This window comes from Ascaphus truei, chromosome 1 (genome assembly GCF_040206685.1).
Source record: "Ascaphus truei isolate aAscTru1 chromosome 1, aAscTru1.hap1, whole genome shotgun sequence".
In the NCBI taxonomy this organism is placed as follows: domain Eukaryota; kingdom Metazoa; phylum Chordata; class Amphibia; order Anura; family Ascaphidae; genus Ascaphus; species Ascaphus truei.
The window spans coordinates 496,350,291-496,411,238 of NC_134483.1; the positions used below are offsets into that span (position 1 = coordinate 496,350,291).

Here is a 60,948-nt window from a genome sequence, read left to right on the forward strand (position 1 = left end):
TTAACTATACCATCTCATATATTCCTGGTACCAAAAATGTCAAAGCGGACGCTTTCTCTCGTCAGTTCGCCACTGAAACCGAAGCTAATGAAACCACGGAATCTATTCTTCCTGCCAAATGTATCATTTCTGCTAACAACTTCGATGTATTGGACGAAATCAACAAAGCTCAAGCTCACATTCCCAGCAGGTTCAGGGTACCAGAAGGACGCCTATACGCAGCCCCACGCTTTCGCCATAAAATTTTACTTTGGGGTTATTCTTCTAGAGCAGTCTGTCATCCAGGCTTCAAAAGGACAGCAGATCTCATTAAACGGACATTTTGGTGGCCAAAGACGAACAAAGATATTCTCGACTTTACCACTGCCTGCCCTGTATGTGCCCAGATTAAAACACTCCATCACAAACCTTCGGGACGTCTCTTACCTCTTCCTATTTCGGAACAACCCTGGAAACATATATTGATGGATTTCATTGTTGAATTGCCCAATTCCAAAGGAATGAACACCATTCTGGTCGTAGTGGACAGGTTCTCTAAACAAGCACACTTTATTCCCCTCAAGGGTCTTCCTAACTCTGCCACTTTGGCTGATGTCTTTTCCAAAGAAATTTTCAGGTTACATGGCGTTCCCATTTCTATTGTCTCTGACCGTGGATCGCAGTTCATCTCTAAATTCTGGCGGGCATTTTCCCAAAGACTCGGAATCTCTCTCTTGTTTTCCTCAGGATACCATCCTCTAACCAATGGTCAAACCGAAAGGATGAATCAAACTCTAGAACAATATCTAAGATGCTTCATATCTGACTCACAGGACAACTGGGTGGACCTTTTGCCATGGGCCGAATTTGCTATCAATTCTCTCAAAAACGAGTCTACTCAAGAGTCTCCCTTTTTTATTAACTTCGGTTTCCACCCCAGTAGCCTTCCTCTCTCACCTTCTCCTTCGGGTGTTCCTGCAGCCGACTCCCATGTTGCTAATCTACAAGAATCTTGGAAAAAGATCCTCAAAACTCCTCAATCGGTAGTTGCCAAACAGAAGACCAAGGCGGATCGCCATCGTCAACCTGGGCCGTCTTTCAAACCTGGTGACAGGGTGTGGTTATCCTCAAAGAATATCAGGCTTAAAACGCCATCTCCTAAATTATCTCCGAGATTTCTGTGCCCATTCAAAATATTAGAAAAGATTAACCCAGTAGCCTACCGTCTTGACCTGCCTCCCACCATGAGGATTCCTTCTGTGTTTCACGCTTCCCTTCTTAAAACTTTTGTGCAGAGTTCTCATTTTCCTGTTCCCTCCCGGAAACCCAATTCAGTCTCCACCCTGGGACAACAGGAGTACGAGGTCCAATCCCTCATTGATTCCCGTTGGTCTAAAAACCAACTCCAGTCCTTGGTCCACTGGAAGGGCTATGGTCCGGAGGAACGTTCGCGTGTACCGAGCGGGTACCGGGTGGGTAGCATGTCATATTCATGCCCCAAGATTACTCCAACAATTCCATCCCAAATTTCCGTTTAAACCTTGGTTGGATTGCTCGGAGATCGATCCTCAAGGGGGGGATACTGTGACGGTTCAGGGGATTCCTTCCCATTCTTTCTCTCCCTCTGTCCCCTCTCTTGCCAATCCCTCTGCACCTACCCACTCCTGTCCCGCTCCGTCTCCCTCTCTCACTGCCCCATTACCTCAGCGTATGCCCCGCAAGTCTCGTGTACCCGCGCGGTCCCCAAGCCCCTGCGGCAACGCTCCCCTCTCCCAGTCACTCCCTGTGCCCGCTGCCTGCACCTCACCTCCGGTGGCGGTCCGGTCCGCGCCTCTGCTTCCCTCCACTGGGGTGCCCGTGGCGCGGCGCTCCACATGTCTGGTGACGCAGCCTGTGCGCGCACACCCTCGGCTTACAGAGGGCGTGCGCACACGCTCCTCTTCTAAGCCCTGTCACGCTCCTGACTGCTCCCCTCATTCCTTGCAGGCGATCTCACGCTCTGTTCCTTCTGTCTCCTCCTCTTCTCTCCCTGACCTATCCTTGTTGTCTCCCACTTCTCTCTCTGCTCCTCCCCTCTCCTATTGGTGTGTCTCCCTTTATAATCCCTGTCTGTCCTCTCTATCGTCGCTCTGCATAGTTCCTGTTTCCCTGTGTGTGCTGACCTATGCTGTGCTCCCTCTGTGTCCCTGCTGTATCCTGCTCCTGTGTTACTTTGGATTTCCCTGACTTTGACCCCTGCTTGTCCTGGACTACCCTGCTCTCTGTACTCCTTGAACCTTGCTACGAACTCTACTTTGCTGACCTCTGGAATCCTTGGACCTGGCTTTGAACTTTGAATATTCTACTCTCTGGACCCCTGGACATTGGCACACGGACACGACCATTCTTACGCTTAACCCTACAAGACGTTGCAAGTATCTTAACCACTTTCTCAAAAGGCCCAGCAACGCTATACCACACTCTGGGCTTGCTCCCACTGCTGTGGGTGTGTGGTGTAATACCGTTGCCACCTCAGTATTGGGGTCCTGCCAGGTCTGCGGGCATACAGGCGTGACAAAAGGAAAATGTAGATAGAAGACAATTCCCGAGGACATTCTGGAATTAGCTTCTGTGATTCTCCATATTAGAAAGCCGAATTGGGGAGAAATCACAGTTACATAGTAGATGGAGTTGAAAAAAGACATGTCCAAGTTCAACATACTGTATGCTAAATTTAGACGACAGACACTTTATTCTATATCCGTACTGTACTTACGCGACACACTTTTTTGATCCAGAGGAAGGCAAACAAAAAAACCCCAGTGAAATATCATCCAATGATGTTTCATAAAAGAAAAAAATACATTCCTTCCTGCCCCCAAATATTGGCAATCAGATTACTCCCTGAATCAACATTCTTCCCATGTTTACTTATTTGGTATATCCCTGTAAGAGATGTGGGCAGAGGTACATTTAATGGAGACCGATTTGGGTGAAATTATATCTTGGCTTGGCCTGTTCCTTTATCCTGGCAAACATATAAAAACAACAAAATAACAAACCCCTATCCCTTTGTAAGGGCTAACTTACTTTCCCATACCCTATCTGCAGGACTGGAGGGATATTCTCATTACCAGCCTATAACCCCAAAGTCTCAGGAAGTACCTTAGGAAGGTGGATTCTCAGAGCTCTGAGGCTGCTTTATTTAAACAGGGATAAGTCCCTGTTACATACCTCCTCTGTTTGTGGGAAGCTCGGGCTTACCACGGCTAAAGCCCAGCCTTCCACTCACTCGAGATATCTTTGTGGCTCGAATGAGTGCGGAAGGAGAAAGAGAAAACAGTTCTGCCTCAATCTAGCCAAAGACTATTTTTCTTGTGGCTATTTTCATTGTGAGGAATATGGCTTGGGCCATGGGGCCACAGTAGCATGACTGTATTGGTATTGTGCTTCTCAGTTGTAATTCGGTTCTTATTTCCTCACTTGTGTGGAAAGCCGATCGTAGTACTGAGATCGCATTGTGGGCGCGCTTATAGCAACGCACAGATTGCTTGATTGTGATGTAGAACCTATGTCTGGATTGAATCACACCAGCAGCTTCCTTCATTTTTTTTTTGTAGTATCTTTGCTGCAAACACTACTAACATTGGACTGGAGTAAGATTACACACTGCATCAAATGTTCATAATTCTCTCTTTGACATTGCATTCTCCATATGGATTGGAGAAGGCAGGCTGCTTTATTCTGGCTATTAAGCCCATGAATTTTCATTTCTCTGTAGGCAGCCTGTATGGTGAGCGCTGCAGAGCATTTGCGCAGATACATTTCTCTTTCCAACCTTGCTTGGACAAGAGCTTTGTACTTCTTCTGAATTACTCTGCTGCTTTTCTCCCTTTTTAAGAAGTTTAGCTCATCAGCGAGAGAATCCTGTTTCTGGAGCTTGCTCTGAGTGTGCACCAACGCATTCTTCATTATATTTTGGAGCTCTGCGGATTTCTTCACTCGGGCCACAGCTGCTTACCTCAGTTTCTGGACCTTCTTGTGCTGCTTTGTCTACTGAGTCGCCTGACCTATAAGCTTGGCCTCTAGAAATGCTCTGGTGATGCTCAGGGTAGCCTTCAGTTTCTCATGCTTTGTGGGGACACACTGGGTAATCGGACGTTGCTGCAGCACTTGTACTTCTTTAGCAGCCTGCAGATTTTCTTCCTGCAGAGATCACTGCTTCTCTTTGGCAATCTGTAGGTGCGTACTGCAGTAGGGGCTCTGCTTATTTGGGTTGCTCCAATGCTTCTAACTTTTCATCTTTCAGCCTTGTATTTTCTCTTCTTACAGTCTCTCTAAAATTCAGGGCCTCCTTGTAGTCCTCCTTCCATTTACGCACTTCTAAGTTGAGACGCCTGTCTCCTGGCGTGAGACTTCTATCTCTAGGTTGAGGGTGTGAAGCTCCTTCTGAGAGACTTTAAGATCCATACTTAGACTGTAGACAACTTTTAGAGAGATGTCCAGCTCCTCAGTGAGACTATGAAGTTCCTTTTTAGAGACTTCCAGTTCTGTGCGGCAACTGCTGATCTCTTGGTGTGGCGATCGCGAACCTCTTGCTGAAAGACTAATCTCTCTCAGTGCCTCCTCATACTTCTGTTTCAGATTAGCAATCATTCGGTCAGACTTGCTCTGCTTTTCATCCATGGAGGTAATAGTAGTGTTTGCAGTATCTAGATCTGTCCTTAGATCCTCCAATCTTGGAAGCCGAGTAAATTGCGAGCACAGTATTCTGTAGCTCAGCATTATTTTCTCTCCATTTTCAATTCTTCACGGAGCAGATCACAGTTATGCCTGGCAGCTTGCAATGCATCTTCAGGGCTGGTCAAGAGATCATCACTCACTAGTTCCTTTCTCCGCATCCCTGGTATGGTTGGTTGAGGGTTCCTCACTGTTAGCACCGGACAGAAACTTCTTTGGGTTACACAACTTCTGCCTTGTGCCCTCTGGATATTCTGTCATCCGCGTGATGAATCCTCCATTTTCTCTAGGGCATCTCGGACCCCCTTTTTCTCCACGAGATCGGCGGACGTGTCTGTTCCTTCCACGGTAAGTGAAGCACCTCTTTTCTTTTTCCGCCTTTTTGTTTATGAGGACTCCGTCCCATCAGGGATACTGGGATCTCCATCTTAATTTGAAACTTCAGCAGCTTCACTGTATCCGCCAGGCTTTTCTTGCAGTTGCGTTAGCTGGCAGGAATATTCGGGGTCATAGAGACCTGTTTGTTCGGTGCATACCGAATTTAGGCCCTCCACCATTCTTGAGGTGTTTTTTGCATGACTCGGTTTGGGTTCCCCATAAGAGATATCTTCATCCTTATCCGTATCCTCATAGGACCGGAAGGGCCACTCTTCCGTGGGGTAGGGTTCATTACAGGAACGCCACATCTTGTGGCTATCAGGTGTATTTTCCTTCCTGGCCTCGGGAGACGCTATTGCAGCTGTTTTCACTGTATTCACTAAAACCCCAGCTGGTAGTCCTACTGTACAGGTGGACAGACTTTGCTTGCAGAGTTTGTAGCTCTAACAGGCATCTTTGTAGACTTTTTCTTTATCTTCTTACTTTGGTAGGTTCTGAAACATCAGCAGTACTGTGCACACATTCTTTCTCATCAGTGATACTGGATGTGCCCTTACCACGTAAAACTTCTGTATCTTCTTTGTGACCACAGTGCATTGCTTGCTGCTGCAGTTCCTTGGCACGTTGAAAAAAATATTCCTCTGGCTGCAGCCCTTTTTCTGATGCCACACAGGGATCATCCGAACAAGGCCTGAAGGGATACTGCTCCGTGTGGCTTGGCTCTTTACATCAGGAACACATTTCTTCCCCATTCTTGCAGAGTCTTTATTGACTTCAGCTGGGCGGCCATTTAAAATCCCATGTTTTTTTTTGTTTTTTTCACCAATGGTTGGGTAGACTCTGGTCACAGCCTCAGTCCCCTGTGTGGTTCATCGTTTGTCGCAGTCCTCCCAGTCAAACTGTGGCGTTGTGGCTTTCTCCAGTGCAGTTGTAGTTTTCCTGCCTGGATGTGTAGCTCTTTAATTCTGGTCACTGCAGCACGTGATCCTTTGTTTGCTTCTCAGGCTGTTGCAAGAACTGTATGCAAGCAAAAGCACAACAATTCTCACAGGCAGTCTCTGGGGCCTCTTTGAAATTCAAGGGCCACCTCTCATCCCAACTTCTGACATCATATGTAAGAGATGTGTGCAGAGGTACATTTAATGGAGTAGTGAATAAGGTGAAAAAATAAGTGCGCAACTACAATCAATACAATAGTGAAGTGATGATGTGAAATAAATAAAAAATGTGACCTTAAATAAAATTGGTAATATGGAGCGTCTGCAGCTATGGCACCAGGGATGGCTCAGGTACCCCCTAATTAGACAGACAAAAACAAAAAAATATCAATCACAGCTCAACACTCCCCATCTTCTTTTTTAGATTCAGTCAAGCAAAGACACTTAGATGCACAGAAAAGGGAGGAGATTGTGGAATCTTCTCAAAAACCCCGGTCAGGAAAAAAAAAGAAAAGAACCCTACCAGAAGAGGAATTAGAGGGGGGGGCAGATCAAAAGAAAAGAGGCTACGAGAAAGATCTGTGACATCTCCCTCACAAGGGATTTTTAACTTATCTTCAGTAATCTTAACCACTGACCAAAAAAGGGTTTTGGACAGGGGCTTGACATTTTCTCGCTCCTGTGTGCCAAACTCATTTAAATTTTAAACGGACCTTCAAAAATTCATGCGCAACCTCACTCTTAAAAAACACTTCATTAAATTAGATCTGGAAGGTAATGAAGGGCAAGGAGAAACAGTAGCAATAACTGATCCACCTGAGGTTGTTTTAAGTGAGATTGTAGAATGTGTTGCAAGCCCTAGGCACACCCACTTTAGGGGAAAATCTAAATTTTATCCCTCCCACTCAAAAGGTCATCATATTGAGACCTTTTTTAACATGGTCAACAACTAATTAGTAATACTAAACCCAGTGACATAAAACATAACCTCACAAAAAACGAAACATTGGCGTTAAAATTTTTAAAAGAGAATACCAATCTCATTATTAGACAGGCCGATAAGGGAGGGGGTGTCGTTCTACAGAATCGTAAGGATTATGAGGGAGGGGCACTTCGTCTCCTGAACGATACCACCTCCTACACCAGGCTTAAAAAAGATCCAACCAGTGAGTTTTTGAATAAACTAAAAGGCTTACTTGACCAAGCCCTAGTTTCCTGTGTTATCACTAAGAATGAATATGAATTTTTATTCACCAGCTCCCCTAAGATCCCAATATTTTATCATCTCCCCAAAACCCACAAGTCAATAACTAACCCCCCTGGTAGACCGATAATATCGGGAATACAAAGCTTAACAGCCAATTTGTCACAGTATGTTGACCATTTCTTGCAATCCTATGTGGAAAAACTCCCTTCCCATTTAAGGGATTCCACTTCAGTGCTCAACTTGTTGCAGGACCTGGAGTGGAAAGATTCGTATAGATGGCTGACATGTGATGTGCAGGTCCTCTATACGAATATACCACATATGAAGGGCCTAGCATCTGTGGATTTTTTTCTATCAGGTGATGAGGAACTACACCATTTAAATAGAAGTTTTATTTTGGATTCAATACACTTCATTTTGAAACACAACTATTTTATGTTTTTGGATGAATTCTTCCTGCAGGTTTGCGGGACTGCTATGGGCACAAGATTTGCCCCCAGTTTTGCAAACCTGTACATGGGAGAATAGGAATTTAAGTTTATTCTGAACAATAATCCTTTTAAAGACAATATTATCATTTGGCGTTGTTTCATAGACGACATTATATGTTTATGGGATGGGGATCAATGTTCTGTAAATCACTTCATAAACTACATTAATAATAATGATGATAGAAATCTATCCTTTACCCACGTGGATAATATTAGGGATATTAACTTTTTGGACTTGAGTTTGACAGTATCCAATGAAGGGATGCTTGTTAGTAAAACCTATTTTAAGGATGTCGACTCGAATACTTTTGATGGCCTCAAGCCATCCTGGAAATCCTGGATCCAAAATATTCCTGGTGGTCAGTTCTATAGACTAAGGAAAATTTGTAGTGTGGACACTGACTTTGAGAAACAGGCTAGTGACTTAACTTCCAGATTTCTGGAGAGAGGTTATCCATTGAAAAAACTTACTGATGATCTGGATAGGGTAAGAAAACTGGATAGAAGACAAATGTTAGTTCCAAAAATTAAAGAACGAAATAAACAGGAAAACAGGGAGGGCAAATGTAATGTTGCTTTTATTACAAATTTTAATTCTATGACTTTGCAAATTGAAAAGATTGTAAAAAAACACTGGGCAATTCTGTCAAACGATCCAATCTTGGGGGTCCACATTTCGAAGTTTCCTAAGTTTACTTACAGAAAAGCAAAAAACTTGAAAAACACCCTGTCCCCTAGTGACATTAATATTAAAGATGTCTCTGTGGGAGAAAAAAGGTGGTTGAGTAGTAAACCTCTTGGTAACTTCAAATGCAGAAAATGTTCAGTGTGCAAACATTTGCACCCTGACAATAAAAACTTTATGTGTAAAAAAACTGGGCAAATTTATGAGATTTCAGATTTTATTAATTGTAATTCTGACCATATAGTTTATTTAATTGAGTGCCCTTGTGGCTTGCATTATGTGGGGCGCACTAAGCGTCCACTTAAGGTACGTATCCAAGAACATATACGAAATATCTAAAATGGTACTACACTCTGCACCACAACAAAGACCCCTCGTCTCTGCGTTTTAAGGGCATTAAGTATGTCCCTCACAATAGAAGGGGCGGTGATAGGGTGAAAGATCTGTCATTCCAGGAGACCTTCTGGATACATAAACTGGGAACTTTGCATCCAGGAGGTCTCAATGAGGTTATTGATATATGGTCCCTCTATTGATCACCATTAAGATAGAGGTTTATCAAATAATACCCTCTCTATGGGCTTTATTATGTAAGCTTTTTTCTTTATTACTAGGTGATCCTTTGCTTTTTTATATATTTTTTATATTATATATATTTTTTATATATATTTTATGTTTTTTAATAAAAAAAATTTTAATTCCATGCTTCTTTTTCTATGTAATACCTTGTAATGTGCACCATAAAGAAATATATATATGTGCATTTCCTGGTATAGGTGCAGCTGTTCAATCTTTCATGTATTAACTAACAAATCTACGTAAGTACCAGCACTCACTGTCTAATGGCTAAATGATGAAAACAGTTGTAATGCAGAATAAACATTTAATAATAAAACAAACCAGAAATAAATCAAATGTGTTTGCAGAAACCAGTATCACAAATGGGCATGTCACAAAGTGAGGGGTGGGGGGGAAAAAGGAAAAGGGGAAAAAAAAGATGAAACACAAGGAATATACACAAAAAATGGAGAACGGCAAGTATGCTAGGGGGGCAACGTTTCAAGGGACTACCTCTTCATCTGGCCCATTCCCCCTGGTCCAAAAGGTCCCAGAGGTACTTCCCGAAGCCTCCCTTCCCCTATAACTGGTCAAATCAGACACCCCTGAAAATAGATCGCAAACATACAGTGTAGGCTAAATACAGCTAAACAGCTAATAGCAGGGAAGCAAGAATCCACTACAGTCAATGTCAGTAGTTCAATTACTACCAGAAACTGTGTGCAATGGTACAGTCAAGGCTGAACACAGCCTGCAAGAAAGCAGCTTGCAAAGAAGCACCAGGAGTCCACAACAGTCAATGTAAGATTAATGGCAATAGCAAATGAAGACAGTAATCAAACCCTGTATGAAGACAGTAATCAAACCCTGTGGTCTGCTCCTTGTGCTCGTGTGGAGTGCCCATGCCCATTTGTGATACTGGTTTCTGCAAACACATTTGATTTATTTCTGGTTTGTTTTATTATTAAATGTTTATTCTGCATTACAACTGTTTTCATCATTTAGCCATTAGACAGTGAGTGCTGGTACTTACGTAGATTTGTTAGTATTATACAGGGGAATAAGGGTCCCCTTTGGTTCCGTGCACCCTGCAATTGCATTAATTTAAAATCATCAGAGTGCTGTCTATCGTCCCCATTTTTCCCTTTCATGTATTAACGTTTTCTCTCTTTATTTTAGAGCCATCACTTGATGTTTGTATTTTTGCGCGCTATTGTATGTTCAATAAAGTGTATTTTTGTTGTTTTAGGTTGCCAAGGGCAACGTGTTTGCATTTGAGATCCATGGAGCTATTTGACTCCTCCCCGCTTTCCTGGTATTGGCCGCAACTCCTAATTGAGGGGCCTATCAGTGATAAGCGTGGGGTATTTAGATGCTACATCGATTTAGATTCAATATTCCCTGATGAAGAGACCCCTGTGGTTTCGAAACGCGTTGGAATAGAACTTTTTGTGAACCCTGGACTTTGCACCACTCCTTGAGAACCAGCTCGGTGCTCCGAAAGATCGCGACGTGCTGTCGCCGCCGTGTGACGTCATAAACCCGGAAGCGCCGGATCAGAGAGCTGAGCAGCGTGTGTCACGCTGCCGCAGAGATTTCTATACCTACAGACATCACTCATCTGCACTGCGACTTGGCTGAACCGTTTGTTACCCTACCGGAGACCTTCCAGGTTTCATCCTGAGACTGAGCGATCGTGACGGGGAGAGCTACGTGCCTAAACCGATGACATCCTCACTGGCGTCCTGTTTGGTGCTTGGGTAACAATAACCCTGAAATGCCTATTTAAATTGTTTTAATGTACGCCTAATACTTACCTACTTGTTTGGTTATCAATATAATTTTTAATGCACTATGAGCGTTGTGCGCTGTGTTTTTTGTATTTTTTGTACATTTAATGGAGACTGATTTGGGTGATATGATATCTTGGCTTTATTGAGCCTGTTCCTTTATCCAGGCAAAACATACAAAATAACAAACCCCGATCCTTTTGAAAGGGCTATCTTATGTAGCCGAGTCTCCCTACCCTGCCTCCAGTGCGGGGGAGCTGCTAAGTGGTTGGCCGGAGCTCCGCGTGATCAGGAGTTTGGGGTAGCCATTTTGGTAGTCGCACATGCGCAGTGCAGCGAGGCGCGCATGCTCAGTGGAGGAGGTGGAGGCCATCTTAGGATAGCTCCGTATATGCAGCCGCAGGACTACAAGTCCCAGAATTCCTAGAGGGAGGGACTGCCTACATGTGACTGCCCCAGCCAATGGGATTGGAGCAGGGAGAGGAACAGGATATCCTCTGCGGGCGGAAAGCCCACGAGTCAGTCCTGACGGAGGAGCCAAAGGAGAAGGTAGTGTCCAGGGAGCAGTGCTTCCTGGGCTAGGCATAGACTTTGCAGGAGAGAGGTGGGAGTGAAACACCCCCAAGCAATGTTTTCCAGAGGTAAATTCCAGTGTTTACATTATTAAAAAAACCTCTCTTTGATAAAGCGTGTACGTTGCGCGAAACGCATCAGAGGGGGTTAATCTCTTTGTTGCTGTTTTTTTATGTGTCGCTAATAAAAGTATTTTTTGTACCTGTTTGGAGCAGTCCAGCTATTACTTTTTTCCCATGCTGGTGCATCGTCTTATACACCCTGGCAACATAGGCCTAGACTTTGCCCCTAGGCCCCAGTTAGGCACTGAGACACCAGTATCAGAGTGTTGCAGGGAAGGCTCCAGATATGGACTCTTCCACTTATTGTTATTTCTGCACCGGTGACCGGACGGCCACGCGGCGCCCTACGGCCTCGGACCAGGTCACAGGATCCAGAGACATTGTGTGAGACCCTCCAGCTGGGGCTCACACTGTGAGGAGGATCAGGACCTTTAGGAGGTGAGGATTTGTGTTGGAGGCGGACCCGCTCCAACACGCCACACCAAGCAACACCTGGGTACTGGAGTACCCAGGAAGGTACCCAATGTGCACCTACATCTACAGGGGGTAGAGCTACCTCACATTTGGGTGGGATTGCTGGGACAGGACACCAGGGATTATTGGGGCCACAGCACCCTCAGTACTTTGGGCGAACCCCCACGTGTTGGGTCACTGGGTTATACTGTGGGTACCGGTTATTGTATGTGTAACAGTGTTTATCCCACCCTCTGGGAGATTCCCCTGTTACCAGGTGTGTAGTGCTGTGTACCTGTTGGTTCACAGAAGCGTTGAGGTTCTGCCGTTGTTGTTGGGGAAGACAGGACAGGCATTTGGGGTGATAGAAGGTTCTTTCTCACTCTTGGTTCAGCGCCTCCATCTCTTGCAGGCTCCAGGAGTGCTGGAGGCAATCCCTGCAGGAGAACTCTCTGATACTCCCCCTAATAGATTGCAGACTCAGGCAGGAGTATATTTTATAAACAGGAACAGATGAAAAACAGGAGGCGGCTCACGGTAGCAAAATAAACACTTTATTCCATTAAGGGATCAGGCAAAGCCCCCCACAGCAGCAGCAGGTATCACACCTGCGTGTTTCGGGCAGTGTGCCCTTTATCAAGGTGTACCATACTTCCTAAATAAGCCCGTATATAAATAGAAGCGCCGTTCGCGTTAACGAGTGACGTCACGATCCCTCATCCAATCAGCTAACATCTCCTACGTGCACACATTCCAATAGGCTGGAAAGATGGTGTCATTCTCAACGAGCTCCATCTCTTGCAGGCTCCAGAAGTGCTGGAGGCAATCCCTGCAGGAGAACTTTCTGATACTCTCCCTAATAGATTGCAGACTCAGGCAGGAGTATATTTTATAAACAGGAACAGATTTTATTGCAACAGCACAGGATACACTGCATACTCTGGGTTCCAGCTTTGTGATGGTCCCTGGACTCAATCCCCAGGCACAGGCCCCAAAGGTCGGTCCTTGCTTTTCCTCTACTCCCTGATGGAGTAGGAGGTATAATCCTCTCTCCCATTCCTCAAATGGAGGGGACAGAAGGTGGCCAGAGCACTTTGCGCACACTTCTGTGGGACCAGTCTCTCTCAAGGGAGAGACAACACTGGATAAATTTAGGAAGTGCAACCCCTTAAGTACCCTGGGGAAGGGGCCAAGGTCTGAGCCCAGGATTGGGCAGAACACAGGCCTTGCCCCCCCCCCCTGTGATCAAAGGGGCTGCTCACTGCAGGGGAAAACCCTGGGCCTAACACTGCCTGCACTGTACCAGGACTTACATGTCAGGCAGGGTAGATTAGTAGCCAAGACCAGACATGGCTACATATGTTATCGGTGTTAGTATGTGGGTACAGTAAAGCTTAGTTATATACACTGTGTGGTGTATTACTTATTACTGTGTATCGGTTTCTGTGAGGGGTTATCCCGCCAATGCTGGGATCAGTCAGCGGTGGAGTCGCTGCACGCAAGGAGAAAGAGCTCACCCCAGGCTCCCAGAGGTGGAGGCATAGGCCTCCTGTGAGCAGACAGGTACAGCAGCACGTGTAGTTGCCTGCGTAGTGTGGAATGGAACGTGGTCAACTCACTGGTGCAATATTCCTAGATTTTGCAAAGGCTTTTGATACTGTTGATCATGCTATCCTGCTTAACAAACTCCAGAGCTCTGGAATAGGGAAGCATGCTTTAAACTGGTTTCAGTCCTACCTATCAGGTAGATCCCAACATCTCAGGCTCTAACTCCAACCCCCTGGATATCACCTGTGGCGTCCCGCAAGGCTCTGTTCTGGGGCCTCTACTCTTCTAAATGTTCATTAATGATCTTCCCACAGCTTGTAAGGAAGACTCAATACTACACATGTATGCAGATGACACAATCTTATATGCACACAGCCATAGCCTCTCCGACCTTGAACACGTACTACAGTCTGACTTTTGGAGACTCGAAAACTGGATTTCCCAAAACAAACTGTTTTTAAACACTGTAACAATGGTATTTGGGACCAAGACTAAATTTTTAAAGCTTCCAGTGACTGAGCTCCAGATCAGAACCAACGCTAAAACCACTCTAACTCCTGTTACTAGTTTTAAATACCTGGGCATATGGTTTGACTCCCACTTAACATTCGGAATGCACATTGATGCCCTGACATCCAAAACCTATGCCAAACTAGGTGTACTTTACAGGAACAAATCCTCCCTAAGCCTCCTGGTCAGAAAACGTATTGCACAGCAGATGCTAATGCCAAATATCGACTATGGAGACATAGTATATGGCTCGGCACCCCAAACCCACCTTGGCAAACTTGACACCCTCTACAATTCAATTTGTCGTTTCGTTCTCCAATGCAACTACAACACACATCACTGCGAAATGCTCAAAGAACTAGATGGGCAAGCTACCCACCTATCTGAACAAGCTCCTCACCCCTACCGCATGCAGCACTCATCATCTGAGATCTGACTCCAAAAGACTGTTCATGGTCCCAAGGGTCAACAAAGTATCCGGCCGCTCCTCCTTCTCTTACCGTGCACCCCAAAACTGGAACAACCTACCGGAGACTCTCACATCCACAACCAGTTTAAGTTCTTTCAAAACTAAGGCTGTCTCACATTTTAATCTGGTCTGTAACTGTTACATAAGCCTATTATCTACATCTTCTCTAACTGTGCATGCAATATATTGTATATAATGTATACCCTGTTCATTTACGTAACTGTATTTGTAACCATGTATTTGTCATATTAACTATGTCCAGGACATACTTGAAAACGAGAGATAACTCTCAATGAGTTACTTCCTGGTAAAACATTTTATAAATAAAAAATAAATAGTTCCCTTAGGCATAGGGAAAGGGGGCTACATTTGTAGGTGCTGCTGAGATTCAGACCTGGGTGCCCGAGATAGTAGAACCAAATTTAGGGAACCTTGTTTGTACCCTTCAAACAAGAGGTCCGTCAGTGGGCCGTGGAGTTCCAAAAGTCTCCCTGTCATGTGGTAGCTGTGGGGGACGTCCCGGCTGCCACACCCCCACATCCCATTTAATGCAAGAAAATATCTTGTTTGCCTTTGCAGCTACTGCATGACTTTGGGTACTATTGCTAAGCCTGCTGTCTATAAGCACTCCTAAATCCTTCTCCATCAAGGATTCACCCAATTTATCCCTATTTAATTTGTAAGTCGCCCCTTTATTCTTGCTTCCCAAATGCATAACCTTACATTTATCTGTATTAAACCGCATCTGCCATTTACCTGCCCATGTTTCCAGTCTCTCCAAGTCCTTCTGGAGAGAAATTACATCCTTCTCTGATTCTATTACCTTACACAATTTAGTCTCATCAGCAAAGACGGATACTTTGCTCTTGATGCCAACCTCAAGGTCATTAATAAACAAGTTTAAAAGCAGGGGTCCGAGAACCTTAGCCCAACCTGAAAAAGCTCCATTCATGAAAACCCTCTGTTATCTATCCTTCAACCAGTTTTCAATCCAGGTGCATATATTTTTACTGTGTCCAATTTTCTTTATTTTGTACACCAACCTCATGTGGAACAGTATTAAAAGCCTTTGCAACATCTATGTAGACCAAGAAACAAACAAGGTTAGTTTGGCATGATCTATCCTTCATAAATCCATGCTGACTATTACTAATAATTTTGTTTTCCATTAGGTATTCCTGAATATTATCCCGTATTAAACCTTCAAGTAGTTTCCCCACTGTTGAAGTCGGGCTTACAGGTCTGTAATTCCCCGGTTGTGATCTAGCTCCCTTTTTAAATATAGGCACCACATCTGCTTTACGCCAATCTTGTGGTGATAAGCCTGTGGAAATGGAGTCCTTGAATATTAAATGTAATGGTTTGGCTATTACTGAGCTTAACTCCTTGAGAACTCTTGGATGTATGCCATCGGGGCCAGGTGCCTTATTTAATTAATTTTTTTCAAACCGCCTATGAATTTCTTCCTCGGTTAATCAATTGATCATTAATAAGGAGGTTGTGGCTTCCTCCTGCGGCACTACTATTGAAATTGATTCTTCCCTGGTAAACACAGAGGCAAAGAATTTGTTTAATACCTCTGCTTTTTCCTTATCTCCAATAATCTTCCTGCCCATCTCACAATGAAAGGGTCCTATATTTTCTTTTCTGATTTTTTTGTTATTAAGGTACTTAAATAATTTTTTAGGGTTGACCTTATTTTCTATTACAATCCTTTTTTCATTATCCATTTTTGCTAATTTGATTGCCCTTTTGCAATTTTTCCATTTCCATTCCTTATATTTACATTCCTTATAATTCTGATATGATGCATCCGTCCCTTCTGACTTCAAGACTCTCAACGCCTGCCTCTTCTTTTCCATTTCATCCCTACCTGTTTATTTAGCCACATTGGTTTTGACTTATTTCTTTTATACTTATTACCACACTGATAAGTGTGGTTTTCTAACAATGTTTTAAAGACTGCTCATTTATCTTCTACATTTTTCCCTGCAAAAACATCATCCCAATGTATTACTTGTAGACTAGTCCTCAGTTTATTAAAGTTAAGGTCTTTGTTGAACCCAAGTAATCTGTTTTTTTGATAATTTATTTCAAATTAGACCATGTTATGATCACTGTTACCCAAATATTCCAGGACTTGAATATGTGCTATTACTTCTACATTGTTTGATATTACCAAATCTAGTATTGCCCCTCTCCTGGTTGGTTCCTCAATAATTTTGGTCATATAATTGTCTTTAAGCACCCCCAAAAACCTGTTTCCTTTTGTTGTAATGCTAATCTCATTGCCCCAGTCTGTCTGGATAATTAAAATCACCTATTATGCAAACATGACCAAGTTTTGATGCCTTCTCCATTTGCAAAAGTATTTTAGGTTCCTCAATCTCACAGGTGGTTTATAGCATATTCCCACAAACATTTTCTTTGTACTTTTACCTCCACTGCTAATTTCTATCCACAAGGTCTGTACATTTTCATAATTCCCTCCATAAACATCTTCCCTTATAATAGGTTTTAGATCCAGTTTAACATATAAACATACTCCACCTCCCCTTCTATTTGCTCGATCTTTCCGAAAAAGAGAATAACCCTCTAAATTAACGGCCCAGTCATGAGTTTCATCCCACCATGTTTCAGTAATGCCTATATCATACTGCTCCCTTGCAGCTACTAATTCAAGCTCCTCCATTTTATCTGGCAGGCTTCTTGCATTAGCAAGCATGCATTTAACTTTTTTTTTCAGCCTGTACTATTATCTTATCTGCTCCTTCCTTTCTGCACAAATTTGGTTTAGTCTTTAGAAATGTTCTAGTATTATCTGTATTCACTATGGGTGTCTCGCTGCTTGTCAAACTTGCACTTCTACCTCCATAACCCTTTGCTATTTTCTCATCTATTCTATTTAGTTCGTTACCCGTTTCATTCCCCTCCCCCCCCCATCCTAGTTTAAAATCTCCCCCAACCTTTTTAACATTCTCCCCCCTAGCACAGAAGATCCCTCTTCATTGATGTTAGCGGACGAGGCCTTTCCGTTGCCGACATATCTCATGAAGCCGTAAAGACGACAACGTTTAACCAAAAAAGAAACCTTTAATTACAGACTTTCCAGAGCAAGACGCTGTGTGGAGTGTGCATTCGGTATTATGACTGCAAAATGGAGAATACTATTAAAAGCTATAGAAATGTCAGTGCTAAATGCTAAGAAAATTGTACAATGTGTGGCTATACTGCATAATATTGTTATGGATTTGGAATGCACAACCGATGGGTCAACAATGGTCCGTGTGCCTATAGTTGCTACCCAGCTTCAAAGATTTAGGGGAAATAGTTCACCAGGAAACAGGGCCAAATACATCCGTGATTCTTTCAAAAATTATTTTAATGCAGAAGGAGCTGTCCCATGGCAAAATAGTGTTTAGTATTTTTTAATGACAAATAAACATACTGCTTTTGAAATATTGCTCCTGTATTTTATATTAAGTTGAAAGTGTTTGAGATTCTATTGTCTTTCTATTTTCTTACTGAAAAGTGGTGGTATACATGTTTATTAAAGAGAGAAAACACACACATGGTTTCAAAACAGTAAAAAAAATAATGAAATAAGACATTGTAGAAACATGTAAAACTTTAGATCAGCGGTCCCCAACCTTTTCGGCCCCAGGGACCTGTTTTGTGAAAGACAGTTTCGGGATGATTTCACTGTGTGTGTCACTCTGTCAGTCACTGTGTCAGTGTGTGTGTGTCTCTGTCAGTGTGGGGTAAAAATGGAGCTGGGGGGGGGGGGGAAACGGAGCTGGGGAGGGGGGCAAAAACTGAGCTGGGAAGGGGGGCAAAAACTGAGCTGGGGAGGGGGGCAAAAACTGAGCTGGGAAGGGGGGCAAAAACTGAGCTGGGGAGGGGGGCAAAAACTGAGCTGGGGATGGGGGCAAAAACTGAGCTGGGGAGGGGGGCAAAAACTGAGCTGGGGAGGGGGGCAAAAACTGAGCTGGGGAAGGGGGCAAAAACTGAGCTGGGGAAGGGGGCAAAAACTGAGCTGGGGAAGGGGGCAAAAACTGAGCTGGGGAAGGGGCAAAAACTGAGCTGGGGGAGGGGCGCCAAACCAAAGCTGGGGGAGGGGCAAAAACCTCACGGTTCAGTTAAGTTCTTCCCCCCCAGCAGCAACAGCCAACACCACCAGGGAGCATCTCCTCACCTCAGGCGGCAGCAGCAGCAGCATGCAGAAAGCGGGAAGACTGCACGCGCTCAGCAGGCACCGTAAGTGCCGGGCTGCTAGAGTGCGCTCCACGGAGGGAGGAGAGCCAGGGGCCGCAGTGAGTGTGGGCGGCGGCCCGGTTCCTAACAGGCCACGGACCGCCTGGGGGTTGGGGACCCCTGTTTTAGATAACTTAAATATTATAAAAGGTCCAACACGGAAACAAATATAACATAACTTTTTTTTATTGTTTTTCTTGGAATTTTTTCACTGCATTTAAAACCACATCAGTGATTTCCTTCCATACAGTCAATTTTGCAACCTGATCAAGTTGCTTTACAGTATGTAGGGCAGTAGGCTTCGTAGAAAATCCCACTCTTCATCCACTGGGCTTTTGAAAGCCAGAGACATAATTTCACGTTTTTGTGCCTCTATCGAGTTCTTTTTTCAGCTTGCTAGCAGGCCTTGATTTTTGGGGCAGTGGATCTTGTGATATTGATGCCTCACAAAATGAATCCTCGTCTACAGTGACGTCCCCAGCTGTCTCTGCAGCTGCCTCTACGTTGCTTACAGATGGCTCCAAGTTTGATACTGTCCTTGCTGGCATCATCTGATCTTGCAAGAACAGCATCATTTTGAAAAAGGGCCAGGATGAACAAAATTCGTAGCTGCTTGGCCCTGCGTCACCTGAGAATGGCATATTCTGTTTTAATTCCCTGTAGAATGCATCTCTGAGATTCTTCCACTTGCCTTTGGCAAGTTCACCTTAAAAAATACAAATTAAAAATTAACATCAAATTGTGAATTATTTTACAATTCAACACTTTTTAAAGTAATATATCAAGCATTCTGCAATAATTGCACTCTTCAACAATAACATCCTATATATCAAGTATTCGGCAATTACATGTATACATATTTTTTGCAATTTATCAAGAATTCAGCAATTACAACCTTCAACAATATCATGAACTATTTAAACCAGGGTTTCCCAAACTTTTTTTTCCGTGACCCGGTTATTTTTTGAACTTCTCCTTCGTGACCCACTAAAAATTTTATCGCCTATACTGGCCTATAGGGCCTGCACAGACACACACACAGCCACTGATACACACACACACAGCCACTGATACACACACACACAGCCACTGACAGACACGCAGCCACTGACACACACACTGATACATACACACAGCCTCTGATACACACACACGCAGCCACTGACACACACACGCAGCCACTGACACACACACGCAGCCACTGACACACACACATGCAGCCACTGACACACACACACGCAGCCACTGACACACACGCAGCCACACAGATACACACACACACACACACTCGCTCTCCCCTATACCCACACACACTCGCTCTCCCCTATACCCACACAGACACAAACAGTGAATTACAGGCAACGACGGATGTGAGTGACTGGAGAGGGGGCCAGGGGCACTTGGGTGGGAGGGAGGGGGCCAGGGGCACTTGGGTGGGAGGGAGGGGGCCAGGGGCACTTGGGTGGGAGGGTGACCAGGGACACTTGGGTGGGAGGGGGACCAGGGACACTTGGGTGGGAGAGTGGGAGGGGGACCAGGGGCACTTGGGTGGGAGGGTGGGAGGGGGACCAGGGGCACTTGGGTGGGAGGGGGACCAGGGGCACTTGGGTGGGAGGGTGGGAGGGGGACCAGGGGCACTTGGGTGGGAGGGGGACCAGGGGCACTTGGGTGGGTGGGAGGGGGACCAGGGGCACTTGGGTGGGTGGGAGGGGGACCAGGGGCACTTGGGTGGGTGGGTGGGGGACCAGGGGCACTTGGGTGGGTGGGTGGGGGACCAGGGGCACTTGGGTGGGTGGGTGGGGGACCAGGGGCACTTGGGTGGGTGGGTGGGGGACCAGGGGCACTTGGGTGGGTGGGTGGGGGACCAGGGGCACTTGGGTGGGTGGGTGGGGGACCAGGGGCACTTGGGTGGGTGGGTGGGGGACCAGGGGCACTTGGGTGGGTGGGTGGGGGACCAGGGGCACTTGGGTGGGAGGGGGACCAGGGGCACTTGGGTGGGTGGGTGGGAGGGGGACATGGGGCACTTGGGTGGGTGGGTGGGAGGGGGACATGGGGCACTTGGGTGGGTGGGAGGGGGACCAGGGGCACTTGGGTGGGTGGGAGGGGGACCAGGGGCACTTGGGTGGGTGGGAGGGGGACCAGGGGCACTTGGGTGGGTGGGAGGGGGACCAGGGGCACTTGGGTGGGTGGGAGGGGGACCAGGGGCACTTGGGTGGGTGGGAGGGGGACCAGGGGCACTTGGGTGGGAGGCAGTGACTGGGTGGGGTGACTTACCTTGCCGCCGGACGCTTTCCCCTGCTGCCCGGGACGGGAGGTGGGCTTGGGGGGACGGGAGGTGGGCTCGGGAGGGGGTGCCACGGGAGGTGAGCTCGGGAAGCTGGCTGCGGGGGGAAGCTGGCTGCGGGGGGAAGCGGGCCGCAGTAGGAGCTTGAACTTCCCCCTCCGTCCCACGTAACGTGCGGGACGCAGAGGAGCTGGTACTTCCTCCTCCGTCCCACGTTGGGAGCGGGGGGGGAGGAAGGGAGCAGGCCCTGCTTGCCCTGCGCAAGCACGCGGGACCGCAGGGGGAAATCGCCGGCATTTTTTTAAAATTGAGCAGGGGGGACGGGAGACACCGCGCGGCCAGCCTCGCTGCGACCCGGCAATTTTGGTGCCGTGGCCCGGTGCCGGGTCGCGACCCACCGTTTGGGAAACGCTGATTTAAACTATTATGCAGTACATAATCATTGCATGCCATAGTTAGTAAAAAAAATCATCAACAATTACATGCTATGGATAATTACATAAATACACAATTGTATGCAATAGATCAAAATTTTAAAAATAAATCAATACACATTGTATTAAAATGATTAACTTACATGGAATGGCCAATATTTCTGAAATTTCCTTCCATAACTTGTCATGTTAATTCCTGTCATTGTAGTTAGTGCTTGCTCCTTTGATTTCATAGAGGATCTCTTTTAAATACCTAAGAAATCAAGGATTCAATTCAGTTGAATTATCCATTTTGTATATTTCAACAGCAAAGCACACCACCACTACTGTAATAAACTTGAGAAAAGTAGGAACGGGCAGTTCCCAGGTAGAATAAGCAGCTTTGCTCTGATAGGTTTTACAAATGTCACGTGACCCGCCATCGCACTACAAATACAAAGTTTTTTGTCTCCTCATGCTGCTCTTCATGGAACTCTAAGGGGCACGTGCACGCACACTATAGATCAGGCCTGCACAACTCCAGTCCTCATGGGCAGCAAACAGGCCAGGTTTTCAGGATATCCCTACTTCAGCACAGCTGGCTCAATATGACTGAAAACCTGGCATGTTTGCGGCCCTTGATGAATGGAGTTGTGCAGGCCTGCTATAGATGATCACATTGACATAATGTGATTCATTGCGCAGTGCTCAAGCGGGCTCTCAGCCTGGATGCGGCCTAAGGCATCGTCCTGGGTGACGCTGAGTGGCAACTCACGCTGGCCGCGATGAAACACATTGCTGCAATATGTGTCCAGCGTGAGCAACCACCTGCGCATGCACAGCGCTTAGCTGCTTGCAGAGGCAAGCAAATTTGATTATGCCACTCGCTGGCGCGACATGTGAGCGGTTCGCCCAATGTCATGGCCGTGCTCCCCGCTCGCGCAACTAGCTGGCCATAAATCGCCCAACAGAGCGCGTGACGCCAGCGCGCTCGATCCCTGCCTGGCTGTGCGAATCTTGGCCAGCTAGTTGCGCTCTTGTGGGGGTGTGACCATGACGTGACGGAGCTGGTTCACCCTCATCGGGCGAAAACCGCTCACATGACGGGCCAACGAGCGGCAGACACAAATTTTCTCGTCTCTGCAAGCAGCTGAGTGCCGTGTACTCACATATTGTAGCAATGTGTTTCATCGCGGCGAGCGTCACCCTGGCCGCAGCCAGGGTGAAGCACGCGCCTGTTCTTAGCGCGATCAGTGATTAATCTGAATGCGCTTGTCCAGGGTGCGTGCGCATGAGGTTACATAGTTACATAGTAGATGAGGTTGAAAAAAGACTTCCGTCCATCAAATTCAACCTATGCTAAATTTAGACAACAGATACTTTATCCTATATCTATACTTATTGATCCAGAGGAAGGCAAACAATAAACCCCATTAAGGGGAAAAATTAATTCCTTCCTGACTCCAAGAATTGGCAATCGGATTAATCCCTGGATCAACATCCTTCCCATGTATACTTATTTGGTATATCCCTGTATACCTTTCCTATCTAAAAAGATGTCCAAACTTTTTTAGAACAAATCTATTGTATCTGCCATCACAGTCTCCATGGTAATGAATTCCACATTTTAACTGCCCTTACAGTAAAGAACGATTTCCTTTGTTGCTGGTGAAATTTCCTTTCCTCCAACCTTAAGGGATGCCCCGAGTCCTTTGTACTGCCCGTGGGATGAATAGTTCAATAGGTTGCTCCTTGCCGAGACAGTCAAATTTGATTTCGCTGACTGATGCGTCACGTGAGCAGTTCACCCAATGAGAGCGAACCAGCTCCCCGACGACACAGCCGCGTGCGCCCCCCACCCTCCCGCACAACAGGACAAAAATCGCCGGAGCAAAATAAGCGCCAAGCTCAAGCGCCAGCGTGCTCTCATTCACCCTGACCCGTCACCCTGACCCCTTTTCTGAAACAATCAGTGGACTTCTGATTGCTCGCGACGGGTGGGATATAGCGGGCTTTGCGCCATCACGCTTTGAGTATGCGCATGCACTGACTTACTGGCGCCAGCCCCATATAGGGCAGTCTCTTGTACACGCCGTGCACACCATCACACGCGCAGTCGCGATCACTGGGACCGAGGCCTAAGATATGTGGCCGATACTCATTGGCTCTTTACACCTGCAGCTGTGACAGTACTCACACTTTTCTAAGTACAGGCAAAGACAATTTTACTATCACACCTGTGCCATATTAGTCATCTGTGCAAATGCTCAAACCATTTTTAGACTAGTCTACATACACATGGGTTATATGCAAAATATCCCCCTCTGCAAAAAAACACTGTTGTATAGGTGGCCAAAGTAATTTAACCCTTGAAATACTGCAGCTAATTCAAATTGGTATAACTATTGGTGCCCACGCCATACTCCTGTTCTGATGCCCAATTCCCTTTTGGGACAGGATAAATACAACTGGGTTTTATGTTAGGGATCCCAAACACTGTGAAATGGTTGCCCCAGTTCCCTTTAACCCTTGGAAAACACCTTCCTGCACGAATATGCTAACTCCCGCCTTCGGGATGAGAGGGAAAGGCACGCGGGCACAGATCTCCCCCGCACATGCGCAGTGAAGGGGATGAGTCACAGGCACGCACTGAATGAACGAACCAGTTCGGCTCGTTCCTGAGACGGTGACGGTCCGCGCATGCCCGCGCACAGAACCAGTTCAGGCGCCGACACAATTCCTGAGAGCGTGTGGTTTCGTAGGTGAAGTTGCGCATGCGCAGCAGGGAGCGAGTCACGCGCTTTGGAGATGGGAAGCCGTGTAGGCGTCAGAACGTGTCGCGCATGCGCAGCGTATGGGGTAGGCCGCTGTTGCGCAGTTGTAATGAGGAGGCGGGTTGTTGTCAGTGCGGTGTAACTGCCTGCTTGGGGCCGCCTTTCAATCTCGCGCGCCGACCTCTTTTTTATGGAAAGGCGAGGATGGCTCCTTTCCCGGATGAGGTGGACGTGTTCACGGCCCCGCACTGGCGGATGAAGCAGCTGGTTGGACGGTACTGCGAGAAGGTACACACCGTGTAATAATAATAATAATACCCTGGTTACATGGGCGCGCTGCGTTCCCCGGCCTCTCCCCGGCGGTGGCACCCGCACATAGCGGGTCTAGCAGCCTCTGAGAGCCGGGATCCCGCGCTGCAGCCCTGCACAGGCTGCGTCAGTACGGGAAACAATAACACATACAGGGTGGGATTGATCTCAGTGACGTGCAGTAGTTGTAATGTCAGATTTCAGGAGCCATCTAGGTCAGTTCATCAGCCAGGTGTTACACGAGCACCATTATATATAGTTATATAGCACCATTAATGTACATAGCGCTTCACAGCAGTAATACGCGACAATCGTATAAAAAACAGGTCATGGGATTAAGTGCTTCAGTCATAAAAGTAACATTTAGGAAGATGAGTCCCTGCTCCGAGGAGCTTACAATCTATTACTATTTACCCCCCCCCCCCCCTGGAGAGGCTGGGAATGGGATTTTACAATCTATTACTTCCCCCCCCCCCCCGAAGAAGCTGGTAATCCACTCTTAATATGATGTATAAAGCGTCTGCGAGAGCATGTCAAGAAAAATTATATATTATGCATTCTGTTCCAGGAAGTAAGGAGGCTGGTGTTGGGTTTTATTCCGTCTATACATGCATGTTTGATGCACTGAATGAAACCAGTCTGTCAGTGTTGCTCTGTTCGGGGGCGCTGCCCCTGGAGTACTTTATTCTATTGATAAGTCTCCAATTGCCTCTGCCCCGAAGCACAACCATCCTGATGCTGGGTCAGAGGTCCCAGACACACAGGTTAGGGCTATCACTCCCTCTCATGAGAACAAAAAGACACACATTATTGTGATCCATATATCGGTTGCTTTTCACATACAAATGTATGTATTGATTGTTTCAGCAGGGCATGCGTACAAGGTGGGAGATATAGATTGACGCAATATCAATATATGACCTGTAGTTTCTGAATGGAGTCTGCACTGTTTTATTGTGGTCTGCATGCATTTCTATATAAGTAACCATGATATTATGTTGAATTAAAAGTACGATGGGTAAAGACACATTGAATAGCCCACGTATCACACAGTGGGAGCTTATTTACTGAAGTAATTCGGCTGCAAAACAAGTGCTAAAGAATTGAACAAGATTTATCAAAGGGAAAAATTGCATTGCCTTCAATCCATTTGGTGTTAAATATGATGCTGCCTTTGTGTATTGGCTTTGCCCAAGTTGTGCAGGGGGTAACTTCAGTGAATATAGACATATGTCTTGTGTGTTAACATTTACATAACTGGCACATCATATGGATTCTTAAGCAGTTGGCTGCGGCTATTTGGTCGCCAGGACAGGCGACGCAGGTGACACGGGGAATCTGGCGGATTCTGTGTCATTTTGGGTAACACTGATAACCTCAACGTAGGACCATAAACCTCCAATCCTAACCTTCTCCTTTAATCATAATATTCCTAATCTTAACTCCCAACTGCTAAACCCTGTGGCAAAACGGACGTGGTGAATTGTCCCATTCCTTGTCATGGGCACTTGATCCATGGGCTGATCATGCTGAACTTTCCAATTGAGCGGCCAGCGTAATTAAAATGGAATTGGTGCTCCCTCCGCTACAAACATCTGGGGCCTGGCACGGTCATGTGATCGCTCCTGGAGGTCCGTAGGCTCTCTGCTGCTGCTGGACCTTCTTACAACAAACATCTATATATCTCTCATCGCTCTCGTGTTAGTTTTATTTTATTTCTCCACCAATATTGCACCATGCATTGTTGGCAGAGATTTTGTTTTACTTTCTTGCTGCCCTATGGCAGTCTTCCAGGTAGAAGTGAGATGTAAATGTATTAATAATGCTGCAGTGATTCTGATCACCTGAATTTAGTTGAGGCAAAAAATAAGATTCACATTTACACAATTGTTTTTACATCTGTGTTTCGTTAAACAATACATGCCATAGGATTTGACAGTGATATGTTGGGTGTAGTGGTAGTATTAATAAAAATAAAAAAATAGAAGGGACTGGGGCTTAAAAAATAACTTGCACACGTTACTTAAATGGTAGATTATGTTTATCCTTTCAGGTGTGTTAAAACCTGCTGTAAAGTTTTCCACTTACCTGGCAATATTTAGAATTGCTGAATAAGAGAAGGATGTGAATATTAATTTAAATGAAATGCTTTTAATCCTGAAATCAACTATAGAGAATTTTTTTGGAAGGGTCTGTTAGTAGAGACAGTAATCCAACCTTTCCTATTTACCTGCAGCCAACTGGATGAGTAGGTTATATTAAGTCCAGTTGCGAATGCCAGCCAAATAATCAATAGAGGCAGCCATAGTAACCTTTAATTGTGTTTTATATTTTCTTATAAAAATGTATTTAACAGATTAAAAATGAAGTAATGTGTGCGAGTGAAGCTTTTCCTCTATTTTCAGCCCACCATGAGTCAATAAAGATGGGGGCGGGGAAAGTGACATCACGTAAAAGACATGAAATAGTGGCCCAAACCCAGTCCCCAAAGGCCATCAGACGAATTGTTTAAGGCAATCGATGCCTTAGCAATTTGTCTGTGTCATAATTAGATAAATATTGAAAACAGCTTGATGGTGGCCATTGAATGACCTTGGACCACCCAGATTAGAATATGAAATTTAGCCCATGCTTCGATTTAGCCTTACTGTGTTTTATATAAATTAACTTTACAACATATTTAGGCAATATAGGTTTGTGTGTCTGCCCCCTTTGTCACCTAGTATTAATCCCCTCAATGTTTTTGTTCCTCGGAGGGACCACACATTTAACCTCTTTGTGCTATGTGTACGATAACATCTTAACCCTGTTTAATTGTTGCAATTCAACTCTGAAGATAAACATAGTTGAGTGCACCAATTTACTGTTGCCTAACAATTTTGAGACGTGACACTTCAGCTGCACGTAATCTTTACCTAACATTGCATAAGATCATTCATAGGAGGAATGAGTAGTTTACAAGTGTGGCTTTTTTTTTAATGGCAAACAAAGAATCTTTTCTTTTCGAAAATCAATTTCTGTTTGCGAAGAAAATGTGTTTTTTTCTTTTTTTTCTTTAATGCAACGAGTGACTGACTGGCACGGGTTAAGTTGTGGTATCAAAATTTTGCATGTGTTAGAATATTCCCATCCCCATTCTTAAATTGTCATTTTTCTTTCCCATTTGTAGTAAAAATGTGCAGCCTTTACCTGTATCTTATGAAGTTAGTAAGTCGGGGAAAGGAATCTAGAAGCCAGTGGCTTAATGAAACCGGGGTGTCCACCACGCAAACACAACAGATCGAAGATTAATACAGTACTCAGAATTTGTTCCTATCATTTACAGTACATGTCCCTACGACTAATAAATGAGTAGTAGATAGAATGTTTTTTTTCTTAATATAAAGAATATGGTGAAAAATTAGGTTTTGCAGAAATATGAATGGATTGATGGGTGTGCATGCGGTGTTTCTGAGAGCTGTGCTGTCTACATATCGTTTATCTGCAATAAACAGAATACAGTATAGCGCACGCTTCAGTGTGGGTGTCTCGGAGACTCCTATCCTATTTGCATTGACTGCCAGCAGATGAGGATTCCCTGCATATTCCTCCTGCCAGCACCACTACCGACAAGTTTTGTAAGTGCCTTTAGTGAGTGAGTGGAATAGGTGTGTCACACTTTGCTGTTTATTCTAAGCCAATAAATGTCATGCTTCTGTAATTGTGGCAGCATTTCAACTCAGCTGGCATAAATTCTGGTTAACTGTCATAAATGCTAGTTATCACACTTATGTTAGCGTAGAAGATGCAAGATAATTGTATTTACCTTTTTATGATGGGTCCCATGTACATAGCAGTCAGTGCTGGTTTTTTTCTTCAATGTTTTACTTCTCAATAGATGTCGTCTTGCCTTGTCCAATGCTGTTTTTATTTTTAAAAGCTCGTGCTCTGTTCAAAAGGTAAAATAGTTTGAAATGTTAAGTGTCCGGGATGTTAAAATGGATCTCTCTAAAGCCCAGTGCAGTCTAAAGGTTACCATGATAATCTTCTAAGCTGGACACTAGTTTAATATATACCCAATATCTGGATTGTTACCTTGCAGTTTATAGTCTATGTAATTTTAGTTTTATGTTGCAAGCAAATAAGTAATGTTGGTAAAGCAAAGTGGCATAACTCTCTTTAGCCTTTCGAGGATGTGAAGGTAAAGTAAACGGATATTATTACCAATAAACTTGTCTTGCATTCAAGATTGGGACCAGTTTCATAACTATTCAAAGTTAAAGCAGGTTACCATTCATGCTCTCCCATGTTAGCTGCACTCTTGAGATATTTGTAGCCCTGACCTGTTTTAGGGCTGTTATATAGTAAGTGCGGCTGTGCGCGCGTGTGCACGTGCCGCATGCTTTTTGTAAATATAGTGTGAGAGCTGTGAAGGTACAGTGTTTATCTGTGTGTGTGTGTGTGTGTGTGTGTGTGTGTGTGTGTGTGTGTGTGTGTATGTATGTGTAATTTATTATTTATTTTAAAAAAACTGGTAAAAATAACATTTATTACATTTCTCACACACACACACACACACAGCGCGCCGGTAGCGACGCGAAAAGATGCTTTTCCCCATCTTCGCCGCTGTCTGTCGGCTCCCCTCTCCCTGCCGTGCGCGCGCGGCCCTTGTGTAGAAAGGCTGACTCACATCAGCCAACTAAAATTCCGCGCGCACACGGCACTATAGAACGTACCTTAGGCACACACTGAAACTAAATTGTGACGTGAGGCTATTATTTTGTGCCAAGGTGCTAGCCGCACATTAAATCCTGTTTTATTGTATGCCCCTGGTAATTCATGGATTAGCTTTAGGTTAAAAGAGCAAACGCAGAGCACCGGTCCACAGGATGGGCCTGCACAGGACAGCAAACCGTCAAAGGGAAGCAGTGCAGTGATTAACAGTTGAGGTTCTGCAGCAGCGATCTTTAGATGGTGATGTGCATTATTTGTGGATGCTTTTAGAACTGCTTTCTGCTGCTGTTTGCACCATTGCTTGCCAGTATGACAGCAAGTCCAAGCTGCCTTCCCCCCCCCCCCCTTTAATATGTGCATCAATACAATCCACACAATAAGTAATTAGCTAAATTGCCGATCATTTGGCAAAGATTCGGTTTGGGGGTTCAATAAATGGCTGTCAGTGCAGTAGCAGATGAGGACCAAAGATGCAAAGTTCTGTGTGGACGATCATGTGACCAGGCAGTCACTAGATGCAATTGGTGCACTGCTAGAGAGGACAGTGCTCAAAAAGAGGTGTTTCAGAAGAATGGGATGTGACTTTGTAAATGGTTGCTATAGAAACACAAAATGCTTGTTACATTATAATACATTAAAAATTTAATTCAGAGTTGCTTTAAAAAAATGCTACAACGTATTTTCTCATAGTACAGAACTGATTTATAAAAATAAAAAACACAAGTAGGATATTGTTTGGTCTGCAGCTTTAAAGCACTAGTCCGTGTCCTATTGAAGTTGCTTTTCAGCGTAGAATTAGACATGTTGTACGAGAAATCCAATCTACAGATATCCGTGACAAGAAGCTTCTGTCTTCTCATATAGAAAAGTGGCACTCATGTACTCAATGGGCAAACCTACCTGGGTGCAGTGAAAGCAAGTATGTATGAATGTAGAAATTAGGCGCTCTCAAGATCAATAGATGTAGGGAAAAAGGGTTTATTTCAACAGGCTGAACATGTCGATCTTGAGAGAGGTCCTTGAAAGGACCAAAACGTTGTTCCTGTTCAAATAAATACTTTAAATTTTTTTTTTTTTTTAATATATATACCTGTTGATCCTTGGGGGGGCCTGATTTCTACATATATATGTATACATGTGGTCATCACTGATACTCCGTTATCCGTCGAACAGATTATCCAACGCCGGATAATGCATTCTGCTGAACGCATTATCCAACGTTGGAGCAGATTATCCGTTGCTCACGGCTTAACATTGAATCCACTATAAAAATAATAGCATATTCTTGTTCAGCGCTGCTAGTTTTACGTAGCGCTTTACAGAGACATTTTGCAGACACAGGTCCCTGCCCCGTGGAGCTTACAATCTAATTTTTGGTGCCAGAGGCACAGGGAAGTAAAGTGACTTGCCCAAGGTCACAAGGAGCCGACACCGGGAATTGAACCAGGTTCCCCTGCTTCAAACTCAGTGCCTGTCTTTACTCACTGAGCCACTCCTCCATCCAACGGCGGTTTGCGGGACGTATTCTGGTGGATAACAGGACCGCCTGTATATACAGTTAGGTCCGGAAATAATTGGACACTGATACAAGTTTTGTTATTTCGGCTGTGTACCAAAATAAATTCAAGATAGTTAAATAATAAATATGCGCTTTAAGTACAGTCTGTCGGCTTTAATTTGAGGGTATTCACATCCAAATTGGAGGAAGGGTTTAGAAATTACATCTCTTTAATATGTAGCCCACTCTTTTTCAAGGGACCAAAAGTAATTGGACAATTGACTCAAAAGCTTTTTCCTGGACAGGTGTGGGCTATTCCTTAGTTATTTCATCATCACTTATGCAGGTAAAAGGTCTGGAGTTGATTCCAGGTGTGGCATTTGCATTTGGAAGCTGTTGCTGTGAACCCACAACATGAGGTCAAAGGAGCTCTCAATGAAATTGAAACAGGGCATCCTTAGGCTGAAAAAAAGAAAATCCATCAGAGAGATAGCAGGAACATTAGGAGTGGCCAAATCAACAGTTTGGTACATTCTGAGAAAAAAAGAAGGCCACTGGTGAGCTCCGCAACACAAAAAGGCCTGGACGTCCACGGAAAACAACAGTGGTGGATGATCGTAGGATCCTTCTATGGTAAAGAAAAACCCCTTCACAATATCCAGCCAAGTGAAGAACACTCTCCAGGAGGTAGGTATATCATTATCCAAGTCTACCATAATGAGATACCATAATGAGAAGACTTCACGAGAGCAAATACAGAGAGTTCACCACAAGGTGCAAACCATTCAAAAGCCTCAAGAATTGAAAGGCCAGATTAGACTTTGCCAAACAAGATCTAAAAAAGCCAGCCCAGTTCTGGAACAGCATTCTTTGGACAGATGAAACTAAGATCAACCTGTACCAGAATGATGGGAAGAAAAAAGTATGGAGAAGGCTTAGAACGGCTCATGATCCGAAGCATACCACATCATCTGTTAAACACGGTGGAGGCAGTGTGATGGCATGGGCATGCATGGCTTACAATGGCACTGAGTCACTAGTGGTTTATTGATGTGACAAGCAGCCGGATTAATGCTGAAGTGTATAGAGATATATTGTATGCTCAGATTCAGCCAAATTCAGCGAAGTTGATTGGACCGCGCTTCACTTTACAGATGGACAATGACCCAAAACATACTGCGAAAGCAACCCAGGAGTTTTTTTAAGGCAAAGAAGTGGAATATTCTGCAATGGCCGAGTCAATCACCTGATCTCAACCCAATCAAGCATGCATTTCACTTGCTGAAGATACAACTTAAGGCAGAAAGACCCACGAACAAACAACTGAAGACAACTGCAGTAAAGGCCTGGCAAAGCATCACAAAGGAGGAAACCCAGCGTTTGGTGATATACATGCATTCCAAACTTCAAGCAGTAATTGCCTTCAAAGGATTCTCGACAAAGTATTAAAAATGAACATTTTATTTATGATTGTGTTAATTTGTCCAATTACTTTTGGGGCCTTGAAATAAGGGGACTGTTTATGAAATGGTTGCAATTCCTAAACGTTTCATATGATATTTTTGTTCAACCCCTTGAATTAAAGCTTAAAGTCTGCACTTCTATTGCATCTCGGTTGTTTCATTTTAAATCCATTGTAGTGGCGTACAGAGCCAAAATTATGACAATTGTCTCCAATTATTTCCGGACCTTACTGTATATATTTTTTACTGTTGATGAAAGAATGATGCAGCCATGCAACTGTTGCAGAGTAGCGCTAAAAAAATAAATAATAATTACAAAGAGCCCACACACAATGAAAAAAGATAGGCAATTATTAGAAACATAATTTTGGCGTTTACATATGTAGTATGTATTAGCCTTGCAAATACAATTCCAATTTTTAGGAGCATTCTGGAGAACACATTGCCGCAATTTTCTGTAGTTGCATAGTAAAATATGTCCAATTCCTGTTACCTGATGTATACAATTAATTTATTTTTATTTTTATAAATGTAGTGCAAAATCCGTTTTCCTGTGTATGCTATAATTGTGCCCATAATTGTGCGCCTAAATCAGCATACAGCTAGTCCTCCTCGCGCTTTGCAAGTCTTTATACTGTAAGGAGAGCTTTTCCTAACTTGTTCCCAGTGCAAGTTATGCAAACTGTCCCAAAGATTCTCATACATTGTACTCTATGGGGAGAACTTGTGTACAGGTATCCTCCATTAAAGGGATTCTGAAGAATTGTAAAACTTAGGGCATGGTTATTGTTCCGAACCATATTTGAGGGTGCCCTGCAATGTTCCAATAATAATAGATAGTATCACACAAATGTAAACATTCAAATGTTATACATTCACATACTTTTTCCTGTCTTAGGCCGCGCTTATAGTGCTGGCGACGTGACTGATGACGTCACCGTCGCCACCCGCGAAAGTGATAATTTAACCTTCAGCGACGTCGCTATCACCGGGGTCATTGATTGGTTTACAGACTGTCACATGTGGCGACAGTCTGTAAGAAATGTAATTTAACCCGCTTCCAAATTTTTGGTCTCACCGTCGCGCTTACTATAAGCGCTGGCGACGGAGTCAATTGTTTTTCTTTTGGAGCGATGTCGCGGGCACTATAAGCACAGCTTTATGCACAATATGTTGGTTTAATTTCCACAGGGTATAAATGAAATGCTGTTGAAGCTTTTCTTGCTGATTTTGTGAAGGTGGAGAGTTCTTGAAAGGGTTAGGCTGAGGCCCCAGTACTTCCGCTGCACGCGCGCCCGCAGCCGATTCCACGGTCTGCAGGGTGCTGCAGACCAAAAGACCGGGGGGGGAGGGTGGCGGGGGAGTGACGGGGGCGCGGCCATGACGTCACCCGGCAGGTTCGCCCTCATTGGCTGAACTGCTGGGGGCGTGGCTTAGCGCTCCGTAGCGAGTCCTGCTCTCAATTCTATTGAGAGCAGGAGCAACTCGCGCTGCGGCCCTCCCTCGCAGCGGGCCCGGCGCCATTGAGGGGTGGGCTCTCGTCCCTACAGCGTCCGCCACAGCGGGCGCTGCAGTAGCCAGCGGGGACCAGCCCTTATGCAACTAGTCAAGGCTTTCTTTCCCTCCTAATTATAAAGAGCTGCCTTCAAAAGTGAAATGGGCAGAGAGGCTCATCAATAATAGCATCATTGTGTTAAACTGTCATTGTTGAGTTAATGACTGATTTCCAAAAACATCAGACATAGGACAGAATGTATCTTCAATCAGATTGCATTTAAAGGGGTAATGCCTCCCAAGACCAAAGTGCATTAGTGACATGTTTAATGGATTACATCTGTTTGATTGACGCTCTTTTTACCCAAATCTGACACTTTGAAGTGTGTTTTAAATCGGGGCCAAAAATATCAAATACTTGGGAGCCAACAGAATTTAAGAGCCAGCGTTTTTGTTAGGTAGGGAAGGGGGAGGGTGATTTCTTTCTCCACTGCACAGGAGCCAAGGGGGACATGCTAGGTGGCCGGGATTCTTCCATCCCTAATTTTTTTTTTTTTTTTACTTGGGATGGGTTTTGATTTTCAAACTACTTCCTTTTGTCGATTTTTATGTAGGTAGTGTCATCTGGGCATTATTGCAGTTTGTGTTATTCAAGAGTTTGCACAGCCAAAGCCACCTCTCTCCCTCCTGTTCTCTTTATTTGCTCTCTGGGGACAGTGCTGGCTTGTGGGTAAAGAAAACACTTAATTGACAAACACTCCTTTTTAGAGTCCTTGAGAAATGTAATGTCTTATCCCTGATATAGAAAAGTAGGAAAATATTTACCTTTCGCATGGTTATATTCGTTAAGATAGATATAGATTCATTCCACGGTACTCCAGAATTAGAAAAATGTAAAGATACCTTTATTTAACCCATCATGAGAAACAATAAAATCTGAGCAATGTTTTGAAGCAAAATCCAGTCCTTTCTCAAGCTGCTTTGCTATAGCTAAGTTTTATTCTTATTCTATTTATCTCCGACGTGCTTTCACCAAAATTAGCATATATCCATACACCACCTCCCCCCTCCCCCCCACCTTTTTTTTTTTTGGTAAAGGTTTGTTTGGCTGGCCATATGGGATTGCACCTTTCAGGATTTCATTCCCCATCGCATGAGTGAACAGAGTCCACAGATTGCTGAGGCGACGCGCTCCGTTGCACGTGCCTGCACTATGGCCACAGCCTAAGGCTATGCTTATAGTGCCGGTGACGTCTGGCTGCAGTTGCTGGAAAAATCAAATTGCGATGACTTCCAGCGATCACGACCAAGCCATCGCGTCGCGCTTACTATAAGTGCACGCGATTGCGGCAATAGATTTGTTTTGCCGCGACGTCGCCGGAACTATAAACACAACCTAGGCCTCGGCCAGCGTGGCACTTGGCGGGCGTGCTCCCGTTGGCTGCTCTGAAACACATTGAGGCAATGTGTGTGGCCAACGTGAGCGAGCGCCATCACGGCGCTTAGATGCTTGCAAAGCAAGCAAATTTGATTTTGCCGCTCGCAAGCCCGTCAAGTGAGTGGTTTGCCCAATGAGGGCGAACCAGCTCAGTGACGTCGTGACCGTGCCCCCAGACGAGCGCGCACCTAGCCAGCCACAAATCGGTCGAGCAGGGCGCAGCGCACGAGAGCCAGCGCGCTCGCTACCTGCCTGGCCGCAGCCTAAGGCCTCGGCCAGGCTCTTCACATGCGTGCTGAGGCGCGCTGAGGCTCAGGGAAAGCGGGTGCTTTCCCTGGCCTTGCGGTTGCTTGCCCTGCGCGCCGTCAGGGGGCGGGACAGTGACGTCACGGAGCTGGTTCGCCCTCATTGGGTGAACCGCTCAAGTGACCGGCTCTGCCCTCCGGCAAGCGCATGAATGAAAAAATCTGGTAAGACCTACGCTTCCGCGCGCTTGCGGAAGCGTAGACGAGCCCCTACTAAAGCCGCTCTAAGTGCGGCTGTAGGGGCTCAGTGCCAAGCATGAGCGAGTGTCAGCACGCTTCAGCAAGCAAGCGCTTACCATAGATGAGGCCTAAGGCCGAGTCCACGGTCCCTGCTGGCGTGCTGAGGCGCGCTGAGGCGCAGGGAAAACGGGTGCTTTCCCTGGCCTTGCGGTTGCTTACCGCAAGCGCTCTCAGCAGCCGTCAGGGGGCGGTCCGGGGGCGGGCGCGTCACTGGCCGGGGGCGGGCCAGTGACGTCACGGAGCTGGTTCGCCCTCATTGGGCGAACCGCTCACGTGACCGGCCTGTCTCGCCGGCAAGCGGGGGAATTTTAAATTCCCCCAAGACCTGCGCTTCCGCAAGCGCGCGTAAGCGCAGGTGAGCCCCTACTAAAGCCGCTCTAATTGCGGCTGTAGGGGCTCAGTGCTGAGCGGGAGCGCGCCTCAGCGCGCTTCCGCCAGCAAGCACGTAACATGGCCGAGGCCTAAGGCCTCGGCAATGTTAACCGCTTGCTGGCGGAAGCGTGCTGAGGCGCGCTCATGCTCAGCACTGTGCCCCTACAGTCGCAATTAGAGCGGCTTTAGTAGGGGCAGGTCTTGGGGGAATTGAAAATTCCCCTGCTTGCCGGCGCGACAGGCCGGTCACGTGAGCGGTTCGCCCAATGAGGGCGAACCAGCTCCGTGACGTCACTGGCCCGCCCCCGGCCAGTGACGCACCCACCCCCTGACGGCCCGCTGACAGCGCGTGCGGTAAGCAACCGCAAGGCCAGGGAAAGCACCCGCTTTCCCTGAGCCTCAGCGAGCAACCAGGGAGCATGGACTCAGCCTAAGGCTGTGTCCATAGATGGACCAGCCGTGCTGAGGCGTGCGGACGCTCCGCGCTGAGCCCCTGCATCCTCAATGAGGATGCCTTGAGAGGGGGCTCATGCGAGCGTCCGCAGGCGTGCTCAGGCTTTGGAGTTTTCAGCCGAGCGCCAAGCTGTTTTTCAGTGCGCTGTCGGCTGAAAACCTCCAATCACTGCACAGCAGCGTCAACGTCACGGCGCCGTGACATTGACGTCAGTGCGTCGCGGGCGCTTGGCCCAGCGACGTCACTGCCCCGCCTCCAACCACCTCCCCCCGGCTCCCTTCGCGCACGCTGGCTCGCCTGCAAGTCCGTGCAATCGCGCTGACTGAAGCAGTCGAGCCTCAGCGTTAGCGCGCCTCCGCTCTCCCCACACATCTATGGCCCGGGCCTAAGGCTGCATCCCCGCTAGCGCTGAGCTCACTGAGCGGTCGGCACTTGGTGAGGTGACGTGTGTGTTGGTGTATGTATATGTGTATGTGTGTATGTATATGTTACACATAGTTACATAGTAGATGAGGTTGAAAAAAGACGTACGTGCATCAAGTTCAACCTATGCTAAATTTAGACAACAGATACTTTATTCTATATCTATACTTACTTATTGATCCAGAGGAAGGCAAACAGAAAACCCCATTAAGGGGAAAAATTAATTCCTTCCTGACTCCAAGAATTGGCAATCGGATTAATCCCTGGATCAACATCCTTCCCATGTATACTTATTTGGTATATCCCTGTATACCTTTCCCATCTAAAAAGATGTCCAACCTTTTTTTGAACAAATCTATTGTATCTGCCATCACAGTCTCCATGGGTAATGAATTCCACATTTTAACTGCCCTTACTGTAAAGAACCCTTTCCTTTGTTGCTGGTGAAATTTCCTTTCCTCCAACCTTAAGGGATGGCCCCGAGTCCTGTGTACTGCCCGTGGAATGAATAGTTATTTTGAATGCTCCTTGTATTGTCCCTGAATATATTTGTATATAGTTATCATATCCCCTCATAGACGCCTCTTTTCTAATGTAAATAAATCTAATTTAGCTAGCCTCTCCTCATAAGTTAGAATGTCCATCCCCTTTATTAATTAGGTGGCTCTTCTCTGCACTCTCTCTAGTTCCATAATGTCTTTTCTTAGGATTGATGCAAAAAATTGTACTCCATATTCAAAGTGTGGTCTTACTAATGCTTTGTAAAGGGGCATAATTATGTTTACTTCCCTTCCATCCATTGCCCGTTTGATGCAAGATGCAAGATAAGATCTTGTTTGCCTTTGCAATATGTATGTATGTGTATATATATATGGAAATATTACTGTATGTTCATTTGCATGTCTTGGACAGGTCTGCAACCCTGCCTTTCCCTATTATCACACAGCACTTCCACTGCAGCAAGGGATTCTGGGAAATGACATGCAAATGAGCACACAGTGCCACCTTTTGCTTCAAAACCATTTTTAACATGGTTAAAACAATCGTGTGTGTGTGTGTGTGTGTGTGTGTGTGTGTGTGTGTGTGTGTGTGTGTGTGTGTGTGTGTGTGTGTGTGTGTGTGTACACAACAGAAGCCCAATGCTACATCCCAATGACAAAAATACACAGTAAAATACCTATATACTCTCAAAGTAGGGTCATTTAGTTTAACCCTTTGGCCAAAGCATTGTAAGCTTGCGAGCCGCGACAAGGCAGACCCTGTTCGCAAGTCCTAACACTACCAGATACAATACTAATATATATATCTCTTAGGATTACAATTTTCATTTACCTCTATTAGGAGGCAGAAAGACCAACATTGAATCTGTATCCAGCAAAATGAAAGGACCTACTCACTTGAAGTGGGGAGGGGCGGGCTTAAACCTGGGAAGGAGGAGCCACTAACCTCCAGCAGCTAAGACAGCTAGGAATTAATATATATATATATATATATATATATATGTATATATGTATATATATGTATATATATGTGTATATATACATATATATATATATATATATATATATACATATATATGTATGTGTATATGTATATATATATATATGTATATATATATGTATATATATATATATATATATGTATGTATGTGTGTCTCCGCTCACGCGATGCGCGGGCACACACCCTCACCGTGATAAGATAAACACATTTTTTTAAACTTCCTAGCGCGCTCAGCTTCCCCTGCAGCGTCGTCCCCCCCACCCGCGCTCTTGCGAAAATTTAAAGGACACCCGGCGCTCATGCTTGGAGAGCTCTCCAAGCATGAGCGCGCTTAGCACCAGCAGGGACAAAGCCTAAGGCCTGTTATATACAGGATGCGCGTGTGCACGTGCCGCATGCTTTTCCTGTATATAGTGCCGGGAGCTGCAGGTAAGGTATATCTGTGTATGTATGTGTATGTATGTGTGTGCATGTATACGTGAGTATAAGGGTGTGCATGGGTTGTGTGAGTGAATGTAAGTCCTAGATAAAAAAAAAATCATTTTTTTAAAGAAAGAAAAAAAAAACTTTAATAAATATATTTTTTAACTTCTATATATACACACCACACACCACACACCACACACACACACACACACACACACACACACACACACACACACACACACACACACACACACACACACACACACACACACACACACACCCATACACACACACACACACACACACACACACACACACACACACACACACACACACATACACATACACATACACATACACATACACATACACATACACATACACATACACATACACATACACATACACACACACACACACATCCACACATACATTTGAGCGCAGGCAGCGGCCGCTGTCTGTCGGCTCCCCTCTCCCTGCCGTGCGCACGAGCAGGCCTTCTATAGAAAGGCTGACTAACGTCAGCCAACTAAAAATCCGCGCCCGGCACTATAGAACGTGCCTAAGACTAAATCTCGGTGCTCTGTCTAATTGTCATTAGAAAATGTTAAATGATCAAACACATTAGCTGACTTCTCCGCTCATTGGGTCGAATTTTGCTTTATTGCATAAGCGTTTTCCCAACAGTCTTGATTCAATTTCCCAACCACAATTCAGCAGTAAAACTTGTTCTACCAGCAATTTAATTTGTTCTGGTTACAAAGTAAGAGTTTGAGCTACTTTAGCGTTGGATCAATGTACAGGTTTGTTTACCTCTCACAGATGTGGGATAATTTGCAGACAAAACAAATGTTCATACTGTAGTTCAGCCAAAATCAACATTTTGTTTTCTTTTTATTCATTTGACTTTTCCTGGTTTCTTTACTAGTTTTGCCAAATACTTTAATTGTTTGCAATTTTTTTTTTTATCAACTAGCTCATCAACATTAAATAAGGAAATTAATGGGGGGAAAGCAGATATTCAATATACTATTTGGTCTATGGGGAAACATTTTTTTTTTTTAATTTCTAATATTTTCAAATGTACCAGTTCACAGAAATATTCAGATCTCTAACTATTTTATATACAACCTAAAACAGGTTACAGATAATGCATGCTTTGTAATGCAGTTTTGAGTGAGTCTGGCTCAGAATTTTTTTTTTCAACTCTGTTTCTCTCTCGCTCTTTCTCTGCATTTTGTAGATCAGCGGTGCGCAAACTGGGGGGTGGGAGATTTGTCTGGGGGGCGCGGGCAGTTGCAGAGGTCCCGCGCTCTTCCCCAAGGCATTTAAATTAAATGTCGGGGGAACGCCCAAGACCTCTGCAATCTCTGCTTACCGAGGTTCCGCTGGCTTCTGGACGCGTGACCATGGCATCGCGGCGTCAAGTGACGCTGTGGTGTCATGGTTGCCACAGTAACGTGACGTCAAATGACTGCAGGTAACGTGACGTCACACGACCCCACGGCGTCATTTGATGCAATGTGAGGTAAGGCGGGGATGAAGACCAGCAGAGCGGGTGGGGGGCGCGTGCGCAGCATCAAAAGTTTTCTCGCCCATGGTGTAGTTACTTGCTTGCACTCTCTCTCTCTTTTTTTTCTCTTTAATTACTGTTTTGTTCTGCTTTTGATATTTGTTTCCCATTGTGGCTATTCTATTATTCTATTTTGTACTTCCTTTTTTTTTTTTTTTAAGATATCTCAACTGCTTTGTTTTGATTTCATACAACGTTTTCGGGAACTAATTTGCATAATATTTGTAACCTTGCGAATACGAAATAATTGCAAAACAGTGTTGAGAAATAACTTGTAATAACAGTCTTGTGTAACATTTTTTGATGAAACAGATTTATAGCTATTTAAATAACACATTTAATATTCTAGTATTAGCAGAAAAACTTAGATTGAAAATTGAGTTGAAACCGATGCAGAACTAGGTTATGTATTATTATGTTAGAAAGGTGTTTGGTGATTTAATGGATTATGGTAGGTTGTTGTTCCTTTTTATTGATATTGTGTGACAGCCAAATAGGCAGAGATATGGATCAGACTCACTCATAGCGTTTTGTTTTTAGATGTTTAATAAGGGAGACTTGGGAAAAGTCTACTGAAAAAGCCTTGGTTTTTCTTTGTATCTGATTTTAGCCTCTAAATGATTTTGTCACAAACTTGTCCCTATTTAAAACTTGTTTTGATTTTGTTTATGGACTGGAGGAGCAGTCTCCACCACAGATGCTTTATGTGGTAACAATTCCATTATCTAAAGGCAAAATAGCATTTTCCTGGGTGTCTTCTAACGGGAGGACGCCCATCTTCCCATAGATGAAGACCAGCGTCTTCGTTATTAGGCAGAGAAGAAATCCTACCTGGAGTGCCACCCCCTCCCCCTTGCCATTAGCTAGCTACCTGCAAGACAAGTAGCAGATGTTAGTGTGCCCGCTTTGCACATATTGTATGTGAATGTTGGAGGGTGCCACTCTTATATTGTAAGCTCTTCGGGCAGGGACTACTTTTCCTAAATGTATCTTTTATGTCTGAAGCATGTATTCCTGTTATGTGTTATTTGTTATTTATGTGATTGTCACGTGTGTACTGCTGGGAAGCGCTATGTACATTAATGGCCCTATATAAATAAAGTACATTTATTGTGCCACACAACGTTTCGACCAATAGGTCTTTCTCAAGTGACTAGGATCCGTCTTTCCTGAGTATACTTTGGAAATTGCCTGGCAGGTACTTCCTTGAACCAGCAGCACCGGTAAACTGTATGCTTAATTTATTTTGTGGAGTGCAGCCTAACCCCCCTTTACATTCCTATATAGATAAAGGCATGCATACATCCACTTAACTTGGGAGTGTAATTACCTTATGTTATTTGTATTAAGTTTTATTTACACTTTTCTAGTTCCTTTATTTCTCAGACGACAGAGAAGCCCAATGCTACATCCAACATGACAAAAATACACAGTAAAATACTTATATATTCTCTTGAAAAAGGGTCATTTAGTTTAACCCTTTGGCCAAAGCATTGTAAGCTTGCGAGCCACAAAAAGACAGACCCTGTTCGCAAGTCCTAACACTACCATATAAAATACTAATATACCTCTATTAGGATTAAAATTCTCATTTACCTCTATTAGGAGGGAGAAAGACCACACTGGATCTATATCCAGTAGAATGAAAGGACCTACTAACTTGGGGAGGGGCGGGCTTAAATCCTGGGAAGGAGGAGCCACTAACCTGCAACAGCTAAAAATAGGTTAACAAAACACAAAACTCCAGCAAGCTCTTTTTGGAAACCCCTGAGCCCCCACAATGTATGTATGTGTCAAAAGGGAGTGCTATTGAGCATGGCAAATGTATACAACAGACAGAAGCCCAATGCTACATCCAACATGACAAAAATACACATGATGTGGGGGCTCAGGGGTTCCCAAAAAGAGCTTGCTGGGGTTTTGTGTTTTGTTATCCTTTATTTCTCAACTAGAAGAAAAATAAAAGAATTATATTTAATGTAAGATGTCAGACAGATCTATAATGCTCATTTTGAAATTAGGGTAGCTACAGAGCAGACACACAATGATCCTAAAGCTACAGAATCTGACATTCTTTGAAGTGTACTTCCATGTCGAAGAATGTACAATACAAGGATTGTGGCGACCCCCTTCTTGATGAATTTCCAGTACATTCCTGTAAATTGTTGGCAAAGGATTTTCATGGTGGCTCTGAATGTAGCAGAGTTTTATTGGTTTAAATCAGGCATGGCCACCAACAGGTCAGGTTTTTAGGATATCCCTGCTTCAGTCAGAATGACTGAGCCACCTGTGCTGAAGCAGGGATATCAGTAATCACTGGCCTTTTGGGGGCACTTGAGGACTGGAGTTTGACATCACTGGAAATTATGCCACTGGAGGACTCCAGATGAGATCCTTAGCGGCCGCAGAAGGGGATACGGCCACATTCCTTATGGTATTGGTCTGGGAAGGAGAGCTTCACTCCTCAGAAGAAGATGGCAAGATTAGGTCTGAGTCTTGAGTATTTTTTTTTTTTTGCAAAATGCAATCTCCTTTTACAGATACAATTAATGACGTAGGCGCTTAATATTTAAAATATAAAGGCTTTATCTCCTAAAGCGTCGTTGAGGGGAGAACCTCCATTTGAACTATGAAATAATGTGGTCTGGATCGACTGCTATAAAATGGCTTCCACAAAGCTATTGTGAATTGCAATCTCTGAAGCTATGGGTCTTTACAAGACAGCCCACCCCCCCCCCCCCCCACAGGGCAAGGCAGTATTGAGGACAGTTTAACAATTTGTGCCCAAGGTTATAGCAGACATTCACGTGAACCAAGAAATGTCTGCCAGCTTTTGTCCTTACCTGTAAAATAAGGCACATTAATTGGGCGTCCTGCTTTTTCCAGGTCAATAGTGGAGCATACCAATAGAAGAGCATACCATCAGGCAAAGAGGAAACTACCATGTGAAATAAAGGCCTGCTCTGATTGAGCAATAGCCACCTCCATAATCACAGTCTCAATGATGGACATTTGTAAAGCGGTAAACAAAGCAGACTAATCAGGCATTAGATTTGATGTGCACAAGTATCTGCAGACACTTTACTAAGGAGAGAGGTTCTTCAAGCCAGCATTTACATACAGTATATCATTTTACTGCTATAGATTAAATCCCATAGCCTGTGTTGCTTTGGTTATCCAACAGAATGTATTCCAGAAACTAGTGCCGGATATTAAGTGTTGTAAAGTGTCAAATAAGGTGTTTTCAGCATCAGAAAATATTCAATTTTAATGCATTGTAACGTGTCGGATATGCCGTTCATGTTAAAGTGAAATGACAGATAGAGAGGACTGCGTGTAGACTCCCATAGAAGCAAAATTCCCCTGTTAATTTGTGTGTATGATCAGTATGGCTGCCAATGGGGGGGGAGAGGGAGAGAAGAAGAGTTGGGACAATTGTCCCGGGGCTACGGGGGGCCCGGCCGGTGCTGGATGTTGGTCTCGACCTCTGGCCGGACCAGCTGTCTGGTCCCTGCTGCAACGAGGCCTGGTGGCCGAACGACATCTGCATCCGACTGTGGGCCCCAGCTCCCACCCCCCATGTTGCAAGCCTCTCTCCCCTGCTGTGGCCGGCCTCCCATTTATGAGAGAGAGAGAGAGACCGAGAGAGAGAGAGAGACCGAGAGAGAGAGAGACCGAGAGAGAGAGAGACCGAGAGAGAGAGACCGAGAGAGAGAGAGACCGAGAGAGAGAGAGAGAGAGACCGAGAGAGACCGAGAGAGAGACCGAGAGAGAGACCGAGAGAGAGACCGAGAGAGAGACCGAGAGAGAGACCGAGAGAGAGACCGAGAGAGAGACCGAGAGAGAGACCGAGAGAGAGACCGAGAGAGAGACCGAGAGAGAGACCGAGAGAGAGACCGAGAGTCCGAGAGAGAGACCGAGACCGAGAGTCCGAGAGAGAGACCGAGAGAGAGACCGAGACCGAGACCGAGAGAGAGACCGAGAGAGAGACCGAGACCGAGAGAGAGACCGAGAGCGAGACAGAGAGACCGAGACCGAGACAGAGAGACCGAGACCGAGACAGAGAGACCGAGACCGAGAGAGAGACCGAGACCGAGAGAGAGACCGAGACCGAGAGAGAGAGAGAGACCGAGAGACCCGCTGAAGTATTTATTTATAAAATATTTTACCACGAAGTAATACATTGAGAGTTACCTCTCGTTTTCAAGTATGTCCTGGGCATATGTACCCTTATTTGATCATGGAAGACGGCACAGGGAAGCTCGAGCAGCTTCACATTCCCGCACCCCCCTCCTAACCCCCCAAAAATAGAAAAGCAGTGCCCAACTTATGGGGGAAAATGGATGTCTCCACATAGCATGTGCTGCCATGGCAATCTACAAGAAAAGAGACTGCTACACAATTAGGTCTCTCTTTTAACAAGGCTGCATCAGTTTCCGTTAATTTGCATAAGTATTATTGGCACCGTCTGCACACGTTACCTTTTTGATTGCTGGATAGTAATTTGTGCACCTCCATGCTAGCGTACAGCCATCGACAATGCTATGGTAGTACCAGATTTGGTGGTGTTCCACTGGTTTGTGCATGAGGTATTCAATCAAAAAATATTTGTGTGGTTTTTTTTTTTTTTGAGTGATATATTTACTCCTACTTACTACATTCCAAACTGCAGAAATAAATACATTCCTATATTCCCTTATTAACCACTTATTTATGTATGGATCACAGGTTTTGAGCACGTGGAAAGAACAATATTAATAAGTGTTGGCACTAGTGTGCACGTGCTGTAGCATGCAATCACAAAGGGATAATACAATGCTAGAGCTATTTGGGCCATACCCACCGCTCAAGCTTATTCTTATTTATTTATTATATTATTTATTATTTATTTATTTAAAAAAAATACATTTAATTCCATATATTTGACTGTTTGATTTTCTTTTCACACAGCTTTCCAAGACCAACTTTTCCAACAACAATGACTTCCGGGCGTTACTGCAGTCGCTATATGAAACATTCAAGGAATTCAAAATGCATGAGCAGATTGAGAACGAATACATTATCGGCTTGCTACAGCAACGCAGCCAGACCGTGTACAATGTGCACTCCGACAACAAGCTGTCTGAAATGCTCAGCTTGTTTGAGAAGGGATTGAAGAACGTAAAGGTACGCTGTCCAAAATGACTGCAAAATGCACTCGTTGGTGTGACATTTCCATGAAGCATAGTTGAGAGAAATCAGTGTCTCTGGTTTCACAGTAACAAAGAAACACTTATCGACATGTTTGACTTGGTGCCAGCGTCTGCTCGTGCATTATGATGCGGAAGATCTAGCATATGAGTAATGGTGGGTCTTCCTCATCCTAATGCACAATTCATTGAATGATGTTTCTCTGGGGTTTTTTGTTTGCCTTCTTCTGGATCAAAATACTGTAAATACTAATATAAAAAAATGTATCTGCTGTTTAACCTATGCTAAATTAAGATGATGTCCCCTTCAAAACATTAATTGGGAGACTTATTGAAGAATAAATAAGGAAGTACTGTTAACCATTCAAAGGATGCCGATGACGTTTTGTTAGACTTCAAAGCTTTCACTAAAGTCAGATAACTCTTTCCTATTACTTTATAATATTTGTAGTAGTTCACTTAACTTTTTCCCTTTTTTTTTTCTTGTTAAAAAAAATAGTTTTTTGTCCCAAACTAACAATACCATGTAATATAAAAGATACTGTAGATGGTATTTTGTTAATTTGTAGCAAAGCGCTGTGCAGCTTCTAAACTCCTTAGGCTGCGTCCATGGAAGGACAGACAGCGCTCAGCCGTGCGGACGCTCCGCGCTGAGCCCCTGCATCCTCAATGAGGATGCCTTGAGAGGGGGCTCACGCGAGCGTCCGCAGGCGTGCTGAAGCATTGGATTTTTCAGCCGACAGGCGAAGCTGTTTTTCAGTGCGCTGTCGGCTGAAAACATCCAATCACAGCACAGCAGCGTCAACGTCACGGCGCCGTGACGTTGACGTCAGTGCGTCGCGGGCTATTGGCCCAGCGACGTCACTGCCCCGCCTCCCCCCTCCCCCCCTTATCGCGCACGCTGGCTCGCCTGCATGTGCATAGAATCGCACAGGCTTCAGCAGGCGAGCCTCAGCGTCAGCGCGGTTCCGCACAGCTCCAACCTCTATGGACGCAGCCTTACACTGTGCATACAATATTAAGAAACATTGTTCCATAAAATAAAACTACGTGTGTAATATGTAATTAGTTGGATCCTCTGGGACTGAATCATGCTATTCTTTGCTCTGGGAACCCACATGATTTGTTTTAATATGGAAGGAGCGGCTCAGTGATTAGAGAAACTTGGTTCAATTCCCGGTGTTGGCTCTTTGTGACATTGGGCAAGTCACTTTATAGATTGTAAACTCTATGGGGCAGGGGCTGTCTGCAAACTGTCTCTGTAAAGCGCTACGTAAAACTAGCAGTGCTATACAAGAACAAACTATTATTATATATGCAGCCTTTGATTTCTTTTATTGAAAACGAATGACCAAAGTTGCCGATCAATTAGTTCTCGTGATCTGTCAGCAAATACCCTGCTTCCCAGGGTTCACTAAATGGCTGCCTTTCAGTTTCAATCAATCCTTCAGTCAGCGTTACTCAGCAGTACAATGTATCTATTACAGTCTACAGCAGGGGGGCGCAAACTTTTTTCCCTGCGCCCCCCTGACGGCTATCCCCTCGCTCCCGCGCCCCCCCCCCCCAACCCCAACTTACCCGCGCTCCGGCGTAATGACGTCACGTTGCCATAGCAACGTGACGTCACATGACCTCGCAGCGTCATTTTGATGCCGCGTTGCCATGGCGCCGCAGGGAGGAAGCCGCCGGAGCCACGGTAAGTTAGGTTTACAGAGGCCCTGCAGCTCCCCCGGCACTTAATTTAAGTGCCTTCGGGAAGCGCGCGGGGCCTCTGTAAACCCCGCGCCCCCCGTCGGCAGTGTCGCGCCCCCCCTGGGGGTCGCGCCCCACAGTTTGCGCACCGCTGGTCTACAGCTCAAACAGCTGGGAACATTGGCAACAAACTATCACAAACAGGAAAGTGTTGCAAATATCTTGCACTACTGTGGAACTGACTAAAACCGGCTATAGAAATCAAATGATGCTCAGTATATTAAAACTCACTCAAAATGGCATTGAGTTGAATATTACTGTATTTTAAAATATATATATGTATCGAATAGTACAGAACTGATTTTTATTAAAATTTTTTTTTTTTTTTTTTTAAATAGAATATTTAATGGTTCGCCTCTTTAAACATGCCAGTACTGTGGGGGGGAAAGTTGGTATGACACCTGGGGTCATCCAATGCCCCGATTACATTGCGGCTTGTGCAAATGAGGTTGACCCAGCACCATATTTGTTTTTTTTTAAGTGGGTAAATGTATTTAACTGAAAATATCACTGTTCGTTTGCAGAGGATCCAATCGGGTGAGGAAAAATGAAAAATAAAAAAAAAGCTGATATGGGGGTGTTGGGGAATAGAATTCTGATTTTCTATATGAAACCATTCCAGCTTCTGAATGATGTTGCTGCCATGGATAAGTATCCTCCTCCCACATCTGCTGAAGTCCCAAATCAGGGGCATGTTTGAGGTCTGCCCACATTTCTTCTGCACGATAATTTGCATTATATTTTTTAAATTCCTTTTAATGATTGTGCAACGCTGGCTTGCAAATCTGCTGGTTTTCCAGCGGCTTCTCGGTGTAGCTTGTTAGCTCTATTGGGCGGGGCGGCCTAATTTCAATTGTTTAACTTCCTATTTAATGCACTTGTGAAACTCTCTCTATTCTCTTCCTGTTCTGTCTTGCTAATTCTGTGTGGCACTGCTGACATTGGTAGCGCTATAGAAATAAACCTATACATACGAGCCTGTTCCAGTTTCTGAAAGAGATCCTATCAAATCCCGTATCACACACTCCAGTCTCCTTCTCACTTTTAAGGCTTTACACCCTTCTGCCCCTCCTTACATCTCAGCCATAATTTCTCACTATACACCATCCCGATTCTTTCGTTCTGCTCAAGGACGTCTTCTCTACCCTTTTTGTGTCTAAAGCCTTAAACTCTTCTCACTGACTGCCCCACACCTCTGTAAGGCTAAGGCCCCGCGCTCCCTCAGTCAGTGCGCCCGCACTGCAGACAGGCGGCACGCTGACAGGCACAGGCCGCGATATGTGGTCTGTAGGGAGCCGGGAGCGGGAGGGGGGCGTGGTTTGAGCAGAGGGACCCGCTACTCTTCTCCCCCCCCACCCCCCCTCCACGGGCTCGGTCTCTCGGGCTGCAGGAGGGAGCTGCTGCGGGCTGCTGGAAGGTAAGCAGCTCCCGCTCCCTCCCGTCTTCCCCACACAAATGCCCTCCTCACACACGCTGATATACACACACACACACACACACACATCACCCCCTACCTTGTGTAAGAAGCTGTCTGACAGCTCCCACCCCTGCCGCTGATGGGCTCATCAGCGCACCACGTGACGCGTCACCGCTCGGGATCACAATTTTCTTGCATCCCCTGGTGGCTGACGCGTCACAGCGCGTAGTGAGCCATGCAGCAAGGAGGGACTGGGACCGGCTCAGAAGGGTGTTTGCGGGTCCCAGCCCTAATGCCCTTCCCCTCAATATCTGACTAGCACCCTCTCTATCCACCTTTAAGACCCATTTTATAACCCACCTCCTTAACGAAGCATATGAATAGCTCCGTGGCTGATACTATACACCTCATACATCGACCGTGGCCCCTTGCAGACCCACTTACCAGAACACCTCCCTACTGTCTCTGTACGTTCTTCCTACTTACCAGTTAGATTGTAAGCTCTTCGGGGCAGGGTTTCCTTTTCCTAAGTGTCACTTATGTCTGAAGCACTTCCAATAATGTGGTGTTTGTATTATTTCTTATTTATATGATTGTCACGTGTATTACTGCTGTGAAGTGCTATGTAAATTAATGGTGCAATATAAAAAATACATACATTTGATCTGTAGATATTTAGATTTTGGGACCTGCAAATAGGCACACACATGCATTTTTAGTGTGAACGTGACACATGGATAACCGCTTCGATTTGTGCTAGCCTGCTAACAACCTCGTTACATACCCAGTAAAGAAACCTGGGCCAAGCCCAGATAATGAAACTGTCATTAAGTTTAGTTGCTGTTGATACTTTCTCTTTTTTTTCTACCCAGGTTTGAGTACAGTTTGCTCACTGCAGTAATATTTCAGCTAGAAAAGCCCAGAAAATGTGGAGACCGTGGGTTGTACCCATGCTTTAAAGTCTTGGCATCTGCAGATTTCATACCTTACAATAATTTAGGGGCTGGAGGAAGCCCTTCTTTTCTCATAATAACCTTTTTGTTCGGGGAACCCCTTGAGATTAATGTTCATTTAAAAGTTATTGTAACAATACTATTTGACTTGTATAACTGCGGCTTTTTCAGAGGCTTGCACAAAACATTTTAATAGGATAGTGACAGGCTAGTCTAAAGTAAGGAGGAGCTGTGTGTCAAACTCATCTTTCCAAAGGCAGATAAAAAAATCTGCCACTAGCATTTTACTAGTTAGTGTTTTTAAGTGGATGAGCTACAGCTTAAGGACAGATGACCATTAATGGCCTTAATTAGGAAGGAGACTATCTCTGTAGCCAGCTCCACTTTAAGGTAAGAGCCAATTAAAAAATGAATCTTAAGGTAGGATTCTTCAATATTTGTAAATGGACAAGAGTTTTCCAGCCTGTGGAACAAGTATCGCTGGAAGTACACCATAGTATATGGGGTTTAACGCACACCTGTAGCTTTTAGTTTCTGGTTATTGTAGCCGAGAATGGCAAAGGCAACAAGAAAATGTACAATCTTATTATGAACTTGAACGTGTTGTCTATTCTGCCTAATTCTTCTGCGTGGATTGAATAAAATGCATTTGCTCTCCAGCCTGCTTTGCTTTTGAAAGGTTCCAAGAAGAAAATGTTGTGCAAATGTTTTCTTGGTATCAAATGACATATTTAACTCAACCAACATATTGTAATTAGTTGACTTTACCGTAAAAGTTTTGAGGAACTCCTGTAGTTACAAGAATTGTGAAATTATAGTTTCATAGCATGATGATATGCTATGAAATGTTATAGATGTTATTTTCTTCATATAAGCAAGAAAATTAAGAGCCTGCTCGGGATCTCTTAGGAAGAGAGTGAAGGGCACCGACTGTTCACACTTTCTTCTCAAACAAGTCACATTAAGTGGTGTGTTTTTTTTTAATCTCTTTAAAAGGTTTATATTTTCATGAATGACTTGCACAGCTAACATCTCAATGTGGGACTAGACTTAATCCTTTAGTGGTGACTTTCCTAAAACATTTGTTTTCTTTGCAGAATGAATATGAACAGCTGAACTATGCTAAGCAACTGAAAGAGAGGCTAGAGGCGTTCACCAGTGATTTCCTTCCTCACATGAAGGAAGAGGAGGAGGTGGGTACAATGTTGAGGGGAAGATTATGATTTCCAAAAACTGCAAACCTGCTGTATTTAACCCTTTGAGTGCCTTGTGATGCCGGTAGACGTACAGAGTATACTTGGTGCATTAGTTGCTTCTTTTCTAGGGAGAGATCCTGTTCACCCCTACACGATCGCAACAGAAGTAGCGTTTCCTCCACTTGTGTTCACATCGTCGGGGGCTGGTCTTTACCACGTGATCGCTACACCAAGGGAACACGTGGTCTCTGTCTCCCAAAGCTCATCTGTGATCCCCTGACAACTGAGGATCCCCTGGTTCTGGACCTAATTGTAGTTTTTTGTGCCAGTTTTGAGATTAACTACAAAGGTGGCTGCCACGGGTCACACATAGAAAGCAGCGACGTCCTCTTTCGATAATGTCTCGGATTTTCTACTGCCCGCCAGAGCGAGCCCTGACCTCAGCAGCCACTGTGTTTGCCCAAGGGACCCCTGCTCCACCCTGGGCTTGCAGCTCTGAACTGCAGGGGGTTCCTGGATGCTGGGGTGCCCTTGATCTTGTGGTTCAGGTAAAATTTAAAAAAAATCTGTGTAGCCGAATTGTTGCTTTAATTGGCGTGAGCAGACTTTTTGATAGAATAGTGACATAAGGATAAAGACATATTGTTCACTTCAATATTTTTTTTGGCACCTCACTGATGTCCTAATTCATGAGGGAAAATTCTGGGCGTACACTAAAGTTGCTTTACTGGATGCGTTGGTTTCTTACAATTTAACTTGTTACACATGGGTGTGGTCCTAAACTCTGAATGCAATTGCTGACTTGACCTATGCCAGGAGTGGCCAACTCCAGTCCTCAAGGGCCACCAACAGGCCAGGTTTTAGGGATATCCCTACTTCAGCACAGGTGGCCCAATTGAAGACAGCCACCTGTGCTGAAGCAGGGATATCTTTAAAATCTGGCCCCTTGAGGACTGGAGTTGGCCACTCCTCACCTACGCAATCTAAACTGAAGGTGTATATGTGTAACATTTCACAATTGTTAATCACTTTTATATACTGTTACTATATATTTTTCAAACGATTAGATATTTTTGTGGGGTAATTTTAAATGCATGTGCCATGTTTCCGGTCTTACTGTAGGTTTTTCAGCCAATGTTGATGGAATATTTTACATATGAGGAACTCAAGGATATCAAAAAGAAAGTGATTGCACAGCACTGCTCCCAAAAAGACACCGCAGAACTCCTTAAAGGCCTGAGCCTCTGGAACCAGGCTGAGGAGCTCCAGAAGGTGCTAAAGTATTATGCAGATGAGAAAGCAGACAGAGGTAAGCCCTTCATGGATAGAGCATCAACCTCATCACCCCTACAGCACCGAAAAGGATTGACTTGCAACGTGGATGGCCCAGTTATTTTTATCCTAGAGTTGATTGATACGGGTTTGAAGTGTCCCACTCTGTGTGTTAGTGCAGAGCCTACATATAACCTGAGACTTTTCAGGCTCACATTGGACCGTACACCATGGGTGTATGAGAATAGGAGCAGTAGTACTCACTAACACATGATGCACGATGGGTACAGGCCTGATTTCTTAATGATATTGAACAGGATTTGCTGGAAAGGAAACAAGGCACAGTTACAGATTTGCAAAGAAATATTGATGTGGGCAATTATAGAGTGGAAGTTGCACAAAGTGTAATACGATCTCAAATAAGTACTTTCTAGTAAATTTACGCAAATCATTTTTTTTTTTTTTTTAAACTGGGTATAAGATGGGCATTTAATACAAAGCTGAACAGTAATATTTGACACAAGGGTAAATCAGTTAGATTTCAGTTATATTTTTTTTAATTCCTTTTTTTCTGGGATACATTGCCTGACGCCATAGGTAACGCTAGTTATGCAGAATAGCACTATTAATATTTTTTGCATTTTGTTGCAGCAATTAGACTATTTTACTTTGTATATGAAAATGTGATGCTCATGCTATAACTTACTATTTATATTTATTGCTATTATACACGATTTTGCTACTGTTTTTCACTGAAATTATATATTTGATACTTTGGATTGGAAGGCAGGAATAATGCACTTGCCTGTTAGTTGCTGATTTCCTTAGACACACATTGAGCTTTTATTTTTGCAGAAACAAAGGTGCAGCAGAACACTACATCTATCTCCAATCTTCCCCCGGAGGTAATGCTGAACATATTTAGTTACCTTAACCCACAGGAGCTGTGTCGATGCAGTCAAGTAAACAGTAAATGGGTACAGCTGGCAAAAACTGGATCTCTTTGGAAACATCTTTATCCAGTTCACTGGGCTAGAGGTGAGTGATCTATTTTTGGTTTGTTAACTAAGCCTTCTCTTCTAAAATGTAGATTTAACAGGCTTGATGAATCTTATACACCCTTTGGATGCAAGAGGAGGACAATGTTCTATTACATATGTTGTTGTATTTGCATGCATACATATGTGCAATGTTATGTGCACATACTTTTGCAGTGTAAGTATAGAAGGTTTCTAATTCATGTAATCTTTACGTTTCTATCCTTAGTCCATCTAATATAACTTGTTGATGGGTATTGCTTTGTTTTGGAGATGCATTTTATGTAAATTCCTTTATTATATTATTCAAGAGTATACGGGATGCCACATTTACAGCTCTGCTGCTTTTCAGGTACGTACAAAGTCCAGGAATAGCTTCAGCTTACAATTTTCCTTTTTTATTTGTTTATTGAATAATTTACTTGGGTTTTTGTTACTTTCTATCTTTTAAGCATTTAGTAGTCCTGATACCTATGTTGGCAACATATTTAGACCTAAACACAAAACATACTATTCAGTTGAAGTTATGCCAGGATGTGATTGTATTTTCTTAAAGGATTTCAAGTTAATTGAATATTTTAAGTAGACGGATGAATTGTCTTAGCCTTCCCGTAGCACCTATGTTACGCCATCTCAGCTCAGTCTTTTTTCATACTGTGTAGGATACTTCACATTTATAGAGGTGGGATATTGTATAGGTGTGTGTGTGTACTGTATATATTATATTATTTTTAACAAGTTTTCTTTTACCAGGAGACTGGTACAATGGACCTGCCACTCATCTCGACACTGAACCAGATGGGGAATGGATATCGAGAAGAAAGGATGAAAGTCGTGCCTATCAGGAATGGGATGAGGATGCAGACATAGATGAATCCGGTAAGGAGGTTATACTAAGAAAGGTGGATGTTTCCATAATGAGACCATTGCAACTGTAATTTTATTCTTGTTCTACGTACTGATATTGATTGCTTTTTTCTTACATACTTTTCATATGTCAACAATGTAAGAATGTCCTACGTTTGTTGTAAACAAGCCTAGTTAAAAGGAATTTTAGTAGCAGTTTGGTCTGTTTGTTATAGAAAAATCTCATTGTTTTTTGCTTTGGACAATATGGAATAAGGCCCTTATACTTTCTACTTAAGCAGCTTAACTTACGCTTTAAGTGTGTGCTTTTGTTTGTATTTAACTTTAACATTGATTTATACTTTCCATCTTTTATTTCGTGTTCCTTAACTACCACTCTTAGATAATCTAACATACTTCATGTTTGACAGTCACTGTTGTTATTAAAAAGATAAACTTTTTGTTGTCATATTTTGTGTTTAGACATTGTCGCTAGGTGTTGTGGACACTTTCATGCTGTTTATATAACCAGACGATGTGAGTAATGATGACTTTTAGTGGATGAACATTACAACTACATCTTTATAAATAAAACTAGTATTCAGAGTCTTTGAAACCTAGGTTTCTTCAAGTTTAATGTGTCTTGAAAAAGAAACCTACAAGGTTTTCAAATCTCTGTACTCTTGCTCTGGTTATGAGTTGTGATACTCTGCAGCAATCTGCTTATCTCTAGGATCAATGTGGCTACTAGGACTTGGAACTATTTACATAGGACGAGAAAGTTAGTTATTTTTATTTGTTCTTCACAGAAGAGGCTGACGTTGAATCTTCCTCTATTAGTGTGGCACAGGGAGAAAAGGAATTGCTCCATGGTTTAATTCATAATATTCTCCCACATGTTGGACATTCAGTGAAAACTCTCGTTCTTGCATTCAGCTCCGCTGCGAGCAACAAAATGGTATATATCTTCTATATTACTCAAAATTAATTTTATGGAAAAAAGGAAAGACCTAAGCATACTTGGTCATTTACAAACATATTTCTTGCAGGTCCGTCAGATGCTTGAACTTTGTCCCAATTTGGAATTTGTGGATCTTACTCAGACAGACATCTCAGACTCTGCGTTTGATGGGTTAGTTTAATATAAACATACGAATAACATTTTGGTTCTAAATGTATTGTTCCATCTCCTGTAGATAAAATTAAAACTGGCATCCTTGGTATCATTCTCTGCAAAGTAATGGAATTATTAATCTTACTACATAAATTTAAGTCTAGAGCAACCCTTTATATTGCCAACATGGCAGGCCTGTTATAAAGGCAGTTGGCACTATTTGTAAACACAGAATGTATCGGGTGGACAAATGAAGGAACTTGAGTTTTGGGAAATGAGAGCATACTTAAATGTACTTATCTCCTTATTTGCAGCAGTGAATAGCACCATGGCCTTACCATAAAGTCTTGAAGGTTTCAAGTGACCATTTGTGAACTCATTATCACTATTGCAACTAGTGAAAAACTAAAGTTAAATAATTGTGCATAACTACAGGATATGCAGCAGTAAATCATGCTAAAGCATCAAGCTTAATCTGGCTTTCTTTGTTGGAAATGTCTGCAGCAGTTCAATTCCAGATCACCCCATGTGTTTTCCACCATACAAAAGTATTCTGCTTTAATTCTAAAACCCCTTTGTCATCTTAGATCATAAATGTTTTGATTATTTTGGGATGGAAAAAAGTAAACCTAATTTCCTTGCAGATTAGTATGGTGCATTGTATAACCATATTGTATGGTTTCCATAAACCCCATTCTCACACTTATTCTTTGAAAAAGTTGACTTGACCGATAGCCCAGATCTGCCTTGTTGTGGTTTAAACACAGAAAATAAGATTACAACAATGTTCTCCATTTGTTTGTAAGTGACAACTCTGTTTCAATTCTCCTCCTGTATAAAAACTCTACAATGTACATTCATGGGTGGCAGGTGATTTAGTGCCTTCTCATTGGAACATTACTGTGTTGTAGAGATTATTGGGGGACATTGTACAACGAATAAGCAAAAGCATTTTTGGACTATTCTTAGGAGTTTCTCTCACAAGAAAAAAAGTAGTTGGGAAGTATGCATGCACATTCAGTATTCTATACTGCATCATGCAAGTGGTGATTGACCTTTAGAAGTCTCAATGCAGATGAGATTTTCCTTTGCAAGAAGTTACATTCACTTGATATACCAGTGTATATTTCTAATATGCAAACATGGAGAGGTGAGCTACAGTTTACAAAAATGGGGTTCATGCTATTTCCCCAAATACAGTCTGCCCACTATATATAACTTAGAATTGGTGAAGCAATAAAGCAGTAAAATTACGGATACCTCATTACAACTGTATTCTGTTCTTTTACAATCCCTTTCAGATGGTGTTTTGGTAGTTGCCAGAGTCTCCGTCATGTTGATTTGTCTGGTTGTGACAAAATAACAGATTTAACGTTGGAAAAAATGTCAAGAGCACTCGGTGTGCTCTCCTCTCACAAGAAAAGTTTTCTCAAATGCTGCCGAAACCACAAGAATGTAAAAACTTCTTGGAGAAACAAAGACATTACTAACACCATGCAGTCCAATGACTTGGGTCACATGACAGACGAAAGTGGAATCTTTTGTAAAGAGCGCTGGACAAGCCTGAACAGATCGGAGAATTATGTTTCACAGATGTGGATTTTAGATTCAGAAGGGCCGGCTGATATTGAAGATGCTGCCGATTGGAAATACAAAAACAGTGAGGGACTTTGTGTTTTGGAGATGTCTTCCAAACTGGATTGCTTGAGTAATGGTTGCTGTAGTAAGCCAATGCCTGGCGTAAGGACTAACGTCAGCTGGCAGGAGCATTGTACAGCTGCTTCTTTTTGTGGCCATTCGTTCTGTTCTTCTGGAACAAAATTGCGGACTATAAAAGCACTCCCAGGGTCCTCTGCACTGTGCAAAATGGCACAAAGGACTCCACAGTCAGAGATAAAAGACTTATGCTCTGGGAGTGCAAAATCAGGACAGCAGGCTGCACGTGTTTTACAGTTCCTAAGCCTTTCCGGATGTCATCAGATTACAGATCATGGTCTTAGGTAGGTAAAATCTGCATTAATGTATGCATGTTCTTGGCATAAAAAAATGTACATGAGCTTTGCTCTTGACAAATGTGTGCTTGGTAGCTTAAAAAGCAGTAGCTTAATACAGCGGTGCGCAAACTGGAGGGCGTAAGATTGGGGGGGGGGGGGTTAACGTGATGTCACGTGACCCCGCAGCGTCATTTAACACCGGAGAGGCGGTAAGTGGGGGGGGGCCCGAGCAGGGAGGGGGGCGTACGTTGGAAAGATTGCGCACCGCTGGCTTAATATATTCAAACTTTGGGGGGGAAATGTTGGTTATAGGCAGTGGTGGGATTCTGAAGGTTCACACCGGTTCGTGCCAACCTGTTACTAAAATTTCACAAGTTCACCGAACCGGTGCTTAATTCTCGCCGTCAGCGTCTAACATGTTCTCCCTGCATCTATTTCCATGTAAATCCTCTCAATATGGCTGCGCGATGTCAAATGGTGCCGCGTTGCCATGCCAATGGAGACATAACCGCATCACGTGATGTCCGTTGCTATGGCAACGGGACATTACGTGGACAACGCGGCGCTATGTGACGCCGTGCGACAATTTTGAGAAGGGAAATGGATGCCGGGAGATGCTGTTAGACTCCGCCTGCGTGAAGGTAAGAATCGTTTCTTAAAAATTTTGAATCCCACCATTGGTTATAGGCACAATTTTAGAGATTTGAAGAAAAGATTTTAATAGAAAGCAAGTGAAAGGCGTGTAATTTGAGAGATAATCACTTTTTATAAATCTGGTATATTTGTCACTGATGTTCCATATAGTTTGCAGTGACAACATAAAATGTCATATTTCAGTGGCGGAACAGACAGATATTGTCTCTCTATAGTGGTAAACTATATGAGGCAAAAGTTTTCACAACACAAATGAAACAAGTTAGGTTTTATGCTCTGATCAGTTTCTATGTTTTGATTCACATCATTTGTAGACAATAAACAGATGTAGTTCCACAATAGAATATAATGGAACTATCCCATTTTCAGCCAGCACAGGGAAGTGGATGCTTTAAATGAGTTTGGAGGGCACATTCCCAGCTTGCTTTCCTCTCTGCACCTCGCTACCATCCAGTGATGGGGAGCAGTGCTTGTACAAGGGACTACTTGTGACGAGCAATAACCAACAGCAGTTTTTCTTCCTTCTATTGTTTCTTTAAAGGGCGTTAACTCTAGGAGGAGGATTACCTCACTTGGAACACCTAAATCTCTCTGGATGTCTTACGGTGACTGGAGCAGGTCTGCAGGATTTGGTTTCAGCATGTCCTTCCCTTAATGATGAGCACTTCTACTACTGTGACAACATTAATGGTAATGTGAAATGGCCCAGTATAGTGTGCTGCTTGTTGGCTACTGAAAAAGAAACTAGTGCCAAAACAGATACAATGTTGTTTCCTGACCAGTGTAAAAGGTTATATTAAAGATGGTACTATTATTCATAGTCTTGTTTTATCTATATGGTTTGCATATAACTGTATGTACACCATTGACTATGTCAACTATGCGATATTTTCCTTTAAGTTGCCACAAGCCAATGAACATTCTTACTTATTCTCATGATTTTCTTACTTTTTTTAATCTCTGTGGATCGATTCCAGGAAACAGATGTGCCACACTAGTTCCTTTTATTTCTTTTTTGTTAAGTTTTTATTAATCATTTATCAGAATTTAGGGAAGGGGATAGATAAAAAAAAAAAAAGGAGGTGGAATAAACAGACTAGCCCGGGATTAATCTGTCAAACGCAGGATATGGCATACCATGAAAATGGAGCATATCACGGCTCATCTAAGAGAAATCCCATACATTTGCTCAGGTGTGGGAACCATGGTTGTCACAGGAGGGTGGCATGGGCCCAGAGCTAGCAATGCTGTAAAAATTGTCCGGATGCTTCAGAAGGATCTAAACCGAGAGGAGATTTACAGTAGGAGATGGGAATGGAATGAGACGCTGAGATGTAATTCTGTGAATACTGTGATAATTTTCCCTCCCCATCACATGTAAGTTGCTGTGTTCTATCCCTTATGGTTGTCCCCCCCTTACCCCCCTCCATCCCATCAGACTGACGTATGCGATTTTTATACAACACGTCAAATATGTATGTTCAGTAAGGTGTGCTACCTGTGTGAATAAACGAATGCCGATGAACTGTAATGCGTAACAATTTCCCCTACCCCTTTTCCCTTCTGTACCCCAATGTTACAATAAAAAAAATCTGTTTAAAGAAAAAAAGAGGATGGTGGAGGGGGCTGGGGGGAGGTGAGGTTACATTGATGCATATAATCTGGTAAAATCACAATTGGAGGGGAATTGAGAGAAGGATACGGCATTTGTACATACATATACAATATAATGAACATCAGTTTTGATACAGCATAGAACACAACGTTCAGAATCTTTTAATCTAAATATGGAGATATACCAGCATGTCGGAACCAAGGGGCCCAGGTCACTGAGAATTGTGAGGTAGAGCCATTTAGATAGGCAGAGTTTTTCCATATATACTATATGCCAATGTTATTGTTTATTTGGTGTAGAGATGGACTTTATTTCTTTTTTGTAACATGCTTTAAATCTGATTTTGTAAAATCTTGATAAGGTAATAAACAAGATTTTACAAAACACACCCATTCAGCGTCCTTGTAAATAAATGCAATGGAACATTTCCAGACTTCTAAGAATGTATTAAATCATCAAGCATAGCAGTAACCTAATTTTATTATATTAATTTGTTTAGTTTATTCCTGTGTGATGGAAACGTGTGTAATATGAAAATACTTCACTGTTATGGGTGTAGTCCAATAAATTGCAATTAATCGGAGTTGCAAAAAATACATGTTCTGTCCCTGAAATTTCTTCTTTTCCAGTTTTAATGTTTGTTTTACAATTCAGCGTAACTTTAACTGGAAACAGTTCCTCCAGATAAATTGTATTACCACGGTAACAATTGGAGGGAGCTCATCCCGAAAGCCGCGCTTATAGTACCGGCGATTGAAAACAAATGCATTGTCGTCGTTAAGTGAGCGCGACGGCGATGTGATTTTTGGTAGCCGGAATTATTTGATTTTTCAGGGGCTGTCGCTTGTTTAATCGTTCTTTGAATACATGTGAAACAAAGTGAGTCATTAGCATGCAAAAAGTAGTATTGATTCCTGAAAAATATTAATTTATTAGGAAGATTGTGTATATGGATTTATTCGGCATACAGTTTTGAAAACGTCCACAAGTATCACATCTGCTACAGATATTGTTTGGATAGTAACCAGAAATGTTTGTGGTAAAAAGTGCAACACGTTTCTCATAAAGGTATGTTGTTTTTCACCTTGGTTCTGTTCTTGTGCAGGTCCTCATGCTGATACCGCCAGCGGATGCCAGAACCTCCAGTGTGGTTTCCGGGCCTGCTGCCGTTCTGGTGAATGAGCCACAACTTCTTACTTTTCAAACTTCATTCATTCAACTGAGCAGCCATTCTTTCATGCACCTTACCTTTTTATCACACATCTCGTGTTCGTTTCGGAGTCCCCGTGGAGTTTCTTACCTTATGAGCAGTGTACATCCTAACTCCTGAGCAAACTTTAAGTGTAGTAACAATTTCGCTTAATAAAACTTCATTGTCTGGAATCTGACTTGACTACACTTCCATTTAGCGGTGTCAATTTCTATACAGCTATACATTGAAAAAAAAGAAACATACTTAAATACTAAACTATAGTACACTAATACTTAAATACTAAAAGCCTTGGTATTTACCTGTTGTGTGTGGTTTTTTTTTTTTAGTTTTTTTTTTTTTTTTAAAGAATTTATGGTATCTTCAATTTAATGAAGGAACTGGATATTCAAATAAAAGGTTTCAA

General features: G+C 43.8%; 1 protein-coding gene and 1 long non-coding RNA gene across 3 annotated transcripts; one reads left to right on the forward strand and one right to left on the reverse strand.

Moving 5' to 3' along the window:
- Positions 1–18,656: 18,656 nt before the first annotated feature.
- LOC142465183 (uncharacterized) lies at positions 18,657–23,952 on the reverse strand. The gene is made up of 3 exons (XR_012787812.1): positions 22,953–23,952; positions 21,476–21,585; positions 18,657–19,320 (listed from the first exon to the last, which is right to left on the reverse strand). It is a non-coding gene; the product is annotated as an uncharacterized LOC142465183 (long non-coding RNA).
- A 187-nt stretch (positions 23,953–24,139) lies between these two features.
- On the forward strand, positions 24,140–60,715 carry FBXL5 (F-box and leucine rich repeat protein 5). Of its 2 annotated transcripts, none has more exons than XM_075569148.1 (11): positions 24,140–24,373; positions 45,244–45,459; positions 50,702–50,797; positions 51,923–52,109; positions 52,928–53,110; positions 53,863–53,988; positions 54,768–54,913; positions 55,005–55,087; positions 56,371–57,069; positions 58,259–58,407; positions 60,438–60,715. In XM_075569148.1, exons 1-11 carry the CDS (start codon positions 24,155–24,157, stop codon positions 60,512–60,514), a joined length of 2,181 nt encoding a protein of 726 aa, XP_075425263.1. In that variant the 5' UTR covers positions 24,140–24,154; the 3' UTR covers positions 60,515–60,715. The 2 variants fall into 2 exon arrangements, with proteins under 2 accessions (XP_075425263.1, XP_075425253.1); XM_075569138.1 differs by having other exon boundaries at positions 24,142–24,373; positions 54,765–54,913.
- Positions 60,716–60,948: the final 233 nt, after the last annotated feature.

Excerpts from the sequence above, each read along its gene's own strand:
- FBXL5 (XM_075569138.1), top strand. The coding sequence starts at position 24,155 with ATGCGCAGCGTATGGGGTAGGCCGCTGTTGCGCAGTTGTAATGAGGAG. Across the intron at positions 24,374-45,243 it reads TTGGACGGTACTGCGAGAAG|CTTTCCAAGACCAACTTTTC; the intron begins GTACACACCGTG and ends CTTTTCACACAG. Across the intron at positions 53,989-54,764 it reads TGCAGACATAGATGAATCCG|AAGAGGCTGACGTTGAATCT; the intron begins GTAAGGAGGTTA and ends TGTTCTTCACAG.